The sequence below is a fragment of the Cyprinus carpio genome, chromosome B24, assembly GCF_018340385.1.
Source record: "Cyprinus carpio isolate SPL01 chromosome B24, ASM1834038v1, whole genome shotgun sequence".
NCBI classification, from domain to species: Eukaryota; Metazoa; Chordata; class Actinopteri; order Cypriniformes; family Cyprinidae; genus Cyprinus; species Cyprinus carpio.
The window spans coordinates 4688160-4760248 of record NC_056620.1 but is presented as its reverse complement, the minus strand read 5'-3'; the positions used below and the strand labels follow the sequence as shown (position 1 = coordinate 4760248).

Here is a 72089-nt window from a genome sequence, read left to right as displayed (position 1 = left end):
CCGATGTACTTGCTACCATCGTTAGAAGAATGGCATCTACGCTCATATTAGTCTGTTTCTCTCTTATTCCGAGGTCACCGTAGCAACGAGATCCAGTCTGTATCCAAGTCAGAGGGTCACTGCAGTCACCCGGATCCAGTACGTATCCAGCCCAGATGGTGGATCAGCATCTAGAAAGGACCTCTACAGCCCTGAAAGACACCGAAAACACGGACAACTAGAGCCCCAGAGACAGATCCCCTGTAAAGACCTTGTCTCAGATGACCAGATGAAACAGATGATTCTTCTGCACAATCTGACTTTGCTGCAGCCTGGAATTGAACTGCTGGTTTCGTCTGGCCAGAGGAGAACTGGCCCCCCAACTGAGCCTGGTTTCTCCAAGGTTTTTTTTTCTCCATTCTGTCACTGATGGAGTTTTGGTTCCTTGCCGCTGTCGCCTCTGGCTTGCTTAGTTGGGGACACTTCATTTCAGAGATATCGTTGACTTGATTGCAAATTATTGCACAGATACAATTTAAACTGAACTGAGCTGCATGGTGACATCACTGAATTCAATGATGAACTGCCTTTAACTGTCATTTTGCATTATTGACACTGCTTTCCTAATTATTGTTGTTCAGTTGCTTTGACGCAATCTTTTTTGTTTAAAGCGCTATATAAATAAAGATGACTTGACTCTATGATGTGGCGAAAGGAGAGTGAATCCACAGTAGAAATAGCCTATTCTCCACCATATACCCAGCGACAAGTTTTTTCAGACCTTCTCCACTTACGGTGGGTGTTGGACGGGAGAAATCCAGCTTTTGTCGTTTAGCTAGTTAAGGACGTGCACTAGCACTGAACATGACAGCAGAAGTGGATGCAATTTTTTCCTGTGCCCAGTACCTTCTTGATAAGTTTCATCATGCTGTGCTGCCCTTTTAGGTGTTTTAACAAATTGGATGTGGAGTTTTTAGCTGTTGATAAGGTTTTCTTCCCCCCACATAAATGACAATGCACAATTAAGTTTTTGCCTTTTACAGAAATAAACTCAAAATAATGTTTGTATTTCCAGCTGGCGAACACATACTTTTCACTGTCTATGCTGAGGTTTGCCGTCAGTTTTGCCTAGCCGATGTGTTACATTTGACGGCTTCAGTTGACAGAAAATGAAAGAAAAACACTGTAGTTAAAATATTTAATATGCACAGATGCAAATTTAGTAACTACTGATTAAGTTATGTTCGTTTCTTTGAACAAATTCAAGCAGGATAAATGTCAAGTCTTTGAGCCTGTGCTTATATTTACTCTAAGCTACAGTATTACACCATTTTTTTGATTTGAAACATTTAACGTGTATAGTATTATTTATATAATATGAATCATGAGTTATATTATCCTAGAGAAATGGTGGTTTATTTTGCATGGTAGCCTAGCATTAAAAGTGGTACGCTTGTAGGCTATATGAAAAATGTTCATATTTTCGCTACTTAGCTAATATTTGTGAAAAATACATTTTAAGTTTATATTTTAAATTAATAAAACAGCATGCATTTTTGTCACTCACATAGCCTAGCCTACTTTGTTAGGCTATTCGTTACCTGTCCGTTATTTTGACAGAGAACATTTTTACATGTTTTATGAATTCTTTCCTTTATTTTAGCAAAATGTGAGGCACTGTTTAATTCTGTTCCCATTATTTAGGCCTAACTAAAACAAACAAATAAATTAAACCTGGACATGATTTTGCTAAATCATTGAAACTGAAAACAAGGGACAGATTAGGCTAATACGTCCACACATTTAAACTCAAGTTCTTTCATTATAATCAACAAAGTGCACATGATGTAAAAAGCAGAGGCATGTCTACGTGGTGGCCAGGGGTGGCACCGGCCCCCCCTGAAATTTGGCTGGCCACCCCAGGTGACCCCCCCCACCCCCCACCAGATGTCTTGCGATAGACTTGTTTTTAGTAAATTTCTAACTGCATCTGGCAGTGGCGGATCCTGGCATGTATAGCTGCCTAGGGCCGCTTTCTTCTCCTCTTTATACTTAATTTTAGACGGTTTCTATAGCGTGATATTTGACAGATATCGAGAGCGCATAATGTTACGTGATCCATGTAATGTGCGAGCACGAATCTCCACTCGCAAGTGGATTTCCTTCACTCTCACAAAACTGGATGTGTGCTTTTAAATATACATTGTTCTTCTATGAATTGGCTCTGCTTTTGCTCAGAGATTACGTGAATGCTCAAACGTTCTTGCATCACTGAAGACTAGAAGCGCTTTTTTTTCTAATTCAGATGAGGAGTAGGCTTATCTCATTAAATGAAAGCAAGCTGATTATAGTCAGCCTTCTCTATTTATTTATTTTATTAATAGCCTACTTATTTTAGTTAGGTGCTTAACTTATAAATATGCATTTATTCAATTGTTTTATTAAGTGCATTTGTATTTTGTTGTTTTTGTATATAGTTTTGCAATAAAAGCGTATTAACCAGGTTTCAGAAATAATCACTGAGGGTGCTTCTAAAATTAGTGAGGGTGCTCTAGTCTAAATACCCATTTTCACATATTTTCTCCCGTCTATTGCTTTGGTCATTATTGTGTCAATCACTGCTACTTCGAGAGTGAATCCCACATAAATATGCAGATGTCATTCCCGAAACTTTCCAACGTGTGTGTGGCTGAAAAACAATGTTCTACATTTTAAATGGATCATAGACTAGAAAGCTTGCAAAGAGTGCTCATTACCACTAAAAAAGCTGTGGCCAGTCTGGGGCACTGGCTCAAAAGAGGGTGTGCTCTATTACTATTTATAATCAAGTGTCTGTGCAGCAAATCATTAATGCGCATGTATAACAGGGAGGCGCCCTCGCGATCACTTGAATTTTTTCCTGATAATGAAATAACTGATAATTAAGGTGCCTCACATACATGAGAAATATATCTACAGAAAGTTTGAAATGTCTACTTTTAAATGAACCAATTCAAAAGAAAGCAAATATTCCCTAATTAGGCTATGTAATCTGTGAAGGTTACATTTCTCTCTAAAGGCGCATCCAGTCTACTGTGGAGTCAGCACCATGAATTTCATCTTGCAGCCAACAAGAAAACATTAGTTTATTAATAAATAATTATAATGTCTCCTTTTTCACAATTATTAGGCTACTTCTGCCTGTGCTTTGTGGCAAACTTAATGCATGTGTTTGTGTGTGAATATATTAAGGCTCATTATGGATCAGTAGACTTAATTTAATATAAAGGTGCATTAGTTGAATAATGACATAAATGAACGACTGCTAGAAAAATCTTACACGGGGGCAGCCCTAAATACATCAAAAATTTATATTTTATGTTTTGTGAATGGTGAACCCTTTTACATTCTGCAGATATTGATGCTTCTGGTTTGTGCATTGTAAATCACAGAAAGTCTACAAAATATTTTGAATATTTTTGGAAGATGTGCGTCTCTCACAGAGATTTAACTCATAGAGGCGCCGCATCTCCTGGAATGCCATTTCATGCCAATTGCAAAAGCCAAACCAAAAGAGGTATTTATCCTAAAACAGACACTTTGCCTAAACCTGCTCTGCAAGTTTGAAACATCAGACACTTTCCATATGAAAGAGCAAGTGATCTACACCTTTATTTCCATCCCCACGATGAAGCTGAACAGTCCCCAAACCACCTGCACCTGGACTGAATTCAGTCACACTTGCTCAGTGTAAAATGGACATGTTCAACCTGAAAGAAAAGAAAAAAAAAAGGTAACATAAACCAGCGAACTGCAGAATGAACACATCTGCATTAATCATTTGATATATTATTTATATTTATTAAAAAAATAAACACCCTAATTCGGGATTTGAACCTGCGTCGCTGAAATCACTGGCTACCATCCACCACTCGACTATGGATTAACCTGATAAACCAACTTCCTTTTTCCATTGCGTGTTTGCGCACGCAAGACAGATGCGCTCTTTAGTCATCTCACTTCACAATAATAAAAATAACAGTGGCATCATGCAGATCATTCTTGTGTTTATTATAGTGCAAGGAAGCCTGTTCAAATGCTTATCTTATATAGGCCTACTATATAGTCCTATATTTTTTTTTTTCATAATGAACTGGACTGCCAGTGAGAATGCTGCTTTTTGATGCTGCTTTTGATGAATAGCCTACAGCAAAAACACTGTAATAACGACTTTTTAAAAGTCGTTTCTTAAATATGAACCAAATGGCGATCATACATTAAAGGTCTTATTGTCCTTATTAGCCCTTCATGGATTTAGTCATTGTATTCTGTAGCTTGTTGTGAATATAAACCATCAGTTTTGGACACGTCAATACTAAACTGCACCTGATTTTAGAGCCTTGCATGAGTTCCCCTATTCAAGCAAAACGAGATGGCAAAAAACGCTTCTTGTGTGTTTTCTCTATTTCACAAAAGTGTGAGTTTACACAAATATAAGGGTAGACCATTTATAGTTCCGAATAAAGTATTAGTCGTATCTGAAAAGACACGTGCTCCAGTCAGACTCGGGCCGAGGATACTGGTAAGCTGCTGGCCAATTGGGCCAGGCTAGGGCCTAGATTTACAAGTCTCTACCCGATTTCTGCGTTTGGAAACTAATGTTGTGAATCAGGGGTTGTTTTCTAATTAAATGACAACATTCTTAAGTTGTACTCTGTTGTTTAATTCATTTTTTTTTGTTCTTTTTATGGATTCTCCCAATTTCACGCATGCCGAAATACGAAACTGTATTATTATTAGGCTATTATTGTTATCATTATTTAAAATATGGCTTAATTATTATTGTAAAACAAGTTTTAATTTACACAAAGGAACAAATCATAGAAAGTTAACAATTTCTTAATTCAGGGACATAATCTTCGGCATGTCATGGGCTCTGTATATGGGAATAAATGTGTTAAAAAAGGCCAGACCTGCTGAAATACATCAGAGAATTATGCTTGTTTTAAATGTAAGTTTCAAGCCTTTCATTATGACATTAATGTGACTATAGTGCCAAAATATGTGTTAGAACTAGGCCTAGCCTATAACATTTAACAATAAGCCACCTTTTCTACATGTTTTTATTTTTTTATGTATAGGCTGTAGTCTATATGATCCCACGTTTTTAAATTAACCCTAACTGTAAATTTGAGGATGTTATAATGTTATATTATAATGTTATTGTTGTTTTATTTGAACATTTAATACAACAAATTTCATAATTATAGTCAGTTTGCAATCTGTCCCTTTGCGCCACCTGGAGGTAGTTTCGTGAAGAACTTTAACACGCGACTGACTTGCAGTTAATGCCGTGGCCTTGCAGTGGCGGTACACGCGGCGGTAATAGGAATTTTGGTTGGCCACCTACTGTAGGTCTCAGGTAGATGACGTTGTGTTTGCAACAGGCAGGCATCTTTGTGAGACTTACTTAAAAAAAAAAAAAAAACTATTTCTCTTTTCAACAATGTAATGCAGCAGTAATGTAAAGTGACCTGGGCTTCTAACTATACTCTAATTACTATTTTGGAAATTATAATGCGTTAAATTACTCCATTACTAAAAAAAAAAAAAAAAAAAAAATCCAATTAAGGTTGAAAGTGGATGGCAGTCCACTTTTAGTCTTTGGCAACTTCAACATTCATCTGGACATGCTATAGATTTCAGTTCACTCCTTGCTTCATTTGATCTCAAACGCCTTACCACTACACTACAACCACGCACAAATCAGGCAACCAACTTGACTTAATTTACACACACAATTGTACTGCAGACAACATTTTGGTACAACCCCTACATATTTCTAACCATTTCTTCATTACATTTAAACTACATTTTGCTACCTGTGTGCCACCAACCCCTATACCGGTTAATTTTAGACGAAACCTACACTCCCTTTCACCCTCCTATCTTTCCTCTGTAGTATCCTCCTCTCTTCCCTCACCTACCCATTTGTCATCTCTGGATGTGAATGCAAGAAACTGACCATTTATTCTCTACTTTATCCTCTTGTCTAGACTATATTTGTCCTCTCTCCTCCAGGCCAGCACGGGCTGCCCCTTCTAACCCCTGGTTATCCGATGTTCTTTGTGAACATCAGACCAAACTCAGGGCAGCAGAGACATCAAAAGATCCGTCAGACCTGAGTATGTATCAGTCTTTGCTTTCATCTTTCTCTGCTGAAGTCCATACTGCCAAATCTTCATATTTCCAGAACAAGATCAACAGCGCTCCAGGCACACATAATCTCTTCAAAACATTTAATTATCTCATCTGTCCCCCTCCACCACCTCCCACCACTTCAATAACAGCTGATGATTTTGCCACATTCTTCACAGACAAAACTAGAACAATCAGTAGTCAGTTCTCAGGCTCACACACACATGACCTCAAACCAACCACACCACTGCTAAAACTCCAATCTTCTCTTTCTGACCCCTCACAGAGGCAGAAGTATCAAGACTTCTCCTCTCCAGCCATCCTTCAACATGCCCTCTAGACCCAATCCCCTTACACCTTCTCCAAACAATCTCTCCTACACTTTTACCACCACTCACTCACATCATCAGCACATGAACTTTCCCCACTGCATTCAAGCAGGCTTGGGTAACCCCACTTATCAAAAAACCTACATTAAACACTTCACTTACAGATAGCTACAGACCTGTCTCTCTCTTTCCATTCTGAAAACCCTTGAATGAGTTGTTTTCAACTAGGTATCATTGTTTCTTCCCCAGAACAACAAACTGGATGCTAACCAGTCAGTTTTTTTTAGGAGTGGTCATTCAACTGAGACTATGCTTCTGTCAGTCATGGAAGCCATGTGGATTGCAAAAGCTGATTCCAAATCATCAGTTCTTATTCTGCTGGATCTATCTGCTGCTTTTGACACTGTCAATCATCAGATCCTCCTGTCCACCCTCTCATCACTGGGCATCACAGGGATCCCACTTCGCTGGTTTGAATCCTATCTCAATGGTAGGTCTTTCAGGGTGGCCTGGGGAGGGGAGGTATCCAGAGCACATCAGTTGGTCAATGGGGTTCCTCAGGGATCAGTTCTTGGACCCCCCCCCCCCCCCCTTCTCCACATACACTATGTCTTCCCTGCCACTCCGTCTTTACAGCATATTTCACCATCCAGCTAGGTTGTTTTACAATTACCCCATCAACTTCAGTCAGAAATCTTGGTGTAACTTTCAGAGACCACATTGCAAAGACTGATCGATCTTGCAGGTTTGCATTGCACAACATCAGAAAGATCAGGCCCTTTCTAACAGAGCAAGCTGCACAACTTCTTGTCCAAGCCCTTGTCATTTCTAGGCTTGATTACTGCAATGCTCTTCTAGCTGGACTTCCATCAAGCACAATCAAACCTCTAAATCATTCAGAATGCAACGGCACAACTGGTTTTCAATGAACCCAAAAGAGCCCATGTTACACCTCTCTTTATCTCTTTGCACTGGCTACTGCTTGCGGCTCGCATCAAGTTCAAGACATTGATGCTTGCATATAGAACAGCCACAGGCTCAACACCCGCCTACTTTCACTCACTATTATGAATCTACATCCCCTCCAGAAGTCTGAGATCCACTAGTGAGCGACACCTCATGGAACCATCACAGAGATGCACAAAATCACTTTTCAGAACATTTTCGTTCACCATTCCTGGCTGGTGGAATGATCTTCCCACCCCTATTCGGAATGTTGAATCCCTGACAATTGCGACAGCTGAAAACTCATTTCTTTCAATGCTATTTGGCTTCATTCTAAAAAAAATAATAATAATAATAATAAATAAAAAAAATAATAAACTTTGTCTTTCTCTGTATTTATTCCTTCCCCAGCTTGTACTTATTTGAACAAATGCCTGAAACTTGGTATAACGAGCACTTCCTGTGTCTGTTTGCATCTTTAAGAAGAATCGCTTTATGTATTCCCCAATTGTATGTTACTCTGGACAAAAGCATCTGCAAAATGAATAAATGTAAATGATCCTCCTCCGTTTTACCTCCCTCCAGGACTTCTTTGACATTGCACGGAGTGTCTAGAATTTGCTCCTTAAAGGGGGGTTATGTCACCCATGACAACCACCAGAAGGCACTCCTCCCAGATCATTGCCTATTGCTTGTGGACTTCATTTCCCATCACGCTCATTCAATCAGGTCTCATTGTTTCCAGCTCTGTTATTAGCCTTGTTAGTTTACCTATTTGTACCTTGTTTACTTAACATTGGGTGCTGTAGTATTGCACTGCATTTCTGTGTGGGTAGCCATGGATGACAGCAGAGGTTTGTGGGCTGCTAAAGACCAGAGATGAAGCATTCAGATCAGGAGATAAAGCAGCCCTCAAAACAGCAAGAACCAATCTGTCCTGTGGCATCAAAAATGCAAAACGGTCATATACTCAAAAATCAACAATCACTTCACAGACAGCAAAGACACACGGAGCCTGCGGCAAGCCATTCAGACCATCACAGACTACAAGCCCTCGCCACAGGCCTGTGATGACGACACATCCCTCCCGGATGCACTCAACCACTTTAATTCACGGTTTGAAATGCAGAATGACACACCGGCACAAAAACTTCCCATACCTCCCAACGACCAGGTGCTCTGTCTATCTCCAGCCGACGTAAGGAAGAACCTATTTAGGATTAACCTACGCAAGGCTGCGGGTCCTGATGACATACCTGGCCGTGTACTGAAAAACTGTGCTGCACAGCTGACAGATGTCCTAACAGATATCTTCAACACCTCGCTTAGCCAGGCAGTCGTCCCCACATGTCTCAAATCCACAACCATCATACCGGTACCAAAAAAATCACCTGTGTCCTGTCTAAACGACTACCGTCCCATAGCGCTGACTCCAATCATGATGAAGTGCTTTGAGAGGTTAGTCATGCACAACATCAAAACCAGCCTCCTGACACACTTGCTCCAGTTTGCATACCGTCCAAACCTCTCTACAGACGATGCAATTTCCTCCACCCTCCACCTGGCTCCTACCCACCTAGAAAATAAAGACTCCTATGTCAGAATGCTGTTCATCGACTTCAGCTCAGCATTCAACACAATAATCCCACAACAACTCATTAATAAACTAAACCTGCTGGGCCTTAACAATTCCCTCTGTAATTAGATCCTGGACTTTCTAACTGGAAGACCTCAGTCAGTCCATGTTGGCCACAACACCTTGAGCACTACCACACTGAGCACAGGTGCCCCACAAGGCTGTGTGCTCAGCCCACTGCTCTTCATGCTGCTGACCCATGACTGCACTGCCAAGTTCAGCTCCAACCACAACATTAAGTTTGCGGATGACACAACGGTGGTAGGTCTCATCAGCAACAGCGATGAAACGCACTACAGAGACAGATGGCTGAATGGTGTGACACTAACAACCTGTCCCTCAATGTGGAGAAGACAAAGGAGGTCGTGATGGACTTCAGGAGAAACTCCGTTGACTACCCCACACAGACCATCAACAGCTCAACTGTGGAGAGAGTCAGCAGCACTAAATTCCTGAGGGTGCACATCACAGAGGATCTCACCTGGACCACCAACACCATGTCACTCTCAAAGAAGGCACAACAGCGCCTTCACTTTCTCTGCCGGCTGAAAAGAGCAAGTCTCCCTCCACCCATCCTCACCACATTATACAGAGGAAACATAGAAAGCGTGCTGACCAGCTGCATCACTGTCTGGTACAGGAACTGTAGTCAGTGTTGGGAAGGTTACTTTGGAAATGTAATACTGTAGGTTACAGATTACAAGTTACCCTATTTAACCTTTTGAGCGGTACGGTCCCACATATGGGATTCTTATTTCCGTGACCCTGGGCGTATGGTCCCACATATGGGATTTAGAACGTTCGGTGACGTCGCATAACTGCCAAATTCAAACTGCGTTTTCACGCGTTGGCTGGCGCTGAGCCAGAGACAGACGTGCACTGCTCTTGTCATATTATCACAACTATGCAGTGTTCTTAACCACATAATTCATATTTTAGGTTTCAGACATTTAAATACACATAAATACTAGAAAAACAATACATTTAGAGTTTTAAAAATACATGCATATGTCTATGGAAGCAACAATAATAATCCATTCAAATTTAATTTGCAGATGTTTTTTATTCATATCAGATACACGTAGTGTAAGTAACTATAAAGATCACTCTATTCTTCACCCAGTTCACCGGCCACTTATTACCTGTATTTCGGGAGAAATTGATGAATTCACATGCTGTAAATCCAACTGACAGGACTCTCTGAACTGCAGCGCGAACAAACATGGCGGCGCCCTTCTCACATTACAGATCACGATCAAAATCATTTAGAAAGGTTTTTAAATGACAAAACACACTCATTTACACATATTTATGAATCGGAATATCCGATTGTTCATAACATGGTATGCAAGTTTGTCAATATTTGAAATTAAAAAAGGAAAAACTAAATAAAAGCGATCCATCTGTCATACAGTGTTATTGTAGACGCGGTGTGTCACGCGACAAGCCTGACGCGTCGCCATGGAAACAATAAGGGGAACGTTCTAAAATAACGGTCGTCTTAAAAAAACTCACTCTGGGGGGACCGCTAGAATATTTAAACTCACCACTGAAAAGGTTAAAATGTAATAGTAGTGCATTTTTTTCAATTACTTTATTAAAGTAATGTAACTGATTACTTTTGATTACTTTTTCAAAATTTCTAATGAATATTTATTTGCAACTGTTAATCATCTTCAAACATTTACACCACGCAGGGTTAACCTTACAGTAGTGCTCAACACAGTCAGACTTTCACAATCCTTCATCACTTGAATTAAGATGATCGAATTTGAACACATCCACCACAAAATCAGACTTTAGTACTGCCTTTTTCTTTGAGATTGATCTGAAGTTCAGTGCAGATTTAAATTAAAATCATAAGAAATAGTTTACTGATACAGTTTTTGAAACCAAATCTTTTCATAACTACAGGAAAGACTGCATCTAACAATTCTTTGGGGAAAAAAATAGTTTATTAAATAATAATAAATAAAAGCATATACATCAACTCAAATACAGTTAGCTAATAAGCATGTGTCCTATTCTGTGTTCTAAACTCCAGAAACATTGGTGTCTTTTTGAAACATTGCTGTCTCTTTGTATATGATATGAAGATAGTTTTCTCAAAATGAGTAAAATGCTCATGAAGTGACTCATGAAGTGAAGTGATGTTTATGTGTTCATGTACATTTAAACAGTGCTAGCTTCAGTAGGCCTATGTGTAGTAATCAAACCGCATGTCTTTGCCGGACTGGGAAAAAAAATTCAGACCGGGAAATCTCAAACTCATACAAACAAATTCATGGACAGCACTATTTTTTGTATGTACTTCACATAAAAAAAAAATACATGCAAAATAATTAAAAGTTCTCTCCTGAACTGCACCTTCACTTACATTTTTCTTTTCAGTCTCTTTTTTGCCCTGATATCTATTTATTTCATGACTTTAATACTCAAGATTTAACAAAACTAAACTTCCCAAATTTCAAAAATTTCAAAACAATACAATAACTACAAAAAAAAAACAAAAAACCTAACATGAGTCATGTTTTTCCCTTTTAATTAACCATGCTTTTATTATATAAAAGTACAGTAACCATGTTTTGTTTTTTTGCAAATGGATTACCATTTATTTTTAAATTAATTATTTTGTAAATTATTTTTTAATTTGTGGTTACCATGGTTAAACAATAGTAACCATTGTCTCTGGATTTATAGTAAAATATTAAAACCTTAATTTTCGTAAGGGTTGTGTTGTTGTCTGTCGTAGCTCCCCTTTACAGATGAAACTGACCTGCACTTAAAACCCTAAACAGTAGTTTTGCTTCTCTGCTCCACCTGTGAGCTTCCACAGTCCACTCATTCTCTCTCTCGCCTTGATGACTCTGAGTCTGATCCAAACCGTTCGGCGGAGGCGCGGATTGTGCGCGAGCCCAAGCATTGCCAGTCACGACTAACCGATTCATGATTTATTAGAGATTTAATTATCGAATTCGGAAATAATCGCTTCAGTACACTCGGAATGCAATTATAGAATAACAATATAAAAATAGCGGGCCAAATCGGCTGCCAGGCCACCGGGAATTGTCCCGGTTCTCCCGATGTCCACCCCCCCCCCCCCCCCAACCTTACCACATTACAGAAAAACTGTCTGACTTTTTTTATTTGCAAAACTCCTCTGTGCTCACTAGACACTTTTCGCACTGCTGTGTGTACATAATCCCACATAAGACTCAAATATGTGTTTACATGCTCGTGCACTACAAATCATCTTGCACTATCCCCCAGCCTGCTGCTTGACTTACGATGTTTCTCTTTGCACATGTGCAGTATTATGTGAAACATTCGTATAGTCTATATATTTTTCTTTTTCAGTCTATGTATAGATAAAATTTTATATATAATATTTAAAGTCAAAATCTGTCAGTAGGTTCGTTGTGTATACGTATAGTATTATGTGAAGCATTTGTATAGTCTGTATTTTTTGGCTTATGTATAGGTAAACTTTTATATATAGTATATTTATAGTCAAAATCTGTCAGTAGGTTAGTTGTGTATAGGTTTATACTGTTTTACTTCATTGTTGTGTGTCTGTATTCATGTAGCACCGTGGTCCTGTGAGGCACGACATTTCGTTCCACTGTATGTCCACACATGTAGCGGAATGACAATAAAGCTCAACTTGAACTTGAAGTTGTATTGCTGAGTTTTTTTTTTTTTTTTTTGTAGTAGTAGTACCCTGTACTAGTGCTTTCAGTCTTTTGCCTTATGTAGATTACTGTTTTTGGACTCTTCATTAAAAGCTGCACTTGGATCTTTTACAAAGTCCCAAAAAGTTTTCTGTGACATAAATAGACTTTAATTTCATTAAAGAGTACATTTTTATGACTACAGTTTTTAATGACTGCACTTTGTAATGTCAAAGTAAATGTTTTACTTTAAACTACATTTAGTTTAGGTCAAATACTTGTCAGTACATTTGGCAGTACACTTTAACCATATTTGAAAAAAATAAAAATAAAAATAGAAATAATTATGCAATTACATTTTTTATTTTATTTTACTGTAATTAACAAGCAGTTATGTGTCTGAAAACATTAAATTCAGTTTGCACTTAAATATATTCTTATATAATATTTCCATAAGTACTCTTTTTAAAAGTATGCTTGTATGGCTGTAATACATGTGTTTCACAAGTTAGGAAACATGCGGTTTTACAAACCACACACCGGATTATGAGAGGCTTGTTTAATTGTCCTTTCAAATCAAGCAGATGTAAATATAATAAGTTACCAAATATCGTGCCCTATAAAAAAAAATGAATCCAGTGAAGTTGCAGTAAAAACCTTCAGACCTAATGACTTCAAGTCTTGAGCTGAAAAAAGCACACCTAACTGCCCCACCCCACAAGCACTCCCACATCAGAAAATAAGACATGAGAGTAAAGTAGACGATTAATGAAGATTTTAAGGCTGTCATTTAGAAAATGCCAAGTTCATTGTTCACCCTCAGTCTCCAAGAATAAAAGCTTAAATGAAGCGTGCTTTCTGGGGCTAAGCATTCGTTCAGAGTAATTGGTGCCGTCTTTGAGAGCGCTTTGAACCAGCTGACCAGAACACTCAGCCCTTGTTAGAGAGGCCAGCGGAAGGGAAGTGAGCAATGCACCTTAAGCTGTGAGAATGAGCTTACATCACGACTGTAACACTTCAGGATTCGGAAGGGCTCTGAATGGGAAACATTTACATTTTTAGTGAAGAAAGGGAAGATGATGTGGAATAATTCTGAGTTGATTGGTGAACTGGATGGGTGTATTCATTTTATGATCATGTTTGAGTTTGTTTTCAGCTTTGGGCACGTGTATGCCCCAGGGGTTGATTTTAATTAAAACTAACAGGTTTCTTTTTCTTTTTTTTTATTTTGGTTATGTGAAGGTCATACTAAAACTTGGAAGGTTTTTATGCTTTCGTGATTTGCTTTTTATTAGGGCTGTCAAATGATTAATCACGATTAATCACATCCAAAATAAAAGTTTTGTTTACATAATATATGTATGTGTACAGGGTATATTTATTATGTATATATAAATACACACACATAAATTATATATTTAGAAAATATTTACATGTATATACATTTATATATTTATATTCTTATATTTTATATTATATATAAATATATTTAATATATAAACATAACATATTCTTCTTAAATATATACATGCATGTGTGTGTATTTATATATACATAATAAATATACACAGTATACACACATATATTATGTAAACAAAACTTTTATTTTGGATGTGATTAATCGTGATTAATCATTTGACAGCCCTACTTTTTATTTCAAATGCATTTTATTATTTAACCCTTGTCCTAGACCCAGGCTTTCGGTCTTAAATTATGGAAAAACATACAATTATTACATTCTTAATAATATGGCACTCTGAATTAAGTGGAATAACAATTCAGTATTTATTATGTGAAAAGGGATTTAAATCATTTGATTTATAGATAAGTTCTGATGTTGTTTCTGCCATAACCAGCTATTTTGCCCCTTCTGAAAAAAGAAGTACAAGAATGCACATTTGTAATGCACTTCAAATCAATGTATAAAAGAATAAACTTTCATGAATATGAACAGTATGTTTCTTAACACATTTTGAAAAAGTGCATTTTAATAATGCCAAGAAGTTTTACTCTAAAGCTGTTATCGATAAAATATTACATTTAAATTTCATATATTTGAAATGGTTTTCTACATTTGAAATGTTTTTCTACATTTAAAATTTAATCATTACAAATGTTTAATTGCATGATACATGCAAACGTTTCAATAGAAATTACATCTATCTATCTATCTATCTATCTATCTATCTATCTATCTATCTATCTATCTATCTATCTATCTATCTATCTATCTATCTATCTATCTATCTATCTATCTATCTATCTATCTATCTATCTATCTATCTATCTAATATTGTGTGTCAACATTTTATACAGCGTAGATAGAAGTACGCCTATAAAATGTAAAGGAAACAAATCTTTTTATTAATGTACCACTAGGTGGCAGCACGTGCAAACATTTTTCTTCAGTATTGTAGTATGATTTTCTTTAGTAGGCATCTCAAAACCCTGTTATTATGTCTCTGTCGTTCATGATTATTTCAAAAAGTGTTGTTCCGGGTTTTTTTTTTTTTTTTTTACAGCGGAACCACCGTCTGTGTATAATATACAAACCATTATCATTACTTGCATTCCAAAGTTTTTTGTTGTTGTTGTTGTTTTTTTACTGAAGGGACATTTATTGTGGACGTATTAAAACAGTTCCTGTTATTCCCGTGTGCAATTTCAACCAAAATGTTTGTCTAAATATGATTTTAAGTTTAATTGGGTTTAACTGCGTTATACGGGAACAAAACATGCTTGTTGCTTGTAATATCATTAATAATTCAGTGCAGGTTCTTCTCCTTTCCCCGTTTCAGCAGATGATTGTGTGTTTTAGGAACGAGTCCAGAGCAGCCATTGGCTCTCGATGCTTTTACCCACAGTCGTCCTTAAGGAATATGGCCACATGGTTTTGCAGACATCATTTGTGAGGAAATGGATTTCAGAAAACACACACACACACACACATCGCAACAAACACACACACACACACACACACACACACACACACACACACACACACACACACACACACACACACACACACAAACACACACACACAAATTTATTTCATCAATGCCATCCACATCCCTTAACCTTTCCTTTTCTTTCTTTCTTTCTTTCTTTCTTTCTTAATTGCAATTTATTATACATATTTATTATTTTATTATTATTATTATTATTATTATTATTATTATTATTATTATTATTTTACGTTTTTGCGACTTTGAATAAATATTTTTAAACAATTTATTCGGTCTCTTGAGCAAAGCTATATTCACCCATTATGGAAAACGAGGACAGTTCTGCGCGTAACAGGAGGCGGGAGCGGGCGCCATGACAACGCCCTCAAACCAATAACGTAAAGCGACGAAGGACGTCGTAAATACTGACTGCTCGGTGTTGGAAAGAGTCGGTCGCTGTGGATCGTTGGTAGTGCTGGAGATCAGCAGCAGTGTGTGTTGGGACCGCGCTCGATCAAACTCCTGTTCGCGATAGATCGGGATAAGAACGAGAGTCCTGCTCCAGAAGTCTTGCGCATATAAACGAATGATTCGTATAAGAGATTGAGAATTAGAGGTTTGACCAGTGTTTATGTTTCTGGCTAGGTTGCTAACTGGTTGATCTCCTAATGGAAAGAGCGTCTGAGTTTGTCTGATGTGAGTATGTGAGCCGCTGAGCGTCTGGGATACAATGTTTCTCGTGTTTCTTTTTTCGGAGCGTCTCACGCGCTACAGAGTAACAGCAGCGCGAGCGCTCCAGCCTGAACAATGATTCAGAGTGACCGTGCTACAGACTCACTCCTGCAGGACTGACTGAAGAAACTCTCTCAGGTTTGTTGGCAGCTTTTTTTTTTCTCTCTCTCTCTCTGTCCTGTTGAAACGTATTTCGTCCAGTCAGTACACGTTTGTTGGTCGTTTCTTAGTTGCATAAACGCTGTTTTTAGACACAGTATTTACATTTAGTCATTTAGCAGACGCTTTTATCCAAAGCGACTTACAAATGAGGACAATGGAAGCAATCAAAATCAACAAAAGAGCAATGATATAATGTCTAAGATATATGATGATATACTATCTATCATGAGTTTATCGAAAACCTGGACATGTCTGGGAAAAGGCTAGGGGATTTCTTTATTTATGATTATTTTATTGTCTATCTCAATAAAACATTTCTGCAGTCAATAATCTCATTTACCTATTAATAACGAAAGGCTGAAAAGTCATGAAAATTGGTCAAAAAATTGACTAGATTTCTACATTTTTGTTTTGTTGTCTTTCTACAAAGAATGAAAATACGTTTCATTAAATTAGATATATGTGTGAGAGGTATGTGTTAAACTCATTTCAGGTCAAGGCTAAATGAAAAGACAAGTTATGACAGACAAACTGATGAATCATGCCTTGTTCTCATCTTGTATTCTGTAACGGTACAACTCAGGAGATTATGAAGTGGGTTTCAGATTTCTTGGCACTGATCTGACACTTGAAATAACATGATAGGATTCAGCTGCTGACCTCAGAGCAGTCTGCGAGTTCTCTGGATTATAATGTGATTTACTAAGCATTAACACCCTTACACTTATTGATCAAGCCAAGACTTTTTAGGTGTATGGCTAACTGTGTGTTTATCCCAAATGTATGCAGGTGTTTTAGGTACTCTAACTGGTCTTCGTTTCTGTCACCTTCTCTAGTTAGTTTTAATTGGTCATGCGGAGTGACAGATTCCTTTTTAAGAGTAGTCTTAAAAATGATAGGTTAATAAACAAGATACAAAATACTGCATGAAAATGGCATTTAGCACATTACATCTTAGTTCATCTGGTTCATATTAGTATTTGATCGACTACCCGATTAATATTCTTTCCAAGAACACCATATGGTTTTATTTTAATTAAAAAAATAGACCTTGCAAATGTTATCGTTTGTCTCTTTGCCACCTCTGTCTGTGAAGTTATGCTGTAACTTGATCGATCATTTGTCAGGATGCATAGTGTAAGTGAGAAAGCCACACCTGTATTATAAACCGCAGCTCACAACATCAAACTCACTCATCAAGTGTTGACATTGTATTAAGCCTTATTTTACAAGGTATGCATCTTGCATAACCACCAAAAATATGAAAAACAAGGCATCAAGACTTTTCTGACAACTTCGCTTTTGTCAAGATAATTCAGACTGTGTATACTTTGAAGTTTTTAAATGTGAGTTTTCAAGTACCCTCCTAATGAAGTTGACATCATGACAGAAAGATGTTTGGTTGCATAGTAATTGTGAACACAAGGTGAACATTGTGTCGGATTTGACTGAAGCATTTGTTCGATTGTCTCTACACAATACACTCATTTGCCTAAATAACTTGCATACACTGGGATTTGTGTTATTTCTGTGGGAGTCGTTTCAGAATATCCCAATCGAAAGCTTTTAGAGAAGTTAGAGAAGCTATATAGATGCTTTGTAACCACATCATTGAGTTTAAGATTCAGGTGTCAACTTTGAATGAGAATGCGGTTAATCAGTAATTTAGAGTGTTTTTATTTGTTAGTATTTGAAAGAAAATTTGTTTCCATTCATCATTGTCTGCGCGGGTTGCTGGACTGAGGCAGCTCAGTTCTGGATGACTGTTTTTGTGATCAAACATTATTGACTCCTTCAGTCGATAATGTTGGCAACTGCAGTTCTTCCCCCAGGCACCTGCAGCTCAGCATGTGCAAAGCTAATGACAAGGCCATTGTAAAATGCTTAATGTAATGGGAATAAAGTTAACAAAATCTATTCAGTACAGTCTCAAACTTAGATTCAAAGTGTTAAGAATTAGGGGCCGGGCTGAAAAAAAATGTTGTTATTATTATCTTTAGTCTTTTGACGATATTCAGTATATAGCTCTAGTATTCTAGTATCTGTTTGTTCTGAATTGGATATAAAAAAGGTGATATTTATTTCCTCTTCAGCCAGAGGAACCATCATTGCAGCTAAACAGCCATTGTTACCAAGGACATTCCATATGTTTATAGTTGGCATGAAATTAAAATGTTCTAAATGCATGTTATTGATCTCATTGCAAATCATCCATGCACATGGCAGAGGACAGGACAGGAATGCACTAAATGCACAAAAATGAACATTCTCATGCTCATGTCGCTCAAGACCTTTATTCATATTTGGAACACACATTAAGATATTTTATGAAATCCAAGAGCTTTCTGACCCTGCATAGTTCCAGGTAGGCATGGAGATTTTGACAGTATGATAACCTTAAGCAAAAAATATCACGGTTTCACAGTATTGTTGTTACAGCTCTGAAATGTGTCATTTTTAAATGACTGGGTAAAAAGATAAAAAAAAATCCCGCTGGACACAATATATTTTGTTTTTAAGCAACATACAGAATATTAGAAACAGTAGAATTAGTTTTTTTTTTCTTTGATTTGTTTCCTAAAAAAAAAAACATACTATATATGTATATATACATATTTATATCATTTAGTTATATAATAATAATCATAGACATTCTTTGATTTAATAATAACCCAATTTGAAGCAAAAACAGAATGTTCTGACAAGCTTTGTGAAATTATACCACGTAAACTTTTCAGAAGACAGCCAGCTCCCCTCAGAAACACATTCACATAAACCCCCAAATCAGTATTGAGGATTTTCTTCCAATAGTTTGTGCATCATGAACAGTAAGTGATCTGCCTGCTACAGCATTTTTCTCTGTGCGTCAGTCTTCAGAATCTCTGGCCTGTGTAAACGGGCTTTAACAGACTTCATATTTTCACATAAACAACATTTTGGAAAATGGTTGCATTGCAACGCAGTTTGTTCAAGTCCAGAACAGAGAGTTGCAATAAGGCAAAAAAATGCCGGTTGCCGATCCCGTAAAGGCCAAAGTATATTTCGCACTGTTGGCATTACATTATTTTCATCATCAAGAGGGCTCGCGGACAGCCGCGCACCCCGTGGTACTGCACATATGAGCTCATCCGTCCCTGCTCATCTGCGGTTGAGTATACTTTTGAAAGCTGTGCGGACTCGGCTGTGCGCAAGACGGAAAGGAACGTTGAATGTGAAGTGTACCCGGGCCTTAAGTTCGGCCATCCTACACACACTCTAAAGAGAAAGGAAAACTTGAAATCGCATCATATGAACCCTTTAGGTTATCATACTGTCAAAATCACATACCGTGCCTAACTGTGCTATACATTTAAAAGAAATGTCTTTTATATTTCTATATAAATTTATTTACTTATTTTTTCATGAATTTATTTTACAACAATACAAAGAGCAATGTGTATCATTTTACCAGATTTTAGACTCATTCACTTTTATTTGTAAATAAAATATTTCACTAGATTTTATAAAATTATTGTGCACCCTCTAGAGTATCTTTTGCTGCTGAATTATCCACTAACCTAGTTTATAATAGTATTTTTGTCATAGATTAAGATTATATTTTTAATTTATTTTTCATTAAAATGTTGTTTAACACAAAAAAGAGTGACAATCAGGTCAACACAGATAAGTATAGAAATTCTACATTGATTTAAAAAAAAATATATATATTGTGCTGGTATCGGATTGGATCAGTATCGGCAGAAACTCAGATTTTCCGTGATCGGATTGGTTCAGAAAAAATGGTATTGTTGCATCCCTAACAGAAATTATTCAGTAAAGTTATTATTTTTGTTTTGTGCACAAAAAGTATTCTCGTAACTTCATAAGAAAAAAAAAGTTTGAAGCACTGATGTCTTTAAAAAGAGTAGTTTACTTCTAGAACAAAAACTTATAATGTACTCACCCCCTTGTCATCCAAGATGTTCATGTCTTTCTTTCTTCAGTCGTAAAGAAATTGTTTTTTGAGGAAAACATTTCAGGATTTCTCTCTCTAAAAACTCCCATCTCATTTTCTCCTCCAACTTCAAAATCATCCTACATCACTGCAGAAGTACTGACCCAGTGTTTACAAAGTGAACATGCAAAGAAGATCAAATGCCCTTTACAAAAAAACTAAACAAATAAAAAAACTGTACGAGCGATGTAGGGTGAGATGGGGGTTTTAAGACCTACCCTAACTGTCTTGAACCGGGGAAAAAAAAAAAAGTTCACGCAGAGCTAGCCAAGATGAGCGTTTGGGGTTAAAAAGTATAAAAAATTTAATTTTCTTTAGGAAATAACTAATCATTTCGCTAGATAAGACCCATCCTCCTCGGTTGGGATCCTTTGAAGCTGCATTTAAACTGCATTTTGGAAGATCATACTCGGGGGCACCATAGAAGTCCCATTATATGGAGAGGAATCCAGAAATGTTCTGCTCAAAAAACATAATTTCTTTACGAATTAAGAAAGAAAGACATGAACATCTTAGATGACAAGGTGGTAAGTACATTATCTGTACATTTTTGTTCTGGAAGTGAACTACTCTGGGCCTTGACTGAGGTAGTTCCGTTGCTGTCTCTGCAGTGTCAGAAAGCCCTCGCATTTCATCAAATATATCTTAATTTGTGTTCCGAAGATGAACAAGGGTCTTACAGGTTTGGAACAACATAAGGGTAAGATAATAATGACATAATAATCTCTTTTATTGGATTGTGAAAAAAGAGGGCATTCCATACCTTAATGGGTCCAAGTGGCTTCAGAGGAAGAATTTAAAAAGTAAGAGGGATTTGTGACATCAGCCACACAAGTTTAAAATTATTTCATTGTGATTCTGAAGATAAGCTGTTAATTTAATTTGGAATAATATGCACTAATTGAACCATTAACAATATAACCAGTTTTGTGAATTAAAGAAGTAAAGAGTCTATTATGTTTTTACACTGACTTCAAGGACCAAATAAATGCAATAATTTAAAATGTTGCATATACAGTATTGGGAGCAAATTCCAGTGCTGGCTCATTATCCCTTCTCCGTACTCAGAGTTCCTCTACAGAGCTAGTTTGTTCCTTTGTGCTGACTCTTCTAAGATACTGTGCAACCTTTGTGCTGGCACATTCTGAGCTGCTTTTTGGTCCTCAGGCCTGGGGTTCCTACTTTTGTTCACCGCCTGAACGGTGGGTGAAAGTGAGGAGATACTTTGAGTAACGGAGTGGTAATTCAAAACAGAGGCCTGTGGGCAGAATTGAGGTTGTTTGAAATGAAAACATTTCATCAGTTAAGTTAGAGTAAAGCTGTCTGTTTGTGAATAGGCTGATCTGGTTTTCTGCATCATTGTTTCTCAAACCGTATTTGTCTTGTACACCTCCATAGACCTATTAGTAAGGCACAAAACTGGCATAATTAACACCGAACCAGAAACAAGTTAATTGTGAGTCAAAATAATTTAGCATTGTAACCTACCTCAATTCAGTGTCTTTATGTAGCATATATGCACAAATTGCACAAAAAAGCACAGAATTTGATGGAGTTAGTGCGAAATTGAGAATGTAGGGCTGAGAAGCTGGACATCACTTTATACATCAAGAGTTAATGGGATTGTGAAAAGTTTCCATTACAAACATTTGGAATAACATGCAACGATTAAAGTAATGAAAGTGAAATCCTTTTATTTATTTATTTTTTATTTTATTTATATATATATATATATATATATATATATATATATATATATATATATATATATAATTTTTTGAATTTGTTACTTCTGTTTTATGGGTTTAACAAAGCAAAATAAATATCCCCCGGAACTGCAGAAGAATCCCCTGGGGAACACGTACCCACAGTTTGGGATTATTGTTCTAGTGTGTTAAAGGCTTTTAGAGGCATTCAGCTTGAAATATGAGAAGCTGATAATTTACCGGAGTGACTTAAACCATTTGGAAGGGCTTGTAAGGATGTTTGAGAAAAGTAAAATCAAATTCTGCTGTCATTTTCGGTTTGCATGAGTCTTGATCTGAATCATACCCCCACAGGCTTATCCTACTGAAGTCTGAAATGAGCCCTATAAATGTCAAAGTGAAAGAATCAGCAGGAACCTTTGCAAAATGCTTTCGTTTTCCCCACCAAACCTTTCAACATGTCATTCATTTAAAAGAGGCCCCTGCGTCCTGAAATATTATGATTGAGTTTCCGTGACCGTGGGTGGACATGGACCTGACTGCTGGAGCGAGAACTCCTTAATCAAGATTCAAGATTCAAGATTCAAGATTTTTATTTGTCACATACACAATTATATAGAGCATATATAACCAGCAGTGAAATGTGAGTCAGGTCCGCTCCATGGACAGTGCAATTATTAAAGAATACAACACAGATGAAAAATATACATAAATATAGCTATGAAAGAATGAAATAAAAGTAAACAATAAAAATATAAGAATAAAATATAAAATATATAAAGAGATGTATACTGTAGAATTAAATATATAGTGGAAAATAATGTGCATGAAAGTAAACTGTAGTCTTAAATAATAAGATACACAGGAATGTACAAGAGGCAAATGTGCAAACAGGTTGACACTTTCAGTATGTCAATGTGAGGTAGTGAATGATGAATGTCTTACTGATAAAGTGAATCTGGTGCGTTAATCTGGTGCGGTGTGAAGCAGGCAGCGCGTGCAGTGAAGCTTGTTTGCTTTCGCTCTGCCAATCTGTACTCAAACCAACGGCAGTGCATCACGTCGACCAAGGCTTTTCTTGACTGTCTCATTTTTCCTGAAGAGAAATGTGCACAGTTTATCTTTGTCTCTGCTCAGTGAGTGAAAAACCGGGATGTCATTCTGTTAAATGGCACGCTGAGATCATATCGTGTTCAGTTGTTTTATGAACGTTCAGTAAATCTACTCCTCTGTAATAGGCAATATGCACGTTCTTCTTATCAAGATCTGTGTAAGCCCTCTTCCTTTTGCTGCATTCCAAATTATTTATTTTTTCCCAGGTGTTCAAACCTGAATTGCTATTATATTTATGTACTATAAATCATAGTACTTTTCCTACAGTTAAGTTTCGTTCTCATTGGACACTACAGTTATATCCAGCCAATGTTCTTACACATGGAACATATAAAACCATGTTATATGTTCAAAACACATGATTGTGATGTAGTAATGTCTATGGGCTTCAATATGTCCCACTCAGCACAGGAAAGAAAATTGTGGTTGTCAGATAATTTGGGATAATGGGATCTTTAAGCGTAATGTATAGGCTAGTATTTTGCTTAATCAAAATGTAGCCTATTTTTAGGACCATTAAGATGTTTCACATCGGCAGTAGAACTTTTGTATTGATTGGTGTTTTATTAACTTTTAATGAGAATCTAATGAGAATGGCAGTGCAGATTTGTATGGAAAATATATTTAATTGTCAGCTGTCAAAAAGCAACTCTTAATGGTTCTAAAAATATATCTCAAAATATAATTTATTTGTCCTTTTTTTTTTTTTTTTTTTTTTTTTTTTTTTAAACGATGTGAAATATGACCAGTACATGGTTTAGTGAGATTTGCCATTTAACACCACTTTCTGATAAGGGCTTTGCAGGACTGATATGATTTATAATTTCTGGTGTCGATTCTCTCTTCCACCCCCCAGCAACTCGGATCTCACTAGGTCAATTAAAATGCAAAGAAATTCATCAACATGCTAGCTAATCACACTGACTCGTCTACTAATGAGCACAGCCCTCGAAAACCATCACTTTTAATAGGCATGGTGTAATGAGCTTTAATTGAAAATGGCCCATTTGCATGGTAAGCGGCCATATAAAGAAAGTGGGGTTATGGTTCTGATTTTCTGCATGGAAACTGTATTTGGGTGGTAATAGCCTGTATTACCATAGTCTAAAAGTGACTGAGAGTTTTAGGACAGCAACACTTGCATGTGTCCACCTCATAAGCCTTATTTACTTGACTGCTGATGTGCTTCATCTGTATCAGTGACACTCGTTCATCAGATGCATTCACAGGGTGCTCTGTACGGCGCTGTTTCACCTCCCCACATTACTTAGTGACACCAGGCTTTTTCAAAGCAGAATCTTCAAAGAAAGATTAAAACTTACCAGGGCAACTCTGATCAAAGGTTAAACTACGCTCAGCATGACTCTTCTCATAATACACAGAGGAGCGCATCCATTTGAGAGAAGAAAGAGTCTCACTTTATTTGCATGTGATGGAAATAATCACAGATCCTTTGCTTTTGTTTTTGACAAGCAGTATGGTAAACTGCTTCCGTAACATGCTTTGTTTCAGAGGTGCCGCATTTTTCTAAATGTTTGCTCACTTTTTAAAACACTCACTTTTGCCTCAGTTTTTTAAACTAACTTATTTTTTTTTATTTTTTATTTTTTTTATCCGTAGTTGTTAGGACCTATTCTGAGGGAAATATGAGCCAGCACAGTCTGATACAGAGTGTCTCGCTGTATATTGGTCTGGCAGAAATCCATCTCGTTACAGTTTGGAAAGCAATGCATTCGCTCAAATGACCTGAACATTTCCAATTTGTTAAACATTTCAAAACAACATACAGTCTTGGTTGTGCTTAGAGGTTTATACCCTGGGAAAGAAGAAATTTCAGATTGGGAGAAATGGAAAGTAGCTGTTCAAATAGTGTGAAGTTGTCCGTAATAGGAAATTGGCATGCTCTTTGTTCCATGCTGTGGTGCTGGTAAAATGCAACTTAATATAATATGTTTGTTCTTTTTTGTGTGCTTCTTTGCAGGCCAGCTTTTATATGCATCAGCACTGTACACTCCAGAGCAATGCAAGAATGTCTTAGCCCAGTGAGCACTTGCAAGGGGGGACTCTGCTAGTTTTTCCCCCATGGGCACTCCAGGTGATGAGTCAGCACTAGTGATGGAGATCAATTGAGTCCTGTCCCTGACACTATTCATTGCCCTTTCCCCCTTTACCCTTTACCCCTGCCCTGCCTGGCTAGTGCACGAACATGCTGCGCTTCCTCCCACTCAAGCTTGGCCGTTTGTACCGGTGTCTGAAGCTTCTCTTTGTCATTGGGCTGTTTGTCATCCTGCTGATGAACACACACAACCTCTTCGCCTCTTTCCAAAAGAATGAACTCACCGACCGAAGGTTCATCAACCTCAACAAGTGCCCAGCCTGCTTTGGCACCAGTTGGTGTCGCAAGTTCATGAATGGACAAATATCCTTCGAGACATGGGGTCGCCTTCGCTTCCTGGATGTCTTCAATGTGAAAAACGTTTTCTTTGCCCAGTATGGGGAGCCTCGTGAGGGTACGCGGAGGATTGTTCTCAAGCGTTTGGGCTCCAATCAAGAGCTTACTGATATTGATCAGAAGATCTGCAAGCGGGCAACGGGTCGACCTCGTTGCGATCTTATCCAGGCCATGTACAAGACTGAGTTTGCCCGACTTAATGGGGACGTCAGACTCCTAACCCCAGACGTTGTGGAAGGCTGGTCAGACCTTGTTCAATGTCCGTCCCAAAGACTGCTAGACAGAATAGTCAGGAGATATGCTGAGACAAAGGACTCTGGAAGCTTCCTCCTCAAGAACCTTAAGGACACAGAAAGGATGCAGCTGCTGATGACCTTGGCTTTCAATCCAGAACCCTTAGTGCTTCAGGTAGGTTTTTTCATGTTGTCTACTAACCCACCTCTCTCTGACAGACTCCCTGGGCCTGTAATATATCGTCTGGGTTATAAAAGCCAGATCATAACGTATGCTCTTGAATTGCCCTTGATAATTCCTCCAGTGGAATAGAACCTGTCAGTTTGGTGGGCTGCAAATAGGCTAAAAAATGCCGCTGTAAATTATAGGGTGTGCTACTTTCCCTGCCTCTCTGTTTCCATTCCTGGCTGCGTAGTTTGCAAGCCACAGTTCTCAAGTTTGAAGACCTGCCTCTGTAATCTTGAAGGATCTCAATTGGGAAGTGTTTAATTGCAGTCTTATAGGCCAAAGCTGATGGATTTGTCTTGCCTCAATACATTTTAAAGATTTTTGAATTATTTAAAAACTTAATTGTCATTAAGATTTTATTTCTTAAACTGTGCTTATCGCCTTAAGAGATTGAAGATACTGCAAAAGCTGCCTTACAGAATGGGCTAGTTTCCTATCAGTACAGATATAATATATCTCACAGACACTGTACTGTTTTTGTCTTCACATCAGTGTATTTTCTCCTGACATACCATGCTACTTGCCATCTTGACATGGCAGTGATAAGAAGGGCCACTATCTAACCAATTTTCAATATTGATTTACAATTGGACAATCAATTTCAATTTCACTTGTCATTGAACGCAGCTGGTAAATGCCCAGAACAACAAAAAGAGCACAAGCCCTTTGAAGACATTTGGTGTCTTACTGACCTCTAATCTATCACAAGGTCCTGAGACCCTCTGGCATTTGATAAACAAAGGGGAGATGAACCCAATCTATAAAATCTGATTAGTTGTGTGTGGTCCCTGTCATTCGGCACCCTCCTCTTTTGTCACTCACTCTATTTGTTTTTCACTCTCTGTTGCTTCTTCTGCAGTGACTCTCTTTCTGCTATCCAGAAAAAAAAATGTAATGCCATTACATATCAGTTCAAAGCACCCTGTGATTTATTATCCAATCCTTAGGTCCACTTCCAGGACCTCTTCTCCTTCCGTCTGTCTGTGATTCTGCCTATCATTATTCTCTTTGAGCTGTTCCTACATGTTTTCCAGTGCTCATAAATAGTTTATTCTGTGCTGAACTTGTGAACCATTGGCATGGGAAATCCCTTCCCCCTGGGAGTACTCTGGATAACCTGAACTCTCAGAGCACCAGAGGAGCTTCCGGGAGACCCTGAAAGGTGGTTTAGTGCCTTTGGCTGTTCCTTAAACAAACAAACAAACCAAAAAAAAAAAAAAAAAAAAAACTGTAATATGTCAGGAACCAAAGGAATGAGTGATTGTGGACCAACTCATGAAGAATTGATGGCATCTATGCTTTGTGTATACCAATTCAGGGAAGATGCTCTTGTAGTTTTATAAGGATAGAAACTACTGCGGTGGTACAGTGATGGTATCAGATCATAATTAACATATATTTAATTGTTCATACATATAGGTTTGAAAACCCACAATTTCAAAGTTGCTAAGCTACAGGAAATCTACCCCCCCCCCCCAAAAAAAAATACTTTGATTCTTTAAATGCTACTAATGAAAAGAAACTACTACATTGAAACTATTTATGTGAGCAATATTTCAATGTATTTACCTTCTGTTAGTGTGTGCCAGCATTAAACAGAGAAGTGTTCACTGCATACAATGAATGCAATTAGAAACTAGTCTCTGGGACTTCACAGACCTGCGTATTGTATGATAAAAAAGGCAGTTTATGAGTGTGTTTGATTATTACCTCACTTGATTGTAAAGCTTGTTTAAATGCAATTTATAAACAAACATCAATGTGAATTGTTGTTGTGCTGCATTGCTAATTTTAAGAAGTTCATTGGTAATAGGAAAGCTACAGTACACAAATTATTTTAGGCAACCAAGCTATTGCCATGTTTCTAAGAAATTTAGTTACATACCTACACTGTGCATGTATAGTAGTATGTACTTTTTGTGTTATTCTAAGGTACTTTACACAAAATTAGCATCCTAGTCCAAAAAACAAAACAAAAAAACTGCTGTGGTATATATCAATTTAACATAGCAATATTATACTGCTTTGTGGTACATCTTTCTTTGTTGTGCATATTTTTGTACTGTAATTAAGTCATCCATAATCACCTCACTTTCTGAGAATGAATTCAAGCAGAACTAGTTTTTCTCTCACAAAACTTCTCACTCCCACTTCTTTTACTCTGTATTTTTGTAAAATGCCATGACGCAATTCACCGCTGCTTCAGTTTCCAATCTACTGTGAGGTTTCTGGCAGGAAAGCAGCCCTTCCTCTCAGCTGTGTGAGAAAACTGGCCTGTTTTTGTCAGTGGAAACCAATTCTCAGTGCTGTTGTAAGGTTGGCCCACAACACGCTCCCCTTTTCTGTCCACTGAATTCACGGTGCTGCAAGTCACGTGGAAAGCAATTTGTCCCAAAGGAATAAATATTTTTAGAAAGCAATATGATGGCCAGAATTAATGAATCGTGTGTGATATGAAATCAATCCTGCCATGAAATGCTGAAGCTGAAGCCAACCGTTCTTTTTTTACACTATTCACATAAACTGTAAAAGTTTCCTATTTCAAGCAGCCAGATTTTAACCTTTAAAGCAGCATTATGTTTTGTTCTTTGCTGATTTCTTGAGTAGGTTGAGGAGATTCTGTGACCCACATTTTTTGCAGAGATGGTTATTAATTCGCACTTTCATGAGCCGACGTTCCCTGCATTTTATCTTTTGTCTGTGAAGCTGTGATGCATGAGGTCATTGCTCGATAGATGTAGAGGCTGGTTTAGGTGACCTTGCTCAGATTTAGCCAGGAGCACAGTACTTTGTTAACAGCCCCCGCGTTAGCGTAGACTCTGCCTGCTCAGCCAGCTTGACAACAGGACATGACAGGCCTGTGGGGTTAACGCAGTCAAGGGTGCAGTGCTTGCCTCCAGAATGGTTGCTTGTCAAGATGCTCCACCCTGCACCTGACATAGTTTGTGAGTTCAGCTGGAGAAAAAAATGGCAAAACGGTACTTCTGAAAGCTCCCTCTAGATTGTGGAGTCAGATGAGGGCAGGGTTTTGATGAAGTCAAATAAAAACTGCATTAAAGGGTTTCGAACAGCCAGTCAGTTGCCAGTTAGCAGATGATGTTTAAGCCACTGCATTTGCACATTGTTTGCTGAATGTGTAGTGTAGACCATAAGAGTTGGGTAGTAATCCCATTCAGATTCTTCATAGCTAGGTTTTAAAAAAAAAAATAATAATAATAATATATGTGTCTGTGTAAGCAGCAAGTCTTAACTGCAAGGTTTTTTTTTTTTCCTTTTTTCCTTTGTTATGAGTTTTTCTAGGCTAGGTAGCTTATGTTAGGTAATTTAAACACTGTGAATAAGATTTACATTTACACAAGGAGCAAAATCGCATTAGATATTAAGACTTCTTTTGAGAAAATATATCTTGCATTAAGTTTATTTTCTAACCCCTTTAGCAAAGACTAAATTTAATGAACAACAACAACAAAACAATTACTGTAACTGCTTTGTTTTACTCTCCTGTTACTGGTAATTCAGTAAAAAGACAACCAAGACCGGTTCAAGAGCATCATGTGTGCTGCTTTATGGGATGAGTCAGATTTCACAAGCAACTCTTGTACTTGAATAATTTCTGATTTATTTTTTTTGCTTCTAAATATTGATTTTTCAAGTTTGGTGGGTGTTTTGGTTCAAGGAGGATGCTCTTGCAGAAAATTAATGGCAAATTATTTTTCTGCTCTGGTGGCCACTGGTGCCTCCCACACTTTTGCAATCCTGTCAGCTAATAAAACTCACACCTAAAAGGAAATGTCTGTCTAGTGTTTGGTGGTCCAACAACAAGAAACAGACGTCTGCTAATCACCTCAGCCATTTTGCAAGTGTATCTCACAGGTGTTTTATAACTTTATTCAAATTTTAGAGGAAAATTAAGGTGTAATACATAACTTGTTACATCATTTTACTCTGTCTGCTGTCCTGGATGAAGTTTGTCACAATTTTAAGTGAGCACTATACAAAACACAAAACGTGTCTGAAGGTAGGGTGACCATACGTCCACTTTTCCCCAGATATGTCCTCTTTTTGAACCTAAAAAAAAGTGTCCAGCTGGGATTTCTTAATAGCCCAAAATGTCCAGGATTTGGCTATTTCCCACTGAATCTCTGACCATTACCGCCTGCTCCCACAACATGTTTCGCTCCCACGATTTTCGTGTCCACTTTATTAAACATTCTAATATATATAATTTTGGTGCATCAGGCGCCACTGTCCTCTTTTTGGAAACCTAAAATATGGTCAACCTTCTGAAGTGCTTTGGGGCTCACAAAATCGTTAGCCCGACGTCCCGGAGCTATTAAGTCTTACAGTCGAGCTACTAAAATGTATCCACAATCTGCCAGACGGGCTGCCTTAAATTTAGATCCAGTTCCTCCAGGATTTCGCGGAACTTTTTTCTGATTTTTGCTGCCTAAAATGACTGATTTTGCTGCGGCTTTTCTCAAAATTTGCGGTGATTATTTGCGGCATTTCTTATTGTTTTGCAGTGAAAATATACCACAGACAACATTCTTCTAACACTGTTATGACTTTTCTGACTCCGAGAACCACTGTAGGTCTCCAGATTAACATTTGACAACACCAGCACCAGTGCCATTAAGTTCTACAGTAGGTGGCACCAGCACTCACCCTAATCGCACATGTACATCTTGGAGACATCCATTTAATATCTGCATTTACATATGCAAGATGTATTTTTAAGAGTGCTTGTTCATCTGCAATACGTCTCTAAGATGTTTCCTGTCAGATGTCAAATAGACATTTATTAGAATGCATGTAAAACTGCTTCGTTTATCAGAGTACACAGCAGATGATTCCCAGATCTTTAGCAGACGTCTTACAGATGTAATAAATATAGCCTATTACATCTGATAAAATGTACTTTTATTACTGTCATTCATAATGTCGGAATATAATTTTATGAATACATATATATTAGGGAGTGGAAATGGCCTGTAAGTACTTCTCTGCAACCATCTACTAGTGGTAATTTAATATCTTTTTTTTATTTTTAAATGATTGTTTGCTTTCTTACATTATGAAACTTTTAGTTTTATACATGGGGGCAACCTATGAAGGATTAACAAATATCGTCACATTACCATTGAGCAGATAAGCCGTCTACGCTGCTTCGCCCCAAACTAGTAGTGTGTTGTTGTTTTTTTCCGCTTTCGGTTCGTTTATCCAATGTAGTTCTTGTAAATCGGTCATGATGAGAATGCAAGGCTGTTCACTCCATTTTTGGAACTGAGAAACAACCTTTCTTTGACTGAATGCGCATTGCGATAACATCACGGAATGCATCTAAGCCCAAATTCTGTGGAAAATTTGCCGCAATTAGAAAATTTGCGAGCTTTTGCGAAAATTGCGGAGTTTGTTTGATTTTGCGATTAAATCCTGGAGGGACTGCAGATCTCCCGCAGGTCCTTAAAAACTCCTAAAGTGAGTAGTATCAAACTTAAGGCCATAAAAAATTTTAAATACGTTAAATGGTATAAGAAATGTCTTAATTATAATTTCAAGAGTAATTTCACAGTTGGGGATGGAAAGACAAGAGTCGCGATATGGCTGGATTAAATTTCAGAATGCAATGATGTCATTGAATAAATATAAGCCTTTCAGTTCCAAGTCAAAACGCAGCGCGGATGTGTTTATTTGAATGTATCTGAAGGGAACGTACTGTCCTCAGAAACGTATCATTGCCATTTTTATTTAATTTCACCTTAAGTTCCTGATAAAGGAGCTTTTATGAGCGCAGAGCTGCTTTGTCAAGCCGTTACCAGGGAAACCGCAATATTTCAGTGCTCCTAAAGCGACAACTCATGGCAGAGAATAAATTTGCATTTCCAAAAAGCCTTTCTTACTGTTTATGGTCAGATCAATGCAAATATCAACTCATTTTTATGCAGCAAACACAGAGTTGTAAATGAGAAAGTAGTTAATGAGCCTTCTAAAAATCTAAACAATTAAGACAATAATATTCATACGTTTTAAATTGACAATTTATATGCTTGTTTTATCCCTTTTCATAAAAATGGTCAAAAGGCTGAAATGCTGTTGTATAAGGTTTTTTGTTGTTTTTGTGAAAACCTGTATCTGAACTGTAAATCATGTAATTTTATGTCTTGTTTCTGTATTTTACCATATAAATTGTCCAACACCACTTATACTGTGTTGATTTTACATGTGCAGCTCTTAAAATGGGTCAAAAATTACCTTAAATTTATTTTTACAAATTCTGCCGATACCCTGTTAATAGTGAAATAAAATTCCTTCCTTCATATATGTTGATGTTTATGTATTTAAATATTTTTTGTTTGACATTTAAAATCCTATCTGATTTTCAATATTTAAAAAAATGGGGTTTTGAATTTTTGCTTCTAAAATGCCTACAAATTTAATCTTGCAGAAAATACCCAGTCATATTTTAAAACAGATCTTACAGTTTGTTTGCAAAATGATCCTATTTAAACATGAAATTAAGTATTTTTAGAAATCCATTCCAGACAAAAAGCATAAATTAAAGGAAGTGCAGTAAATACTAATACAGTGTAAATAGTTTTTGTTAGTCCGAACTGTGCATTTTTTTTTGCCAATATATTAATAATCAGTGTTATTACAGTATAATATTAAAGTCTAATTAGAGAACGATAAATATTCTCTATGAACAAAATAATAAAGTTTTATGTCTTAAAGCAGTGGTTCTTAAACTTTTGACACAAAGTACCACCTCAGAAAATAGTTGGCTCTCCAAATACCACCATAATGCCCAACATTAAAATATAGTAGCGTAGTAGGCCTAATTATTCAGCTACAGCTCTGCACAGTAAAAAAAAAATATGCAGTTTTATTCCTAATAAGAATATTTATTATTGTCTGCCACTTTAAACATTGTAAATACAGTTTGAACATTTACACTGCACTCTGCTTACATACAGGTAAATAAAAAACTTAAATGATTAAATTAAAATGTACTGTACTTTTATTTTTTTTTTTATTTTTTTTACAATAATTAAACATTGTGTCATCAGAGCTGGTATTTTGGCTTTATATATGATCAGACACTAGCACTTACTTTCTGAAAATCATACTCAAATGAAGTTAATGAGGTTTTTGATGAGTGAGTGACAGAGATCTGTGTTTTGTTCATCATTAGAACGGCCGCCTCTGAGGCAGTAAATTAATAGCATCACATTTTCACCTGTTTGCAGGTTATACAATTTATTGTAGCTATATGGGCACTCAGTTTCTCTTGTTGTTAATACATCGGTCCAAAGTCTCACGATATAAAATATGAACAGCTATGATATTTAAAACGTACAGAAGTGTATTGGCTACAACTAGACAGCAAATGCTAAGACTCTTCTCTGCTCTTTATACATATTCTTTATAAATTTGACTTTATAGACAGTGTTTCTTGAGTAAAGAAAATGCTGTACTTATTCAGACATCAGTTCTTTATTTATTTATTTATTTATTTATTTATCTATATATCTGTCTTCAAACTGTGTGTCGCCGCGCTTCTGAATAGAGGCGGGGCGGAGTTATGAGGTTTGACTGACAATTTGAGGATCCAGTGGCGTTAAGAGGTTTAGTCACAAGCTCTTTAGAATGCTTTTCATTGGTTAAACATTTGGAAAACCCACAAACTGACATAACAATGACCAATAGCACTGATTTAAAATAATAACGAAATATAATAGAGATAAGGAAGTTTTTGATCATTTTCTATGGCACACCCGACAACAGTGGCTGGGAAACACAGTTTTAACATAAATTTATATTTAAGCCAGTGATTCCTCTGCGTACCACTATAAGGAGCCCGCATAACACACTTTGAGAATCAGTGTCTTAAAGGGATAGTTCACTCAAAAAAAAAAAAGGAAAGAAAATTCTAGCATAATTTACTTTGATATTTTGAAGAATGTTGGTAACCAAACAGATGGTAGCTGTTGACTTCATTTTATTTAGTTGTCTGTCCATCCTTCTGTCCATCCATCCAATACTATATTGGTGGCTACCGTCTAGTGGCTACCGTCTAGTTAACCAATATTACTGTTTGGTTATTCTTCAAAATATCATCTTTTGTGTTCAACAACAAAATAAATTCATACAGGTTTTGAAGGAGAGTAAATAATGACAGAATTGTATTTATTTATTTTTCTTGCTTTTTTTTTTTTTTTTTTTTTGATGAACTATGCTTTTAAAGAAATTAGTTGCCTGTGCTTGTTCAAAAATAGACCAGTAGACTGAGTATACAGAGCAAAACCTTCAGCAGTTTATCTCTCCTTCACTTCACTCGTTCTTGTCCTCAGCTGGTGGATTGGTGGTCTGTAATCTAGGATGGGATGCAGAGAGGGAGATTTTGGGGGAAGGGTTGGAGAGAAGGCTGCCAAGTTGTAGAATAAGCACGGCACCCCACAGGGATGAGTTCTCTCTGTAGACTGACTCTGTTTTAAAATTTAATGGGGAAGCAAAATGCCAGACGGGGGCTGTTCTGCTTCCACGCCTGCATGGCGGACCGCAGGTCAACGACGGGGTTTGAGGGAAAAGGGCAGCCATTTAATGTGAAGAACAAAACAACTTGCGTTTAGTTCTTCCTCAACAGCCCTTTAAATTGGCTTATCAGACTGTGTAATATGTTTCACAGCCAGTGAGAGGATATTTTCATCCACATTGCTTGTTTATTTTTTATACAGGATTTACTGTAGCATTTCGTCACTCACTCTTCATCTGAATCTGTTCTAGATGCTTGTCCTGACATGTTTGTTACAGATCCCAGGGATTGACGACTGGAGAAAATGCAGAGAATTTCACCACACCCTGGCAGAGCGTTTTACAAGAGAAAGGCGGTTAGTGATGGTTAAACGTGAAACACTAGGAGGGATGACTGCTAATTACTGTTGTTTGTAATGAGAATGTTTAGGGCTGCAGTTAACATCTATTTGGGTAAACGCACACATCTGGATGCCAAGGTAACAGAATCCCTAATTCTAAAACTCATCCCCCACCCTATGCCAGACCTGAAGATGCTGTAAACTGCACTTCTGATGGAATATTTCTGCATTGATGGCCATTGAAAGTAATTGTGTATACATGTTCTTCAAGCAACATAAATGCCATTAAACTTCCATTATGTTATAGTGGATGTTTTACCAGGTCCCATTTTTTTTTTCATCAGATAATCACCTAATGTCTTTTCCCTTTGGCTCTAAAGCCATATTTGGCTCAAAAACACATTTTTCAAGAACTGAATACCCATGACAGATTTTGACTTGGGGATCTGGCAGTATTTAACATTATAACAATTCTGACTGATACTATCAAACCAATATAAAAATGCCATATAATAATAATAATAGGTAAAACTCTAATGTTGGCCAATTTATATACATAATGATATACCTGATAATGAAAAAAAGGCCACTAACTAATATGGAAGTTACAAGTGGTGACTTACTAGAGACAATAAATAAGAAACACCGCACGCAAAACTGGTCAAGCATAGGGAAAACTAATGGAACAATAAAACTCTTCAGAAATTTTCACTTTGATAAGTTTGCTCTTGCATGTTTCCCAGGTTTGCAGACAATTACCATAGAATTGCAAATAAATAACTGACAGAGAGTTGCACGTGTTTCCAACATTTTCTTGTGTAAGTTTTATGGTACACCTCAAATGACAAGGGAATTTATAGTAATGTTAATATTTAGTCCATCTATGTCATGAGGTCATTCTCTCAAATGGTTTGGGTATGCAAAGCTTATATGGACAGATCTCTGCTGTGATATGGTTTCAATATATTGCGCACTTGTTTTCAGAGAGTTTTGCACCAGCAGAGAATCTGCTATTGGCACAAATGTCAATTATACAAGTGGGTTTTAAAAAGAACTCTGGCTGACATTGGAAGATGTTTAAACTAGAACAATAAAATGCTATATTATTTTCACGGTTGTTTAATAGGTAAGCAGGTGTTGGCTGACAGAACCGCAGCACTACAAGACAATCAGACAAGTCAACAACAAGCAGTTTGTGATGGAAATTTTACTGGGCGAACAAATTAATTCTGTGACTGATCCAGTACAGGACAAGATGAAGCACTAACAAGACCATCTGCTTAATGATGTTCATGCCATGCTGTTAAATTAAACATCAGCGCATATTTCCAGCCAATTTCACCTTTGACATTTTTACCTATATTTGCATTTCATACGGAATAATTAAAAAGCATTTTAATTGCGTGTCAGAGGGCCATCTTGATCTTCAGTGCAAACTCTCTAACCATATCTGACTAATTTAAAGATAGCAGTTTCTCTCATGAGAGCCAATCATATTTTGTAGGTGCTGTTGATTCTACATCTACAGTAGCTGCCCAGCAATTCCCTTGTTTAACAAAGTTTATTAAAAACAGAATATCGTAATTTGAGTTCCGCAGGAATAGTGGATTGAGTGATGATTCTCAATTAAACTATAATTAAAATAATCATGTGTTCTTTTAATACAATCATTCAGATAAAATATTAATTAAAATATTATTGACAAAAATGAATCGCTACATAATGGTTCTCTACATATATTTAGAAAATGTACTTGCATTTAAAAGTACATTATATGCAAGATTTAAATAAAATATAGTTCAATTCAAGTTTATTTGTATAGCGCTTTATATATATATATACTTATATATATATATATATATATATATATATATATATATATATATATATATATATATATATATATATATATATATATATTGTATTAACTCTGTTGTGCTCTGTGGTTAATGCACATATGCACTCAGTGATTTAATGAAGTCTTTGATGTTTAATAGGGTCTCACTTACCGTCAGGATAAACCTTTTTGAAAAATGGAAATACTCTTGTGAATTTACAGAAGAATATATATAAATGTTATGAACTATGGAAAAAGAACTCTGAAGCACATTAAATGACACAAATTGTGTCACATAAAATACATAAATAAATAAAATCATATTTGGTTGAACTATCTCTGTATATTAGTACAAATTGCTGTTTTCTGACAAAACTTGTCACAGAAACCCAATTTGCACACGTGTGGGTTAACATATAACACTTATCAAAGAATGAGTCCTAAAAATGCCACCATACCAAAATATCCACAATTACAAACATAAGCACACAACAGAGCTGCTCTCTTGCGAGATGCTGTTTGGAAGGGCATGACATTGTAAAAACTGCAGGTTTACTCTTTTCATCCTCTCCTCTGGAGGAAAGCCATTTGTCTGAGGCTGGTTCATTTTCAGCAGGGTGAGATTCTCTAGAGATCTGCTAGGCACACGGTTTGTCTCATTCTCTCTTCCTTATGTTCTCTCTTTTTTTTTTTCAACCTCCCGTTTTGACCAATTTTTTTTTTTTTTTTTTTTTTTTTGCTTTATTACATAGGTAGGACATTTAGCCAAAATAAACTTCACACAAGTCACAAATACGTAATACCTTATGTTGTTAGTAGTTACATGTAGCTGAATTCTAAAAGCAATTGTGGTCACAGTACCGTGATTGTGTACAGGACTGTGATTTTTTTTTTTTTTTTTTTTTTTTTTTAAAGGGATTTCTATTGGTTTTACAAAATTTTAATTGGTAATTATCCTCTTGAGTTGCACCTTTCAAGACCTATTGTAATAAGGCAATACTGTAAGTATGCATGTAAGTGGGTTTGATTCAACATTTCAAAATTTTATATATAAAAGAAATAATTAATTTGCTGCTACTAAATATAAATTAAAGGATGTCATTATCGAAATTGACTAAAATAAACATCTGTTATTTCAAACCTGTAAATAAGGAGATTGAAATACAAAGTCTTCTCAGATAAAACGAATCTAATCTGAATATGCCAGTAGATGGTATAATTGAACAAATATTGCACATATTTATAGTATTTATTTATTTTTTCTTTAAAGCTGTTACCCTGTGGGTGTGCTCATAACAGAGATAATTTACTTATCGATGTGTTATAGATACAGAACCTGATTATTTTCAAGGATATATGTCAGGGAAGTGTAATGAAAGTCATGTACAATCCTGTTTGATAAGAAAACAAGTGAACTGCAGGGAAAAAAAAAGGAGTCAGTATCAGTAACACTTTACAATAAGGTTCATTAGTTAGCATTAGTTAACTACTTTAGTTAACTTGAACTAAGCATGAACAATACTTCTACAGCATTAACATGAACTAACAATGATCAACTGTATTTTTGTTGACTAACATTAACTAAGTTTAAAAAATACTGTAATAAGAGTATTGTTCATTGTTTGTTCATGTTAGTTAATACATTAACTAATGGAACCTTACTCTAAAGTGTTACCAAAAAGTCTAATATAGAATATGGCTCCTTTTAACAAATTACAGTGGAGGGAGAAAGCCATTGGTTATTGTGTGAATAAAAATGAAAATTTCCCACTGATCATTCTGAGCGTCCACTGTATCACTGCGGGTGGAGTTGTGCTCCCTCAGCACTTCTCAATACCACCAACTCTCACTCTCTCACTCTCTCTCTCTCTCTCTCTCTCTCTCTCTCTCTCTCTCTCTCTCTCTCTCTCTCTCTATCTATATATATATATATATATATATATATATATATATATATATATATATATATATATATATATATATATATATATATATATATATATATATATAATATATCTATATCTATATCACATAAACATGCTTCTTATAAATAAGAAGAGAGATAAAGGGATAGATTTCCACCCAAGCACCTCTTTTTATTAATATTAAAGTTTAGTCAATGTTAAATGAGACCCCATTTTCCAATTTATTTTACCACTTCAACGCCTCATTGGTAACGTTAATAACTCCTGGATACTGGATTAGAGTTTTAAGTGCACTGGGGGGGAACGTCAAATAAGCAGAGTTGTCAGCTCTCCATGGGTTAAAATGCTGAAATACTTAACTTTTACTAAATTATTCTCTAATTATTTAAATGTTTTTTGTAAAGACATTCAAAGAAGCCGTAACATCACCCAATAGTGGGTGAATTGGAAATTTACAGACGATAAACATTTTGTGAATGTATGTTTTTTTCAGATATACAGTATTTGAGAGAGAACAAAAATGTGTGATAACATGACAAGAATGAGCTTTTAGACAATGTCATTCTAACAGCTAATATTACTAGTAATAATACAATTCAAATACTTAAGACTTTTCTAAATGTTTTTGAAGTCGTTTTCTACTCATTAAGTCTGAATTTATTTAATCAAAACACAGTAAACAAATACAATATTGGGCAGAGGTTACTCAGTCCTGGAGGGCCAGTGTCCTGCAGAGTTTACCTCCAAACCTAACAAAACATGCCTGAGCCAGCTAATCAAGGTCTCACTAGGCATACTTGAAACTTCCAGGCAAGTGTGTTTAGGCAAGGTGGAGCTAAACTCTGCAGGACACGGGCCCTTCAGGATCAAGTTTGGGGACCCCTGATATAGGGTAACAGTTTTCTATTTTAAAATATTTTGGATATTCCTGTGATCAAAGCTGAATGTTCAGCATCATAACTCCAGTCTTCAGTGTCACATGATCCTTCAGAAATCTTTTGAGCAGTAGTGTGTGTTTTGTTGTATTGTATTTTTGTTTTATTTTCATATATTTTTATAAATTATACAAATATTGCATATTTGACACATTCACATGCTAAAACAATTAACCAATAACCATAAACCATTTTGACTCTGGTCAGTACTGTCAGAGTCAGCACAGGAAGAGTTTAGCATATTCCAGTAGAGTGCCATCCCCAAATTTTGACAATTCTGTCAACTGGCCCAAAATTCTGTCTCACACTGGCCCTAGTCCACTCAGCCGTCTTTGAGTCCCAGACTGACAGCTGCTGCTGCATGAACTACATAAAAGCGGCTGTAAATGTGACACCAAACAGCCTTAGGGCCTCCTTACGCAGGTCTTTCTTTGCTAAAGGCCACCCTTAACCCTCATTAACAGAGCAAGACTTCAACAAAGCCCAACACAAAAGCAGTTGGCCTGCTGTTTCTCCATTCAAATCCCTCACTTTGAGGTTTGTGAGGTGTATTCCTCCCCTCTCCATGGATTGCTCACCCTTCTTTCTTGAGAGCCCCTGATCAAACCCACACAGGAAGTGCGCTGGGAATGAGCAGCGCTGTGAGGCTGTTGATTGACCCAGTCCTCTTATAGAGTATTGACTGCCTTACTCCCAGACTTCTTGCCCGCTTCTGCTTTGCCTCACACTAATTACTAATATCAGAGTGATCTAATATTGTTATTATTGCACACTCTATTTTATATTGCTTTGTAACAAATGGGATTTGTAGAAATTTTTGGCATGGTTTAGTGCTGATTAGAGGGAGTGTGTGTTTTGTTTACTGCCTGGATTTGTTGGCCTAACTGGAGCGTGGCCTGATAGTTTGAGTCTTATCTCATCTGTCCCTTCTTAGAGGCCGTGGGCTAGAGTCAAAGGCTTTAATAGTGCAACTTCAATGCTGTCTAGCTTCTGCATGTACACCGCTGATAGAATGACAGGTGGACAGGAAGACAAGGATGGGGTTGTCAAAAAAAATGAGGGACAGTCCCATTGCTATTGTGCAATGAGTGCACTGCAATGTGTTTGTGGGTCACAAGACTGGTCATAGAGTAGTGAGCTACATTATTGTCATGACTTCATAAGTTTGAGTTTATGTCAGTAACAAATAATTATGAACATTTAGAATTTTTTTTTTTGCAATTTTGTAAAGACTTTGTTTTTTTTTTTTTTTTTACACAATCAGTATCAAAGGTTGCCTGATTGCATCATGTAATGCAGCATTTTTATTTCAGTTTAGTACAGTCAAATAGAACAATAAAAATAAAAAAAATGGTGGTTTATGAGTCAGTAACATGCCACTTATTTTATCTGGTCCGAATCTTTTAATTTATTTAAAAATGTTAATTTGCATATAAAAAGACTTGAATATATCTCTTCTATTATACTATTAAACGTTTAAATTTCTAAAATAACATTTTTGGGGGCGACTGTCTAGATGATATGAAGAAAAAGCCTGACTAAAAAGATGGCATTCTTCAGTAGAAGAGTACTTTGGGGTAATATTTGATTAATAGTGTGAAGCAGGTTTGTTAAAATATTATAAATAATCAAATAGTTATGTAGTATGACAATTGAGCAGAAATGTGCAGAAACATAAAACAGGAGATCATCAAGATGACTGTGTGCCATGTCTAAATGTCTCTTAAAATGTCAGATCACTGCTGGACCTGAGACTTGTAACCTGAAGGTCACGGGTTCAAGTCCGACTCTCTATCCATTTGGCCACAACTGCCTCTAATCAATGTGTTAAGCCCACTTGTAGCTCTCCCTTTTTGCATTACCATTTTAAGAGTGTGTTACAAAAAGCTCTTGGACTGAACAGAAGCTGTTTTATTCTGCATCCTTTTACTGATTGTATGTTTTTAAATAATATGTGTATGGTGAAATATTAATGAGACACTGCATTAAACTTTAACCAGATTCTGAGGCAGATTAAACTAGACTATTAAATTTCTCTGACTGTGAAATAAAAGCGAATCCGATTGCAGTTGTATGCCTTTTTCCCTTGCGCAGCGCTGGCTGTCAATATCAATGAAGCTTGTGCGAGTCATTTGAGAAGCTTGAAAAAATGAAGCAGGTGAAATTATTGCTGAATATCAGCCAGAAGGTCCCAGAGCAAAACAAGACGAAGGTTTTGTACATTTCAAATATGACTCATTAAAATAGAGTGGCACTCTGATTGAACAAACCAGATTGTGTGGTCAGGACAGTGAATGTATTTGGTTTTTCCTTTTATTTTGCTCTAATTTGTGCTCTTTCATATCTAATTGACTCTGCACTTCCATGCTGCGGTAGATGGAATAGACAGAGGAGCTGTAATGAGACGTGCCCACTCAAGGCCCTGAGAGACCAACCCAGTTGCTGGGGTACAGCTGCTTCACTTGCCTCATTTGTGTGTATCTGAAGAGGCTAGCAAAGTAAAGTCACAATTGACAGATGCCTCCCCAGCATCCACAAATTCCCTGCCTCTATGCGAGTCAGACAAAACAAGCATCATATTAAAATAATAACCTGCTGTTTTGCATGCAATTGATGTCGTGTTTTCCCCCCTCTTCAAGTAGCCCTCCTACCAGAGCTGTTAGCTTTCATCTCAAAACATTTCAATTCGACGTCTGGACACCAGAGGCACCGCCGTCAGCGTTGAAACCAATCACAATTCCCCATAGTCCAATTTACTGTTATTCTATGAAGGTATTTGAAGTTCACATGGAGTAGCCAACTTAGTTTGGCTGAAGAAATGGTTTCATTTGAACTTGAAGTTCGGTGAAGGGGTACGATGGAAATTTCGAAACTTGCTTAGTAGGGTCTTTTAACTTTTATTGAACATAAACTCTAAATCGTTCCCTTGTGTGCTCTTCTCAGAGTTTCCCATCAGACGAAGGCTGGCCATTTGCAAAGTACCTGGGTGCATGCGGGCGAATGGTGGCGGTGAACTACGTGGGCGAGGAACTGTGGAGTTTCTTCAATGCTCCCTGGGAAAAGAGAGTAGACCTGGCCAAGCAGTTGATGGACATTGCGGAGCAGCTTACTAACAATGACTTCGACTTTGCTCTCTATCTGCTGGACGTCAGCTTCGATAACTTCGCCGTCGGCCCACGGGACGGGAAGGTCATTGTGGTGGATGCGGAGAATGTTGTGGTGGCCGACAAGAGGTTGATCAAACAGAGTAAGTGATTGCCTGTTTCCTATATGTACAGTAAACCTCTGTTTGTACACACAAATGTGTGTGTGAGTGTGTATAAATATTTAAATGGAATGACTGATACAGAATGTACTGCATGTTAGCTTGCTTATTTGCCCAAGAACATGATCCATTGAAGTCCATATGTCATATGCTTCTAACATTCCAACCACACATTTAATAATAATAATAATAATAATAATAATAATAATAATAATAATAATAATAATAATATCTGTCTTATGACTTCATAGGACTACAGAATACTTAGATATTTCTGTGGTGTTATCGCCATTAATCATGCTAATTATACTAATACTAAATACTAAACTAATATACTAAAAAAAAAAGCATCCTCATAATAACTATTAAATTATAAAGTAACAATAATAATCATGTTTAATAGTTTTTGCCCTAACAAAGGAAGTCAGAAGGGTCCAAAATAACTTTAGGGTTTTTTTTTTTTCAGAATATCACCTTTTAAGTTTCACATAAAACAGAAATGCATACAAGTTTGGAACAGTTTCGTTATTGTTGAATAAAACTTTAAACTAAACTAAAATAAAAATATTAGATAAAAATAATAAATAAAATAAAAAATTTACTTAGAAAAATATTTTCTTGGAAATTAACTGAAATAACATTTTTAAGTTTAAGTACTAAAATGACTGCCTAAAACTGAAATAAAAGTAAAATCTAAATAGAAATGCAAAAATGAAAATGACTAGCACTTGGACTAAAATGAAAATGAAGAAAAAAAAAAAAAAAAAAAAAAAAACAGATTCAGAATATTAATACTGCAATAATATATATATATATATATATATATATATATATATATATATATATATAATATATATATATATATATATATATATATATATATATATAATAAATAAAGAGATAAATGTTTAGATCAACGTAAGTGACAAAAATGATAACAGAAATTTAATTATTGAATTAATTATGACATTAAAGGATTCACTCTCAAAAAACAAATGCCATTGTCACTAACTTGGCCAATGTAGTTGATAATGTCTTCATTCCCTCTGTCAAAATGTCATTATATTCTCATAATTATGAAGGCTGACTACTCTATATGAATAAACTAGTTACATCTGCATAAATATAATGAGGGTACGATGTTCAGAGAAGCTTCGACGCAGCAGTAGAGCATGTGCAGGTGTGTTTTTGTGAAGTTCAAACCCGGTGTCATTTTCCTGACCCCATCCCCTCCTCTCTCTCTCTCTTTTTCCATTTCCATTTAATTCACAGTCCAATCCATTAAAGTAATAAAAAGCCCATAAATGAATGCATTAAAAGTAAAGGCTGCTGAAGTAAGTCACCAGTGGTTTTTTTTTTTGTTTTTTTCTTTAAGTATCCAAAGTTTGGCATCCGATGCAACTCTTTTCCCCTGATACCCAATCAACTGCTTTTTTAAAATGGAAATTAAGTCATTATTAACTCACCCTCATATCATTCCAAATCTCTCTTGGAACACAGAGAGACTTTTTTGTGCATATAATGATAATAGGTTGTGACCAGTTGTGCTGAATTCATTCATTATACACCCCGATAATCGCCTAAACGATAACCGATAAACGATAAATCACCCCGATAACCGATAAACGAACCCAGAATGATGCAGAAAGTGCTCTTACACGCCCAGCACTTCAGAATCAAATGCGTCACCAGCGTGCAGAGACATTTTGTGTTGTACCTTTGTGTTTTGTGACCAGAATCTCAAGGGAGATACCCAACATCAGATAGAACACTATTCAGAGAACAAGGTTTGTTCCTGAAAGCCTCAGATAGAATATGTGTCTGTCTGTGCGGGTGGGTGCGAGAGAGACTCACACGTGAGGACAGAGTGACGCCAGTCGGATCTTTCTTCAATGGCGACTTGTCATGGTGCCAAAAGCCTCACAGAAGAAGCTCTGTCACTGAAGTGGGAGCGAGCCCTCGAGGGGAGGGTGTCCCCTTTTACCAGTCAAACAGCTCCGCTAGGATGAATTTAAATTGTTTTAGCTAAGCTTTGAAGGAGTAGACACTGTTTTTACAGGCAAGCTTAAGGACATTGGGTTTCATTCATAAATAATTACCTTTAAGTTTCGTAATTATGTGAGTCAGAAACATTCTCATGCTGAATGTCCACTGGATTCAGGTGTGCACGCATGGTAATTTCTTACTCTTGTGATTTTAATGAATCTGGATTATTCTGGTCTATGGGTGAGTAGCATAATACACACCCAGGGATTTCCATGTAAGGGCTTGTTGCACAATAACTTCTGTACAGCCATTCATCATTAAAGATCTTTAAATACAGACACTAGTGCCATTCTCAAGCAGTTAAAAAACAAACACCAAATCTGTTGAATTTTTAAGGGCAGTCTATCCCAAATCAACATACTGTATGCTTCTCATCATTTTAAAAAAAGTATTATTATTATTATTATTATTATTATTATATTATAATATTTATTTATATTTGTTTATATTTATTATCCATCCATAATCTATCTATCTATCTATCTATCTATCTATCTATCTATCTATCTATCTATCTATCTATCTATCTATCTATCTATCTATAATTTTTTCCATCCATCTAGTTTGAATTTATCCATCCTGTTTCCTTTTTCTTTTCTTTTTTTTTGAGTCAATTTGATTGTAAACTGTGATGAATCATGATTTTATGCACATGTGTTTGCCTGGCTGGTTAGTGAATGGCAGCCATTGTAATCAGATTTGACAGGAAGTTTTGCATTACATCAAGAATTTGATGTAGAAACACATTTCGGTAACTGTGCAAATAGATTGAGACCAAAAAAAGACTCTCTGTTATGAACAATTGATGGTACAGAAGGCCAGTCAATTAGGCTGCAAGTTCACCAGTGCAGTATTTAAAGCGCACAAAGCGACATTGATCCGCAGCTCCGTAATGAAATTATCTGCAGTGCTTTGGAGAGAGCCCAGCACAAGTCTTGGATGCAGAATGTTTGTCTAGACCAGCCTTGCAGGGAAAGCCACAGCCTAAAATGAATTTCTATCTGGAGCACGGCTCCGCTCCACTGACGCTTACAATCACATTTGTCTCTCTGGCCTGCTTAAGATGATCAAGTAGCTTCCTTCCATCCTTACAATGGGTGGATGTCTTGTCCAGACATAATACAGCACCGATTAGGAAGATGTGTTAGTAAAGACACCAGAAGAGAGGGAAGGAATGCAGAGGATGAGGACAACCTGAATTCAGACTTGAATGTAATGTAGTGGACTGTAAAATGTTTTATAGGTTAAGCTTTATCTTTATTGTGATTTGGTATGTTTAGTAAATCTGAGAGTTTGTCGACAATGTCTTTGACATGCTATTCTTTTTGATCTGTATAATATTTTGATCTTATTCCATTTATCTTTTTTGCAGAAAATTTAGCAAAGTCTTAAGTCCTTTTTTGCACAGTACAAAAATGTCTGTAGTCTTAACCGATTTTGGTGAAATGTTTTGGTTTAATATAATTGTAAAAACTTTACAATTATACGTATTCTATAACAATTTAACTATTTTAATAACTTTTTTTAACTTTTTTTTTTTTTTTTTTTTTTTTTTTTTTTAAGCAAATTATAAACTGTGAACTTAAACATTCCTTGACAGCAGCTACTCCTTTATTGACTGTTTTAAAATATAAAAACAAAATAAATGTAATTATTTTTGGAACAAAGTGTTTTAATAGCATGCAACTGTGGGCTGTTCTATTCAAGCTATATTGTCTCATTTTAATTCAAGAATGATTTGTTTAATGCAAAGATCCTTTTCATTTGTATACTAAATTTTCATCAATTTGATTTGAATAATCCTTAAACATTATTTTATAAATATAACATTAACAATAGAGTAAAAAAAAATGCAGCTTAATAAAACATTTTGTATAAATATTAATAAATAAGAATGAACCATATCATGTATGCAATTTGTGTTTAAAAAAATGTATAAACTTAAGCATTATGCTGTGACTGTTGGTCCTATTTGCAGCATAAAAAGGGGGGGAAACCGTTTGTCCTGTTTGCATAAAATGTGTTGTCTAGACTTGCCTCTGACAAAAAAAAAAAAAAAAAAAAAAAGAAACAGAAAAAAAAAACTTGGACACGGTTTGGCATTGCAAATTAAATGAACTTCCACTGCTAAGGAATGCTTTAAAAATCACCCAAAGCACTGCATCCTCAGCATCCACAGGATATATATTCTACAATAAATGTAATAATTATGGTCATTTCCTCTTTCCATGTGCTTTGACTGTAATTATTGCTGCGTGTGGCTATATTTGCATATAGCATTAATTTGTGGTGCTGCATGCTGCTTACTAGGCTTCCAATGTAAGGGTGTTAATGCTAGGAGGAAAAAAAATGAGCTAAATAACTGCATGCTACAGATATTGTACATACATGGAGTTTAATATGTACTTTACCAAGAATGAGCCTTGGTCTTTCATGGTCTTTAAACCTATATGCACTTGCATAAAGACACAGATCCGCATTGAGATCTCATATGATTTAATGTTGCAGCACAGATATATGTAACAGATCTGTGCATTAGAGGTAAGACAGGGCCTAATCACACATAAGTCACACAGACATCTACCAGACTAAATGACATCTCTTCACCTTGGCTCTCAGCATCTGCAGATCTGTGTTGAGTGATGATTGAGTTTAGGCATCGGTCTGGGGCCTGAGGCAGAGCCTGATGCCGGAAACACTGATTGAGTCATTGGAGTTGAGGAAGGACGGGCTGGAGTGCATTGAGTTTCTCAAACATAATTAGGGGTTGGCATCTCCTGGGTTGTTTCACTCTAATCAATTTGATCATTAATGCAATTCCAAAGAGTTTCCCATCCGCGAGATTGTTATTTATGTGCACTGGTTGCCAGGTCCTTAAAAAATAAGTGTGAAGATGAAGGTTGTATGGATCGGTGTTCTGGGGAGAGAAACAGACCATTTTGTGTCCCTTTATTAAGGAAGGAACATGCTGTACTTCAGAAATGTCCACCTGATTGCTTCTGTGGTATTTCTAAGTCACAAATTGCTCTCTTGGTCCATCAAATGATATTTTCATTGTGTTCAGACTGAATGAGTGTGTCCAAATATGATTTATAAAAAGCAGATATTGTTTTCAATTTTGAAATAAAAAAAAATACTGGTCATTTTTTTTTTTTAAGAAATGTCAAACCTAAAACATAGATTTTCAAGGTGGAAATTAACAAATATCCTGCAATTTTTTTCCGACTTTGAAGCATAGCCTACTGCCACATAAAACTCCATGCGATCGCATGAATATGAGCTACTGTGAAAACTGTTTAAACACAGCTAGTTTTATCCAGCCTGGGCTCCAGAATTAAATACGGAGGGTGCTTTAGAAAGTGTGCCCTAGCCTCAATTCACATATATTTTCACGTATATTTTAATCCTGTCCATTGCTCTTCAAGTGTGAATCCCACATAAAAATGCAGATGTCATTCCTGAAACTTTGCAGCGTGTATGTGGCCCAAAAATAAAAGTTCTGTACAAATTCTGAATGGATTATAGGCAATATAGCCTAGAAAGCACATACAGAGCACTGCCTTTATTATCACTAAAAAGCTGTCCCTCATCTTAGTTCATTGCAATCTCATTAAGTTTTGTTAAAATGAGCGGATTCTCGAGCTTTCACTGTATTAAGCACTGGACAGAAATAAACCTTCTGATTCTCTCCAGAGCACAAACACAAGCATGCATTGGATAGATCGCCAGCAGTTTCGCCAAAATGAATAAATAAAATATCACAAGTTTGTAGGATCCCGAGCACCAACGGGATCGATGCCTATGTTCACAGCATCCAAAAATCTAATTAGAACCGGCAGAAATGTTTTGAAATCACTTGTACCCTACCCAATGGGGAAAAAATACAGTGTATCACTCTGTGTCAATTTGAGTCTTGTTTTAGATTTAAATCGCTGCCACCTAGTTGCTCCTCTGTCGGTCGCGGATTATGAAAAGTGAAACTTAAAGCGGTCATAGGGGTGGTTGGATTTATTCATGCACGTAAAATATTTATTTAAAGCTTCTTTCTTTTCAGATTTGTATGGCATCATTATCATAACAGTCTGTATATTAACTCATTTGGAGAAAACGGTAGTTCGATGTAAAATCAGACATTGAGCACCCCCATGTAGCCAAAATGGCATGATCATAACACCTCTGCAAATATTCCACTGTGAGATTGGTAATCGGATCAGGCTCCTCCTATCGAAGCATCAAATCTTCAACCATTCATGGTCACCCCTACTCTTATTATTATTTAAAATAGTAATATTTTGCCTGCATTATGTTATCAGGAAAGTTATATCACCCTGACATTTTTAATATCAAAATTAACTTAAATTTAGCCATTGAAAACATCAAGCCATTGTATAAGTTAAAATTTGTTGTATTATTTTTTAGAATATATGCATATATCCAAACAAACAAAAAAGCATCAAGTAATTTTGAAACTTCTCGTAGACTTAAAACCTACAAAACATGAAAGGGCAAATTCAGATTGTCTGTGGTACATTGTCTTCAACTACTGCATATTTACTCCTTTTTTTTCTGTCATCTTCCTGTAGATAAGCCTGAGAACTACGACGTCTGGTACGAGAGCAAGTTTGAGGAGTGCGACAAGGAGGCTTGTCTATCCTTCTCTAAAGATATGTTGTGCTCGCGGGTCACAGTGGACCACAATTATTACGCCATCTGTCAAAATCTGCTTTCACGATATGCTATGTGGAGGGGCAGCTCCGGTGGACTTCTTCACGACCCCCCGCCACACATAGCCAAAGACGGCCAGCTCGAAGCCCTGTTGGATGAATGTGCCAACCCTAAAAAGCGGTACGGCCGCTTCCAGGCAGCTAAAGAACTGCGCGAGTACTTAACCCAGCTAAGCGGTACCGCGAGGTAATGACCGCCCATCCCTTGTTAATACTCAACATTCACCCATCAATGTCCGATGACATCTTCAGGGTTTGGGGATCCCCTGACGAAGCTTCAGTCTTCTGTGACTTTATCTCAGACCAATCGTCCTTCACAATAGAATCTGTTATGTGTACATTTTGTTTAGCTTACGTTGATCTTTAAATTATTGAAATGTCTTGAGTTCATTGCTTTTATTCAATAGTTTATTTTGCAATAAAGGCAGCGGTTATGTCACCATTGTCAACATCCTCCAGTTTCTCGCTGGAGGTTTCCTTGCAAAATGGTGACACCTCGAAAGGCAGCTGGGAATGTCAGTACATGAGCATTAAATCAGTCCAAAATTTTTTAGCATACGTCTTCTGCCTAATTGATTCACTTACATTCCAGGGAGAACGAGTTTGGCGTAAAGCATAATTTTGAGATGGTAGAGAGGATGTGGAAGTCTGTACATAATTAGAGCAGATTGGAGAGGGGAAATGAGTTTGAATTGCTTTGCATATACCAAAGAGTCTGGTTCTATGTAACTCAAACCTCTGAACTAAAAGGGCAGAGCCTAAAAACTGAGCCTAGTCAAACCACCCTGGAGCAGATTCATGAATGTGGTTAGACTTGTTATGAAGATTTGTGTTTGTATTAATCAAGCAAAGTCCAGAGAGACGGCCACAATGAATCCAAATTATGTGGTATTATTAAATCAGAGCAGGGTCCAGGTCTCTAATTGGCCATTAACTATAAATAATGTACCGGCATATGGCGTGATGCGGCACTATCAACTCCTCGACGTGTGAACGTGCATCTGCACAGGCTGAAATGGAACTTTCTATCTTTAAAATCCATCTTAACATTTCAATTTCACAGCTCTGCAATTGAATTAATCAAAATTTAATTAAACGTCTCTAACACTTAAGATCATTTAACTTTGAGCCTTCAGCCTGCTGTTTTTTCCCCCTCCCTGGTTTGATTTTGCACTTGGTGGACCAATGAATTAGATCAGAATGCTAATGAGTATGCGTTAGATAATGAAGTACGCTAGCGCTTGACTGACAGCATCTCTCCATTGAGCCTGGATTTTGAAAGCTACCTAATCACTTTCCAACTTTATGTTTCTGCCAGTGCAAATGAATGAAATGAATTAAGATTTGAATCTTTTTTTGTTGTTATTATTATTATTTCCCTGTTTGGGTTCTGGCCAGTCAGAGTCAAAGCAATAATTGTCCATCAGCCATTATCAGTGAAGATCCCTCCGCTCGTCAAATCTAAACCGGTCCGGATGGCCTCTCTTTAGGTGTTGACACGTGAGAGATTTTTTGCGTGCATAAATAACTGTCCGCTTTTGTACTGTACTTCTATTTCAGTTGAGTATTATATCAGCTGTGTCTGATTTTACTGTGCCTTTCATTCAGAAGTTGTATTTACAACTTTTTAGTCTGTTTAAATATCAAAGAATAAATGAAAATATATAAATGAATATATATATATACTTCTGGTGTCAGTTGTCTATATTATTTTTGATGTCACTGCATTTTACTCAATCTACTTACTAATGTACATTGACTAAATATCAGTATTAATATGACCTGTAACAATATGTAAGGGAAATTAACATTATGTGAGATTAATGTATCTAGGAACAGATGTGAGTGTATTTACGGACACATTAATATGGGGAAATGAGCGACATTTAAAGAGAGAGTTCACCCAAAAATGAAAATTCTGTCATTAATTACACACACTCATGTCGTTCCAAACCCGTAAGACCTCCGTTCATCTTCAGAACACAAATTAAGATATGTTTGATGAATTCTGAGAGCTCTCTGACCCTCCCATAGACAGCAAGGATACTACCTTGGGCAAGGTCCAGAAACGTAGTAAAAATAATCGTTAAAATAATCCATGTGACATCAGTGGTTCAACCATAATTTTACGAAGCTACGAGTTTACTTTTTGTGCACAGAGAAAATATTAAAAAAAAATCTTAATTTGTGTTCCAAAGATCAACGGAGGTCTTACGGGTTTGGCACGGCATGAGGATGAGTAATGAATGACAGAATTTTCAGTTTTGAGTGAACTATCCCTTTAAATTCTGTTCAGTAGTAAACAGTGTTGCTGTTTGTCAATACACACCTGCATAATGAGAGAATGGACTAGAAGTTCTTCACCGAATACAGTATATAACCTTGAACTGTATCATTTTGAATGCAAAAAAAAAAAAAAAAAAAGTAATCTTTTAACCAACTTTGTGAATGCAAAAAAAGTCATCCTTTATCCAACATTGAACTTTGGGAAGAATCCTATGATGCCTTCAAGTGCTGCCTGGGTAGTTGGATCACTAATATTTCAATAAAACTGTTGTTTAATGCGTGCAGTTCTCAAGTCCTTTCAAGGCCCAGAAAGGTATTAAGGACATTGTTAAAATAGTCCATCTGACATCAGTGATTCAACTGTAATTTTATGAAGCTATGAACTTTTTGAACATGCATTGAAGACTGACATGGAAAAGAAGAAATTGTTGAATAAAGTCATTATTTTTGTTTTCTTTGCACACAAAAAAATATTCTTGTAGCTTCATAAAATTACAGTTGAACCACTGATGTCACATGGACTATTTTAATGGTGTCCTTACTACCTTTCTGGACTTTGAACGTGTCAAAATGTTCCAAAGATGAACGGAGGTCTGGGGGGTTTGGAACAACATGAAGGTGAGTAATTAATGACAGAATTTAAATTTTGGGGTGAATTATCCCTCTAAGATATGAAATGGGGGTACAATACTGTGTACATGGCCATCTCTAGGTATACCATTTGTCACTTAGAATGTAATTTTAGTACTTATTCACATCAGACAGCGACACCGCAAGACATGACAAAATCAGTCATGAATCAAGTGTCCCAGCCAATCAGAAGAGTGTATGGATGGGCTCTCTCTGCAAACTGCCTTGCTCTCACGATGATACGGGTAAGTATACGGATAAGTTTTTAGTAGGCCTACAATAGATAAAGCAGTTTTAAGATTATCCAAATGCATAGTGAATTATACAGAGGTGTAAAAAGTACTCAAAAACTTTACTCGAGTGAAAGTAGAGATATTAAGTAAAAATTTTACTCAGTTAAAAGTACATGTATCTGGCCAAAAACATACTTGAGTAAAATTAAAAAAAGTACAAATTTAAACTGTGCTCCAGTATTAAAAAAGTAGAAGTATTTTTTTTTCTAACAGATATACAGAAGTTTTGTTAAAGGGGGGAAAAAATGCACAGGTCAAAACATACTAGTGCAACAACATTTAAAATGCAGCACAGTGGAACACACACACAAATACAGGGAAAGGGATTAAAATGAAAATCTATCCTTTCCACCCCAATGCCATCCGACTTTCATTTATCAGAAGAACACAAAAGTGTTATTCTTAAGTGAAAAGATAAATACAAATACCCATATTTTAAACTTGACCGTCGTGTTCACTTTGTGTGGTTTGTGAAGTGGTCCTGTCCCTTTGCATTAAACAGACTAAAAATATTTCCCTGTGTTCATCTGAAGAAAAAAGTCATAAACATCTGGAACGACATGAGGATGAGTAAATGATGAGAGAATTTTCATATTTGGGTGAACTACTCTTTTGAAGAGCAAGATGTGATGCAGAGGCTAGAAACATATTCCAGACAGAATTCAAGAATGTGTTGCATTAATGAGGAGAGTCATAGAATTAAAACATCCTGTACAACATTAACATTTTGAAAGGCCACTTTTTTTGTGTTGTCTATTCAACATCACAGTCTAAGGATAATTAAACACTTTTTGGAGGTTTATAACAATATATATATATATATATATATATATATATATATATATATATATATATATATATATATATAATATATATATATTATGTATATATATATATATATATATATATATAAACACTACCACAAAAATATTAATTGTATTTAAATTCTCATCACTGATTTATTTGCACTCAATCGTGTGCATTCAGCTAATATATTACAGAGCTAATGGCTCTATCAAAACAGAAATAATAATTAATAAACTTCTTATGGGGGAAAGCACAACTTTGCTACCTCAAAATGCTTCCTCATATTTGATAGCAAACTTTTGAAGCCAGACATTTACTTGATGAAAGTCACATCTGAAGTAGAAATGTGTGCTTGATGCATGAAAACAGAGATCATTGGTTCTCACATCAAGCTTGCACATTTGAACTTCCGTTTACCATATTTATTTTGCATTAGATAAAATAAAAATGTAATGTACATTTTAAGATAAAATTGTAAGGAGTAAAAAGTACTGTTTTTTTTTTTTTTTTTTCTCCAGAAATGTAATCAAGTAAAAGTACAAGTAACCAGTTTAAATTGTACTTGAATAAAGTAAATCCCCCAACATAATACTTATGTAAAGTAATCAAGTAAAACTACTCAAGTATTTTACACCTCTGGAATTATATCATATTTTCCATTGAAAACACTTAGCCTACTTGTTCATGGTTCAGTTCACAGTTTAAACGCTCTAGTTCCCTTGGGTTATTTTCAAGACCTCAGGTAAATTATCCATTGCGTAAAATGTCAAAAATGATATTCAAACTCAAATTGATCTATTTTAATATTATTCTAAAAACACAGTCATTACCTGAGATAACCATTGAGCTGTCAGCCTTAACATCAGAATAGAAGCCACTCCTCCACTATTGCGGTTGTAGGGTTTTTTTTTTTTTTTTTTACCACCACTACACAGATACATTAGAAATTCCTTGAGCATAAAAATTTTTCGGAAGAATACTGTCAAAAATTTTGTTTAAAACAGACTAACCTGTTTACATGACAAAGCAAATAATGCTGGGTTTGGCATTAGAGTTGTTTACATGAGGTCAGTTAACACACTTTTTTTTTTTTCAATTTTTTTTTTTTTTTTTTTTTTTCTCCCATTTTCACATCCAAATGTTATGCTCTTTTTTTTATCTGGACAGCTGTGTTGGGGATGAGAAACTCTAGCTAATGTGAAGTGTATACGGCCTGAAATGAGTCCCTGTGCTGCAGCTAAGAGAGTCTGACAGCTATTAGAATCAGCTTCATTACTACGGCAGCAGCTCCTCTGATAGCAATCACCATTTCAGAAGTTGGGTGTATGTTCAAAGATGTTTCACTGGCTAAAAGAATTACTTGATCCCTTGAGCCAAAACTCAATTCAGACTCAGTGCATATAGGAGGTGCTGGGAGGAACTGCTAAGTGACTTAATTATGTGTTTGTGTGTGTGAGAGAGAAAAAGAAAAAATTTGAATTACTCTAAAACCCTCCACACCTCCCACACTATAAAAATACCCCTCTGTTTTGACAAACACATTGTTGGCGGTATTCATCATAAAATAGACACTCCAACACACATTGTCTTCTTAAAGTGCTTTATGTAGCAGGATAATTCCAATAGTGTGAGCTTACAGGGGAGCACTGCGGGAAATGAATCTGACTCCAGGGGCCCATACCATCCTCATTTATTGAAATAAACATGAGCCTGAACCGACTTGAGCCCGGGTGCTTTTATCGATAGAGCACAGGAGGAGAGGAAGCTTAAAAACTCCTGCAGTCTCCCATGAGTCCAATACGGTGTCTCTAAGAATCATTCAAAACGCTTCTTATGTCTAATTCTATTTCTTGAATATGACCTGTGGTACATTATCACTTTTTAAAAACTCAGATCTCACACTAAATCATCTGATTCAGGCAGTTTTTAACATTGCAGAGCGATGCAGATGCTATCTTGAATTCAAATACTGCATATGTAGGAAGCTTTTCAACAATAAAGCCCGGTTTCTGGTTAGTCTCTGATATGAAAGCTCATATCTGATTGGCTGGCTTTATGCAGCCTCTGGTAGTCGGGGTTTACAGGCTTTTGGAAATCATGTTTACAAGGGGTGTGTTCAATTCTGCAGTAAAAGCTTTGGTTTGATAACGTGTCTTGGGGCTGAAAATATCTCTATTTAGGCTCCAAAAAAAAAAAAAGAGTTTTACAAAGATTTTGATATATATATATATATATATTTATTTTATTTATATGTATATGTATATATATATATATATATATATATATATATATATATATATATATATATATATATATATATATAAATATAGCGAGAGAGAGAGAGAGAGAGAGAGAGAGAGAGAGACACAGAAAAAGACAATAACAATTGAAAGCTAGTGTTTTTTAATAAAAAGGAAGATAGATAAAGTAGAATTAAAATAGAATACAAAGATCTAGAGTTAGATGGTCAAATAAAGATGGAACAGATGTGTCGTTTTTTTGAAGATGGCTAAGGACTCAGCTGCTGGGATTGAGTTGGGCAGGACATTCCACCAGGAGGGAACAGTTAATGAAAAAGTCAGTAAAAGTGATTTTGTGCCTCTTTGAGATGGCACAATACTGCGTCGTTCACTTGCAGAACGCAAGCTTCTAGAGGGCACATAACTCTGAAGTAATGAATTTAGGTAAAGGGGAGCAGATCCAGTTGTGGTTTTGTAGGCAAACATTAATGCCTTAATGTCTTAACGAGGTTTAGTTGAATGTGATGGTACTGTACGTCATCCAACAAAAAATGTCTGATGCAAGCAGCTATCGTCGGATCATTAGGATGGAATGAGAGGAATAGTTGAGTGTCATCAGCATAGCGGTGATATGAAAAGCCATGTTTCTGAATGACAGAACCTAGTGATGCCATGTAGACAGAGAAGAGAAGTGGTCCAAGAACTGAGCCCTAAGGCACCCCAGTATCTAGATGTTGCGACTTGGACACCTTACTTGAGCACAGCTGTATATACTGTGTAAGATGGCCATTATTGTCAGGAAATGACACATGATATTAAGATTCAAGGGTATGTAAGCTTTTGAATGGGGTGATTTTTATAAATTCAGTTATTGTTTTGTCTTGTGGAGTATATGTAAACATCTGTTATGGGAAATAGCTTATTCAGGACAGTACTAAATAAAAATAAATAAAAATAAAATAAAAAACATGTAGTTGTCATGATCCCTCTTATTTTGTTACAATTACTAACATTTTGCACATTCTGCAAGGGATATGTAAACTTATGAGCACAACTGTATATACTGTCTAAGATGGCCATTATCAAGAAGCCCCCTAGCTAAACTTTTACAGAATATATAAATGATGTTTGATATGGTGTCATGTTTGAGTCATTCACCAAAAGGGTTGATATGTGCTTTGGTGCCATCTTGGTTAAGAGAAAAAAAAAATTGAGGGGCTCTAACACCATCTTACCTTATATATAATTATATTTCTATATATTCAGCTGTGTACAAGTACACAGATTTTCAGTTATGAATGAATGTTGAGCTGATTCTTAAACAGCGCTGATTGGTAATTGTGTTCACATGCTCAAAAGATATGACTGTGATTAGCTTCAATGATCATCACTTTACCCTCGTCGCTTCGCACACAGAAGCACACGGGAGCATTTGAAAGCCACATCTGTCAACGGATCTGTTTCTGTTTTTGAATCTGCTCAACAGTGCTCAAATGTTAGCAGGAAACTGACATTTTTAAAATTTCAGTTCTGGATGTTATCGTGGTCGATACTTTTGACAACACTACCTTGTCACCCCCCCCCCCTCCATTTCTGAACATAGAACTTTTGAACACAAATTTTGAACACGCTTTGGAATACAGACCTAAGGTTGGACTCTTTTTAAGATGATAATCAGCAGATTATTGCAGAAGTGGAATCATTTCAAAATATTAAGGTAAAAAAAATGATAGAAATTTACATTTACTGTAAAGAAAATGCACTGTACCATATTTTTTATTTTTTTATTATATATATATATATATATATATATATATATATATATATATATATATATATATATATATATATATATATAATTTGAATCAAAAATTGCTATAAAATTAAAGCATTATGTCTAAATAAGTTATCCAAATTTGAAGTTGATATAAAAAATAGAGGTTCTTGTGAGATTTTATTTAGGGCATTGTATTACAAACAGCCACCGCATGCCATCAAAACTATCTTTTTTTGTTGCACTTTTCTGTCACAAATGTCTGCATTTCTCTGTCAATATTACTTCTATCACAAAATAACCATCACAATATGGACTCTTAAGACTCAAACCTTTCTGGCGATATGTATTTTGTCAAGATAAAAAAAAAAAAAAAAAAAAAAAATCTAAAAGACCATAATGCATTTTGTAATATGACACTTGACACCACCTACTAAGGGGGAGGAGGCCGCTAAAATATTTTAAAGTACCATTTCCCTGGTAAAGCAATGTCCAATTTCAAAATGGTTTTCACATGGATGAATTTTGAGGTTTTAAGCTATGTTACACAGCGTTTTAAATAATGGTGGATGAGGGCGTTTTCGAATGCGTTTGGCCAATCAATGTCTACTTATGTCACGGGTAGTACCAATTGTGCTAGTAGGAGCTAATTTGTAGGAGCTAATTTAGTTCTCGAAAAAGGCAGTCCGGTACTAAATCGCACCCAGTTTCGCGGTGCGAAAATGCCAAAAAGTGGATAGTTCCACAATTAGTTCTGGTACTATGAAAAGGTTCCTGCGGTGCGAAAGGCCCTCAAGAAACATTTGTTGAAAAATGAAGCAGTACTAGATCTGACTGCAGCTGCTTCACAAACCGTAAGTAAATTATTTAATAAAGATTTATCTGGAAATGACAGTGTTATTTTGATCATGTTGTCAAAACACTCACATGCAAAAGTAAGGGGGCATTTATACTGTTTCCTATGCAATGATGTAAGCCAATTGTAACAGTAACCGATTACTGACAAGCCTTAAAGGACCTGCCCCTTAAAACAGGTTGTTTTAGACAGGGGCTCAGAATAAGGGTTAAAAATATATATTTTTATTTTTTTTTCCACAGATTGATTGATTGATTGATTTGTGCAAAAAAAAAAAAAAAAAAAAAAAAAAAAAAAAAATCTGTGTCATGACCTCTTTAATAATAATAAAAATAATAATAAAAAAAATAAATAAGATGTTTTTTTTTTAAGTTCTAGCAATGTTTTCACTGAAAAATAATAATAATTATTATTCAAATACTACTAATACAGATTCAACTAATTTACAGACAATATAACAACAATGACCATAATCAATTACAAAAACAATAAAAAAAAATAAGTGAATAATAATAAAATACTTAAAAAAAATATGCCATCAAGAGGCTTTTTTTGTTGTTGTTTATAGAAGCAGAGTGTGTTTGCAGGTGCAGCAGGTTTAATTTATGTTACACTTTGCCAACCTTGAGCAGATTTATGTCAAATGGCCCAGACTGGGAGGTTCTAATGCAGTGCAAAGAATCTTGGGAGTGAAATGTCCATGAGTTGAACCATATGAAAATAATAATTCCAAAAGACCCTTTGAAGTATTATTATTTTTTTTTTTTAGACTTTGATTATAAACAGTCCTAAAACATAGCTGTCATTATTGTTTTCCCTTCAAAGAGCCTTGTGTATACGTCATTTATGCTTTTTTAGAATGTACTTGAAAGAGTACTAGACTACATTAGAACTAATCTCTAGATTTGCTAAATATTGCCAGGTTAGTGGTATCATACTGTATATTTAAAAGATGTTTGGTATCTTAGTTTTGTTTGAGACAGTTACAGTATGTGTGTAATATGAGCAGTTTAATAAATAAATAAATAAATACAATTCTGAAAAAAAAAAAAAAAAAGTCCAAACACATCTTCACAATTTTCTTGAATGCTTTATGTATCTGGTAACATAATAACACTACTCTGCAATTATTTTAATTTGTTGTTTCCATGCTGCCGTATTATTGTGTTATCAGCTGCTTCAAATGAAGCTCCCCTAAACCACACATCCAAATGTTAAAGTGGGCGGTTCTTGGTCGAAATAATCTCCAAAGCGGTCCAGCCTTTATGTCTTCAGTCAGAAGTCTGGTTCTGTGTTGTCGACCACATGATTTGCACCCCTGTAAATGTTCCGCTTGTCATTTGATCCCATCCCAGCAATAACGGAAGGGCAACTCAAATCTACCACCTCTAAATCACAACTTTCTCGCTTATCGGTAGAAGCACTTTAAATAAGAAGCATGCTGGGAAGGTTCTGGGATATGTTATCTTAATCTGAACATAACTCCAGCTTTGCCTGTCAGAGAGCAGGGCTTGTGTTAAGGCCCAGATATCTCATTTAGACCAGAAAGTGAGAAACCTCCCTGGCTTCCATTATGGAGCCAGAACGGAAAGAAAAATGAACAGCGACAAAAGGAAATGTTCCCAGCTCACCGTTGCTCTGCTAACTTGATAAAAAGTCTATTTAGTGCTTGTCAGGCTGAGCCAGAGAAAGAGAGAAAGCGTGTGTGCGGTAGAGAGGAAGCGTTTTTAGAGAAGTCTGGGTGTATTTGTTGGGAAATAACTTTGGCCAGCGTATTCAGGAAAGGTTGTGCTGTTTGTCAGGTCTGGTCGGGAGAATTATTCTGAGGTTCTAATCTAAATCCATCTCCAGAGTATGTGGTTTGGCAGTGCATAAAGTCTCCTTTTCTGACAGAGGGTGTGCAGTAGTTGATGGGTTGACACTCCTAGCAGGTGGTAAAATGGTTACTTGTGTAAATGATCTTCTCTTTTGAAAGGTTAGGGTCAAACAAAGCATGAAAGCTGTATTTAATGGTCATCTGAAGCTCATGATGATATCCCAATATTTGATACGTGGAGGTCTATAAGTCAGGTTAAAACCACTGACTGAATACACATGCTAAAAGCAGAACATAAAAGTTCTGTACCAAGTGAGACTAGAAACTAGATTTCTGCATGTTATGGAGAAAATCTGAGTAGTGTTTGTCAATGGCAAATGACAAAAAAGTCAAATGAGCTTTATGATATTCTGGCATGGGTTCCTCTTCCAAAATAGGTCTATAGGGTTTTTATGATCTCTTAGAAAAGTGAAAAATAAAATAAAACCAAGAAAAAAAAATGAATAAATAAATCACACATAACACCATTCTCTGATAAAGCAATGCCAGAATACATTGCAAAGGTTCCCTGATTCGAGTCCTGCAGCAAGCCTTTCATTTTGGAGTTCTCCACAGATTGAGGTAGGTTTCTTCTGGGTGCTTCGGTTTCCTGCATAACAGGCGATTTAGATACACTAAATTGTCCTAAATTGTGAATGTGAAGTGTGGGTTAGTCCTGTGAGGGACTTAACATCCATCCCGGGTGTTTTCCTGTTTTTGGCTCGAGATGTTGGGATAGCTTCCAACATCCCTGCAACACTATATAGGACAAGAAGATTGGAGAATAAATGAATGTATGGATATACAGAGTCATACACTCATACATTAATACTTAAACATTTTATTATTATTATTGTTATTATTTTGGCAAGGACAATGAAACATTTAGCTGAAGCTTTTACATTTTAGCTGTGGCCTGAAACAAAAATTCCTGGATGTTGCAAATCTGTCGCAGATCCATTGTTGATGTTCCCTGTATCAGAATATCAGCTAGCTTAGCAACATGCTAACATCACACTCTACTGTAGTATCATCAATGACTGCATTTGTCACCCATGAATAATCAGGTCAGCATTGCCAGTCAGGTTCCATTTAAGGGCTAGATCAGCAGGGTTTGAAACAGAGCTCAGGTCTGTCCAAATTTCTATCCACGATTAGTTTGAATAAAGAACCCACTGTAAAGAAGAACTTTTTATAACGTATGCTGGGTGCTTCATTTTGTTAATGATTTCCTTTTGCGCTTCTTACCCTAGCTACACCTCACTTTCCCCACCTCTGAGGTGATTTTGTCCATCTCCTATCCTGGATTTCCAGCTCTGGCTAGCTGTCAGGGAGACATCTGGAGCTTACCCAGCAGGGGTTCACAGGCCCTAGTGCAATTCCATTACTCACCCGCACCGCAGCTTAAACCTACATTATCATCCACACCGGAGGGGTTTGGATAGACAGATGATTTGAGCACCCCTTGCACCCTTCCCCCATCTCCTGTTCCGTCGCTTATCTCCCCAGGCACATTAACAGACACCCTACTTCATTATAATAAACATCGTTTATTCAACGTGTGCTCTTATCTGAGGTTTACTCCCAGCCAAAAACAATGTACGATCCAATGCTCACACAGGAGGAAATGCACACTTATGTGAAGAATAACAATGAAGAAAATGCAGGTAACCAAATCCTGTTTCAGAGCTAATCTATGGTAGATATGTTCACAAAGGGTTTCATTACCTGCACTGTCCAGTCAGTGAGCTGTGTTGTGTTTACAGGTTGTGTAAAAGTATAGCAGAAGGAGCATTGTTAGGAATAATAATGACACTGGAAATTGGGAAATAATATTACAGAGAGGACTCCAGCAGACCCAGAGGAACTGTGTGTATTAAGTTTTATAAAATATCAGGTAATTTAATCTCTTTATGACAAGACAAGGTTAGTTCAGACTGTAAAATATGTGGTGCGGCTTCCGAATTTTTACTTGATGGTTACACTTAAAGATGATTTGGAGTGATAACATTTATAAGGTAAGGCTTATAAGGCATTTATCAACAAAAGCAAGCCCAAATTTGAAATATCCCAAATGCTACCCTCAGCTCTTGTGTTTTGCATTAGAGTTCTTGCTTTGATGATGTAACACTGCATAGTCTGTCGGCCAGTAGTCTGCTGTGAAGTCCACATCACTGGATGTTACTGAAACAAGGTTACCAGACATGGACTAGTGAAGACAGTGGCTGCGTCTGAAATCACATACTCTCGAGTAGGTACCTATTTTGAACAAGTAATTACTTAGCGACTGCTAAAAAAGTATATTCGATGAATGTAATTTGGACGTACTACATTCGCCCATGTCATTATCATGTGACCTACCAGCATTAGTTGTGTCAGTTCAATGCACATATCTTCCCCCAGGACCTACACTTAAGTGACAAAAGAAGTATATCCAAATATACAGTATGTCAGTGGCGAGAAGTAAGGTTTTAAAAGGGTATGCTGAGTGTTAAGATTAAGATCCCCCCTCCTCGTTGGCTTTTAGGATACACTCAAATAGGGAAACACCGTGGCAGGTGTTGATTTAATTGCTGTTCCAAGTAAAAACTGCCAAATAACGTTTACACATAGTTACGTTATGATATGTTATATTCAGAGGGTCCCCTGTTCTATATGTCTCTGCATCGACTGAATGATTTTATTATTATTATTATTCCCAGTGAATAGGAGTTAAAACTCCCACCGGGGGTGACACTATTCCAACAACAGACCATGCAAAATACCAAAAAATAATGATATCTTTAAAATGACATTGCAAACATCAATAAAATCAGAGAAGGACTTTAACTGTTAGCCACTCTAGCATACAGAAAACAAAGGTAGCCTAAAAATAAAATCTTCTGAATGTTCAAAATGTTATGAGAATTTTTTTTTTCTTATGTTTGTTATTATTTAAAAATTTATATGAATTTTTGGAAACATTTTTGTTGTTGTTGTTGTTTTAATTTACCACATGTTGACAATGTGTACATCTTCAACATTGTCTATGACCAAAAATGTAAGGTATGTTTAAAGTGGACTTTCAAAATTTGCTTTGCTTGAGAAAGCCTGAAAATATACAGCTACAATGTTTTTTTATTATTATTTTTTTATTTTTTATTTGATTTAGTCTAGTTAGTTTTGCATCAAACACAATGTAATTTTCAGCAATTTAGATTTGGCAGCAATAGCGCTTTTTACCGAAAATTACAGTTGTTTGTCAAATAAATAATTTGAATTACTTATTCCCCAAACTTTATTAAGCTTAAGTTACATCTCAAATGACAAGGGGTCAACTTATAATCAAGTTTATATTAATTATCCCGCAAACTAATTCTCTCAGATGGCCTGGGTATGCAAGGCATTCGCAGCTTACAATATATGGATGGAACGCCATCGCAGTATATGAGTACTGAACTTCTTTTGTCACATACTGTTTTCTGCCTATAGTAGGGAAGTATGCAATTTCAGATGCAGCCCATGAGTCCACAAGTCCACATTAAGTGTGCCATTTGTGAGATGGCCACTTTCACTTGTTTATTGAAAAGAAGAGGTGTTCTTGGGTGGAAAGCAAAATCAAATCATCTTTATATAGCGTCCTTCACAGTTTCTTCAAACTGTGTCTTTTCATTTGGGAAAATCCATTGACATCAATTGATTTGGGCTCTTTCTTTAAAAGACAGATTCCTGGTATGGTGTAACACTTCTTCCATTATTGTAACGATCGATACGTCTCTTTTTTTTCTGCTGCAGGGCTTACTAATAGTCCAAAGTGGTCTGAACTGACAATGAGAGTATGCACAGCATGGGCTGACATGGAGTGGCGGAGAGATGTAGCAGAGGCCCCTGACCCCATATGCTGCACTTTACTTGCCCTTGTGCAGCATTCACCATGTGCACCCCATCCAAGGCACCTTTTCACACTCAAACTCCACATGGCTTCCATCTTCACACCCCTCCTGAGCTATATTTACACTGATGTGACCCCAAATGGTATGCCTGCCAGAGGGACACATGATGCTTTTCACATCTGCCTTTGGTGTCCTCCTAGGAGTCTTGCACCAGTGTAGTTTTGTCCATCCATTAGTGGTGCCAAAGTGAAGATATGCAATCGAGGTTGCTGCGAAAATGTCTTCGGCACCTCCAAAAGTGTTCGATTAAGAGGTCTGGTTGTGGTGTTTGCTTGCGCCACAAGAGGAGACTTGTTTTGCTGCTGTCTGCTCAGACATGTGATGCATTTAGAGAGTTGAACAAAACGTTGCACATGTCCAAGGGTTTAGCCTACAGACCTCTTGGAGAGACTGGAAGACTGAACTTGTAATCTTGAGATCAAGAGTTGTGATGACGTGGTGAAGTTGGAGGTCTCAAATTGCTCCTTAAACGCATCTTGATTGACTCTGCAGGGATTGAGCTTCATCCTGTGCTCTTGTAGCCTGGATATCTGATGGGCAGACAGTAGAAAGCATGTCACATTCTCACAACTTTTGTCAGGTAAACTGCCACACTAATACCACAAAGGGATTCTGTGGCAGCAGAAAAGCAGATGAAAATGTGAAACTGCTACACCACTCCTGGTTGCCAACAAAGCAGAGCTTGAATTCCTCAATGCATATTAAGAGGAAACTGTTGTCTCCTAGTGGCTCCTGTGCTGCAAGGGGGACATGCATTTGTTTAGACTGTTCTGTGTATAGCGCTGCCAAGCCTCGCAGATCTTCCTGTTCCCTTTGAGTCCATTTGAGAAAATATTTTTAGCTTCAAGTAGAGCTGCATTGTGATGCTTTAAGCTTTTGGAGATAATCTCTCATCTCTCTGGGTTCTTGCTACAATGGGATTTTGATGATTCAGAATATGCTGAAAAGTCTTTAGCTAACAGTAGTTAAACCTGCAATTCTTTGTTACACGTGTAAGTGTGCATGATGCTCATTAGAAATCAACACAAAGGATTAGATCAGGATCTTAGGGACAAAAGGATTATAAGCAGTGATTGTGGGTCACACACTATCATGAGTGAAACCAACCATTCGCTGGATTACCTAAATCCTCCACTGAAGGTCACCGTGAGCAGGGGTCAGTACAAGGTTTGGACAGGGTTATGGCAGCCCATCTGCTTGTTCAGGAAATGCAATACAAAAGGCAACTTTAAACACCAGAGAATGCAGCCAAATGTTAGCCCAAGGGCTGGTTCATACGGATTGTAACCTAATGTTTTTAAAGGGTTAACTTACACAATCATGTGTCTTTTGACCCACAATGCAAAGGTGAGAAAGAAGAACAAATTGACTGTGGGATTTCTTGGTCTTGAGAGCTCCCGAGAGGATACAAATATAGATATTCTGGGTCTATTACTATTTTGTCTTTGTGTTTAGGTCTAAAGATATCCTCTATATAATTTCACTATCTCTTCCTTCCGTCCATGTTTTAGCCTGTACTCTTCCAGGAAATGTTTTGGAACTCTGTATTTTAACACATCTGCTGTTATAACTTTCTCAGGATGAATCCCATTGTTGTATTTCTAATTAGTAATTCGATTTAAATGAAAATGTCTTATACATGAATACATCTAAAATTAAAAATTTAAGATCTTGGTTTGGATTTGAGTCTCTTAGTTTAATTTTATTATTTATTTATGCATTTATTTATATATTTCTAAGGGAGAAAGACTTGAAAATAAGGTAACCTTACTGTAGACTATTTTAATGCTGTAATTAAGTCTATATTTCTTTATTTGAGTTTTTCATTTTTTCTTATCAATTTTATTTTCTTATTTGTCTGTAGGTCTGTGTCTTAGGTGTTCTGGTTTTCGGGTTGTCTTTGTGAAGACAACAAAATTTTACATGTACATTATTAGCTTTATTTGGTCTCGCTTTATGATTCTTAATGTTTATTATTCACTGCATACAACTTGAAATAAATGAAATAATTCATTAATTAACCTTTTTTTTTTATCTATGTGAAACTACATCATATGCGACAACTATGCCACACTGGAAACATGAAGTCAAACTGAGAGCATTGTATTGTGGGATTCAATGTTCAAAACATGCCATTTGTCAAATGTAGCAGGGTATCCCGGGATTACAGAAAATTAGCATATTGACAATATTAGCATATTGTCAAGTTTAACTGTTTCCTGTATAAAATTATAGTAGTATATATTAGTATGGTTAAATTGGCTTATTTAGAGCACTTTTATACTGCATATGCTGCATAGAATTGGCATGAATACAGTTTGTTTACATAAAAAAAAAAAAAAAAAAAAAAAAAAAAATTGAGGCACATTTGAATGTGATTGCATGTGATGTGATAATTTATGGGTGGGACCTTATCTCATGGTTTGTGGCATTGCCCAAGAATTGCGTTATGCCACTGACCTATACTGCAAAACTGATGTGTATGTTATGGTCATGGTAGGATGCTATTTCAAACATGGCGTGTCCCTGAGATGCATTTTCCTCTCTGATTACAATGCCTCTAAATTACTCAGCCATTTTCACATATTTTCATCACAAAGAAAATGCAAGTCGTGTTGTTCTAATAGCAGATATCTACTATATGAGTCAAAGACCGGACAGGAAAAAGACCTTAACCTCCACTTAGCCTGATGGTATCATCTGGGTGGTGCTCACTTGACCCACATCCTTCAGACAAGCATCCTCTTACATGGCGGATCAAAGAAAGAGCTGCGGTCTGTGTGAAGTCTGTGAAAGAGAGCTCTATTAAAGTGTGGCCATACTTTGATGAAGTGCCATTCAGAAAGGTCCTGGTATCAAATCAACCTTTCATATAGTCATAATAATTACCCCTAACAGCACTAATCGATGGCACAAAAAATAGTCAAAAGCACAGAAATGCGAGAAGATAATTATTATTCTCTGGTCAAAATAAGTTCAGTATGCATACTCTTGTAAGCAAGAGCAATGACCAGAGGGTCAAAGTGTGTAAAAGAGGATGTATAGTGTGCCAATTAAACAGGCAGGTATTCCACCCTAGTCATATTCTTGCACTTTATATTTAGGATGTTGCCATTAAAGGTGACAGATCTGCAAACTAAGCCTGCATATGGTTTTGGAATAATAATAATAATAATAATAAAAATTCATTATTATCATATAGTCATAATAATAATAATAAATATTACAGTCCATACCTATTTAGTTATAACAAACTAACTTTAATTGCGCTAACAATTATTTTCTTATGCTTATTAAACCTGTTTTGATAAGTTTTGTTCTAACATGTTACATCGTCTAGGAGTCATCAGAATACATTATTAATTATTTACATTACAAATACAATGTAATCATAAGCTTTTGATAGTTTGAGTGATTGATGCTTTGGACCCTGTTTACACCTGTGTTTAGAGTTGTACTTCAGATCAACACCATCCCACTCTCACCATCTGTTCAGGAGTTCAGGAACGTGGCAAAGAGTGTGAACTTTACACTTCAGAGTTGCTGCTAGAACATTGTCCTGTGAGGTTCTTTCTGCTTGAAGGGTTTACTTTTCACAATCATCTGTCCAACAGCTGTCAGCTCCACATCTGTCTGGAACAGCGGTCCCAGACAGAAAATAACATTACACCTTGCGGAACCAAAAACCAAAATCTTACAGTATATATAGTATCATAGATTCTTCCTGCAGGGGAATATATATATATATATATATATATATATATATATATATATATATATATATATATATATATATATATATATATATATATATATATATATATATATATAATATAATATATATATATATATATATATATTAGTGCCGTCAAATGATTAATCGCAATTAATCACATACAAAATACAAGTTTTTAGATTGATATATGTATGTGTTTTGTGTATATTTATTATGTATATATTATTACACATACATATAGTATATATTTTGAAAATATTTACATGTATTTACATGTCCATTGAGACTTTCAAAGAGGAAGTCACTTAGGCTGTCATTGGAGGGACAGAAAACTCTTGGATTTCTTTTAAAATATCTTCAATGGTGTGGGGATGATCGAAAGTCTTATGGGTCCTTTGGGTTTAATTAATGAATTACAATTTTCATTTTTGGGTAAACTATCCCTTTATGTGAACTGGCCTTACTTTTCCTTTCCGTTTTTTTTGTTTTTGTTTTTGTTTTTGAGACTCATAACCATAAGACTACCATGACATACTGCCAGGCTGATATTCTTGGAGTTTTCATGCAGAATGATTTGCCTGGCTGTTTGTGCGCAGCAAGAGTTGAGAACAATTTCAAACACTTTTCTACAGTTCTCTCTCAGACAGTAGGGTAGCTGGGTTTCAGAGAAAGCCTTGAGTATAAGCAGTATTCTTCCTACACACTTTCACAAACACACACACAAGCAATACTACCTCCAAACCGCTCCTTCCACAAATTCCAATTCACACTACATCTCCCTTCTCTCCTCATCCATCTCCTCAACTACAAATGTGAAATGCGCAGAGTGATAACACAGCCAGGAAAACAAATGTCAGCAACATGTTGAGGCCTCCTGTCCAGTTCTCATTCCTGACACTGCTCCTGAGTGACTATTGAATCCTCACAGCTGCGGATTTAATCATTTCAGTCCTCTTGTGGCCAGTGGGCTTGTCAAAAAAAAATAACACACACGAGCAAGGAACAAGAAGGAAATTATGCTCGCGCAGAGGCGATGCAACTCTGGTATAATCATCACCAAATTATGCAGCGACAAACTCTAAATATAGCTCAGGCACACAGCGTTTATTTCTATTAGCGTGCTGGTGTCAGTTCTTCAGCGGATGTGGTGATATTAGCTCTGGAAATACACTCCACTCTCCAGCAAAACAATCTGCATAACAAATAGACAAATAGATATTTACTGCAATGAAACTTTCAATGAAAATGAAAGTCTTTCAATTAAACATGTATTATTATCAAGTAATAAATTATCTATCTATCTATCTATCTATCTATCTATCTATCTATCTATCTATCTATCTATCTATCTATCTATCTATCTATCTATCTATCTATCTATCTATCTATCTATGTGAATACTAATATGCAAAACTACATGGTGCTACAGTGCAGAAATGTGCAGAATTTGATTTAAATCCCTCTTATTCATAATGTCTATGCTATACTTTAATATGTTTAAGTAATCAAGTGCCTCAAATAAAATGTAGTACCTTCATTCGCATTCTATTTGCATTCGAAATTCAGCATAGAAAAAGCTAAATTATATATTTAACAAAATAAAATTTTCAAATATTTTTGTACTGTAATATAAAGTACTGTAGATTTTAAAACTGCCTAAGTTTTATATGTAACTATTTGAATCTCTTATCTGTCTTTCCTGCCTTGGGCCTGTCTACCTCTGTTTCGGAGGTGATATAAAACCCATGGCCCCTCATGAGAGAAAGGGCTCTGTGGTTTTCAGGGTGACAGAAGGAAGACAGACAGCTTTCTCACCCACTGTCACAAGCTCTTATCACACCCACATGACTCAAAAGTGACAGACTGAGTGTCAGGAATGTCCAGAGTGCTAATGAATGCAATGTTACATTATCCTTTTTTTTAATGCTTTATTTGTATATATATTTATTGTATAAAAAGACAATAGAGTCTGTGAATCATGATGTGATGTTTTAAGAGAACAAGGAAGAAATCAAGGTAAATGTAATAATATCAGCATATTTATACTATGCATAATTTCCACTAATTTATGGCAATTTATACAACGTGTAAAATTTTAATCAATTGTGAATATTTAGGATACATTAAATGGTATGAAATTAGCTTTAGCAAAATAAAGCAGTCAGACAGTTTATTATTTTATAATTATTTTATTTTATTTTATTTATTGTGAAATCTGTCCTAAATTGCAGTATTATTATTATTATTTATTTATTTATTTATTTATTTATTTTTTAAGTATCAGCTGGGTAAAAAGTGAACAAAACAAACATACTGGCATATATAAAGATTTTAACTCTTAATTTTAAGCTTGAACTGTGTTATCGTGACTAATGTATTTTGTTAATTATTTTTTTTTAGCACATATGCGTTTAAGTGGTAATATGCCAAACCTCATTTTAAAATAAGTGATCGAAAACATTTACTTAACACAATCAAGGACACCTCAATTAAGTGTTTCCTGGTACGTGAGATGAGAAGACCACATCACAGGGAAAAGCAGGATTAAAATTAATGCCTGAGTCCATTTTTGACCCACATATGCATTTTGGGAATTGCTGAAATTATTGCAGGCACTTCATTTTCGAAAGGTTCAGCCAGTGAGTATTGCATTAGACTTTCAAATAAACTTGAGTCCCTTTCTCATAAGAGATTGGCACCGCAATAAGAAAAGTGATTTCAAAGTGTTGCAGGACTGAATGGCCTGGGGTGTTGGTTAAACATACTGTTTTAATTAGCACTATGTACTTCCATACTGATAGCAGAGAATGTAATTGGAGTCGGAACACGTGTGTGCCATTTTCATTTTTACATTTCTTGAGCACGAATGGTGAATTGCTCGGAAGTGGAGAATTATCTCGGTGTTACGGCTTTAACAGCGTTCAAAGGAGAAGTCATAAAACGGCAACAAGTTTAATGGAGAAAGGAACTTTTCAAATCCTTCTCCCAGAAAGTTAATTACCGACACCACTATTGCATGATGAAAAATGTCATGGCTTGTGCTATCAAGACAATTTCCTTAAATGAGTATTACTTGATTCCAAAAAAGTCATCAAGGAAATGTGATTTGTACCTGAACAATGCCGCACCACACACCTGCCACAACAATATTTACATTCATATCAAAATTCGCTCATGTTTTCCAACATTAGTTCTTGATTGTTCCTGTCTAAAACCCCACGGCTTCTCGCTCCGAATGACACGGGGCTGCCGAGAGAGACATAATCTTGCTCATTATGAGGAACGTAATTGGAGCAGTGTAGTTGCGAGGATGTTATCGGAAATAAACAGCGCGTCAGGCGTCCGCCCCCCTGCCTCAGAGCTCCTGGGGAGCTGTAATGAGACTAATAACATTAGCTGTCTGGGCAGGCCTCACTCCACTCTTCTGTTCTCTGTGGGGAGTCAATCACGAGGCCGCAGAAAACTGGGCACGTACGGGGGGCTGGCCATTTCATAAGAGCAGCTCTCCGCACGTCTTGAAATAGAAATAAATAACTGCTAGCATTTCTTTAAGAATTAATAAGCCCTTACTGTTATACTGGTGTCATTATTAAAATATTAGGACTCATTGTCAAGAGCTTTTTAATAACTTTATCCAAAGTTGCTAATAGCTAAAACTCAAACTCTATTTATCAGTAATAAATGGGGAACAAATTTTATTGCTGAGGCATAAAATTGTTCGTAAACCTACTACGCATATTAAGAGAGCTTATTAGCTGCATTTGCTTAGGCA

At 36.3% G+C, this 72089-nt stretch overlaps 1 protein-coding gene across 2 annotated transcripts; it reads left to right on the top strand.

Moving 5' to 3' along the window:
- The first annotated feature begins 16107 nt into the window (after positions 1 to 16107).
- Positions 16108 to 51581, top strand: LOC109059178 (divergent protein kinase domain 2A). 2 transcript variants are annotated; one of them, XM_042751738.1, is made up of 4 exons: positions 16110 to 16552; positions 25371 to 26249; positions 42817 to 43120; positions 49768 to 51581. In XM_042751738.1, the coding sequence occupies exons 2-4, from the start codon at positions 25596 to 25598 to the stop codon at positions 50097 to 50099; spliced, it is 1290 nt and encodes a 429-aa protein (XP_042607672.1). In that variant the 5' UTR covers positions 16110 to 16552; positions 25371 to 25595; the 3' UTR covers positions 50100 to 51581. The 2 variants fall into 2 exon arrangements, with proteins under 2 accessions (XP_042607673.1, XP_042607672.1); XM_042751739.1 differs by lacking the exon at positions 25371 to 26249 and having other exon boundaries at positions 16108 to 16552.
- Positions 51582 to 72089: the final 20508 nt, after the last annotated feature.

Excerpts from the sequence above, each read along its gene's own strand:
- LOC109059178 (XM_042751738.1), top strand. The coding sequence starts at position 25,596 with ATGCTGCGCTTCCTCCCACTCAAGCTTGGCCGTTTGTACCGGTGTCTG. Across the intron at positions 26,250-42,816 it reads CAGAACCCTTAGTGCTTCAG|AGTTTCCCATCAGACGAAGG; the intron begins GTAGGTTTTTTC and ends TGCTCTTCTCAG. Across the intron at positions 43,121-49,767 it reads CAAGAGGTTGATCAAACAGA|ATAAGCCTGAGAACTACGAC; the intron begins GTAAGTGATTGC and ends ATCTTCCTGTAG.